The sequence below is a fragment of the Lactuca virosa genome, chromosome 5, assembly GCF_052849685.1.
Source record: "Lactuca virosa cultivar CGN04683 chromosome 5, Lactuca_virosa_CGN04683_v6, whole genome shotgun sequence".
Lineage (NCBI taxonomy): Eukaryota > Viridiplantae > Streptophyta > Magnoliopsida > Asterales > Asteraceae > Lactuca > Lactuca virosa.
The window spans coordinates 290,047,180-290,119,268 of record NC_136430.1 but is presented as its reverse complement, the minus strand read 5'-3'; the positions used below and the strand labels follow the sequence as shown (position 1 = coordinate 290,119,268).

Sequence of the window (72,089 nt, the reverse complement as noted above, 5' to 3'; positions counted from 1 at the left end):
AAGTTTACAACCCATAGCTTAATAGAAACAAGTACAAGTTTTTCCAAAATAACATTGTTCAAAATATAACTTCATAAATAAGTTCAACACGATGCAGCATGCTCTATGATGATGAATCTTTATATCCACTTACTAATTATTTCCTGAAAAAGCATGTAAAAGGAACGTCAACTATAAAAATAGTTGGTGAGTTCACAAGTTTATAAAATCAAGATTTGGAATAAGGCTTTTCATAAATACAAGTACATTGCTTTAATGAGAAACAAAGTTGATTGCTATTATTGATAACAAGTTTATTGCTATAACGAGAAACGAGTTTGTATGTGTATGAGCAAACAATGAGTCTCAACCAAACCTATGACTGAAGCCCTATCAAGATCTATGCTTATCGTTCCATAGATGAATATGGTATCATGCACTCCAGCAATAGGGCGAGTGAGGAGTTGTCAATTCCTAATAGCGCTATCCATAATGACCATTGGCTCAAAGAGTTAATGGTTAGAGATAAGGGAAGGGCCTTAGTACGATAAGTTCTCATGTTCCGTGTTGCATAGACATACATAGAGAGACATAGCAATACAATAGCAATCATGTTTGATATAAATCGATTTAAATACAACATGCAAATAATAGTTTTTCGGGACATGCTTTTCCACCCCAAAACATAAAAACTGAAAATAGGGGAGTGCGTGAATACTCACAATATGCAAAATATAGCAACCAAGTTTATACGAGTCAAATAAATACAACGAATATAAATAGTTTAGGACATGCTTTTCCACCCCAAAACATTTAAAAACCGAAAATAGGGGATTGGTGAATACTCACAATATGCAAAATATAGCAACCAAGTTTATACAAGTCAAATAAATACAACGAATATAAATAGTTTAGGACATGCTTTTCCACCCAAAACATTTAAAAACCGAAAATAGGGGATTGGTGAATACTCACAATGTTTCGAGTAGATACAAGTGGTGCCTTGGAATACACCAACGTCTTAATGCCGGGATCCTACGACATCAAACACACACTAGTGAGTTTCCATGTCGAAATCTAATGCTAATATACTAAACTCTACATATAGTGAAATGCCAATTTATGTTCTAATATTGGATTTTATATTAATTGGTTACACTTTTTCTGAAATGATGAAATTCTACAAGTCATGCGATAAATACAACTTTGGGATATTAATTTTCCAGATTTAGTAATATAAATTTAAGGGTGTTTCAACACATTTAAAGGTGTTTTAAATTCCTAAAAATGTAAAATATTATCAAATAGTTTCCAAAAATTGTCAAACCTCGTATTTTTCATTCTAAATACAATAGAGGTTTTCCAGAAATTTCCCTTGAATTTTTGATATGGTTAACTATTTTCCAAATTTTTAAGCCTTCATAACAACATAAATTCACGAAAAATAGCATTCAAAGGATAAAAATTCTCGAACTTTTTATTTTACTGTTATTACACATTACTAAGCTGGGAAAAATATAAAAATGGATTTCCAAGCTGTTTAATTATATTTTACGATTTTTGAGCATTTATTCCAATAAAAATTGAAATAAATAGAAAACAGTTTCCAAAATTACCCAAACTTTTTATTTAACTGTTATTATACATAACTAGGCTGGGAAAAAATATAAAAGATATTTTTCAGTGGGTATTTCTATTTTTCCTTGTTTTATCCCCTTAAATAATCATTAATTGAAGAATAAATAATAAACAGTTAAAATAAATTACCAAAAACTTTTGTAACATCATTTACAGTGTAAGTAATCTGGGAAAAATACCAAAAGTGGTTTTCATGTTGTATAATCCGGTTTTGGGTATTTATGTGTATTTAAGTGTATTTAAGTGTATTTAACCTTAGCAAATAGGAGAAAAATAGTATACAGTAGAGAAAAATCATCAAAAGTTTTATGTATCCTCCTAATGTACAACATGATATTCTGGTAAATTTTCATGAATTTTGGATAATCAGAACTATTTTTCCTATTTTTAGGCCATTATAACTACCAAAAATTGGGAAAAATAGAAAGGCATGATGAAAAATTCTGAAATTATGTTTCTGAGTCTCCCACCACAGGTAAGAGCTGCGAAAATTGTTAGATACAATTTTCACACTCTTTAAAGTTGTTTAGTGATTTATTGCACCCAAACAAAAAGAAAATCGAAAGTCATACTAAACAACAACATAAATCGATGAAATTTAATGAGAGGTCATTATTCACCATAGGGGTCATTCACGAATTTATTCCGGATTTATAGACCTCTGGAAGTATTTTATGTGATTTATGCCCTTGTTTTCTTGCAACAATTTTAATAAATCAAGGAAATGATAAAAACTCTTGGGATTTTCCAGATGTTCATATTACTTTAATGGGAATCTGGAAAAATTTTGATTTGAACAGAAAAGAACTTTTAGATATTTTTATAGACAAAATCATTTACATGCACTATTAACAATGTACTTTGATCACCAAGCTCTTTAGCTTGGTGTTCATCACATGCATCACGGTTTGAAGACCATGCATGGACATATGTTTGTCATAGTGATGTTTTTAAAGGAAATACTTGAATGCATAAGGTGTATGAACCTTTAAAACTTGTAAAAATCCGAACTTTAGTGTTTGACATAGGTTTTGGTCCTTGGATTTCACCATTAAACAACATGCATGTTGTTCTTGGGTGAAACCCTACCACCATCATCATCAAACACGACATTCATGAACATGTTCATGAATGTTCATAAAGAATGGTGTAGAAGGAGGAGAAGTACAAGAAAACCCTTTAAAAACAAGAAGGAAAAGTAAGGAAAATGAAGGATTTTTGTGAATACCTTGAAGAACAACCTTAGAAGATGAAGATTTGAGTGTGGAGAGGTGTTCTTGGCTGATGATTTTCGTGGGTTTGGAGAGAGAGGAGGAGAGTTTGAGAGTTGAAAGGGTGGAGTGTGAGAGAGAGTGAAGAGAGAAGTGGAAGAGTGAGGATTGTGTTTTAATGATTGAAGTTTTGGGAAGAGAGAGGGCATGGGGGAGAGGATGCACGAATTTTATGAGTGAGAGAGGCTCCCTCTCTCCTAAAATTCAAATTATATAATTCTCCCTTCAATTTTTATAAAACCTAACTTTTTATAAAATGTCTCTTTAAGCAATTTTTGATTTATTTAAAAATCTTGTTTTTTTTAACTAATAAATTATGATTAATGTATGATAATTTAAATTTCTATTTCATTGATTATAATCTATAATTTGATTAATAAAAATTTTATATTAGGAAGTTTATAGAAATTTTATAAAGTTTTTAAGCTTTAAAGTTTATAAATTTGGATTTTTAGGCTCTTTAGAGTTTTTGGAACATTGTTTGATATTCACCATCATATTGGAATGTAATTAGAATATTTTAATTTATTTTTAGGGTTTTGTACCCTTTTTCAATTGTAACAAAGTTTGAAGTTTCATTCTAATTATGGTATTGGCATTTCCTATTGTAGTTAAGCAACTTACTAGAATCGTAAGAGTCAAGTATATTAGTCCTAGATCTTAGTTGGATCCTAGTTTATGCAAGATTTTGACCTAATTTATACTACTAGGCCATGGCATGTTGTGCATGAATGGTTTTTATAAAGATGCATGAGTCCGAGAATGACCTGAATTGACAGTTGTCACAGTATCCCCCACTTAAAAAGAATTTCGTCCCGAAATTCATTCTATGTCATCGTTTGTCATTGCATGGGAAAAGTTGTGGATACTTTTCCTTCATGAAGTCCTCACGCTCCCAGGTGTACTCCGGCCCGCGTTTTGAGTTCGATCGAACTTTCACAATCGGAATCTTACTCTGCTTAAGTTGTTTCACCTCTCTGTCAAGGATTTCTATCGGTTCCTCAACAAAGGTTAGCTTATCATTGATCTTAATTTCCTCTAGAGGTACTATCAATGCTTCGTCGGTTAAACATTTTTTTTAAGATTGGAGACGTGGAATGTGTCGTGAATGACGCTTAACTCTTGGGGTAATCGGAGTTTATATGCCACCGGACCAATCCTTTCAATGACCTCGAAGGGTCCAACATATCTTGGGCTTAGTTTTCCTTTCTTACCAAAACGTACAAGCCCTTTCCAAGGCGACACCTTTAGAAGTACCTTGTCTCCAACTTGGAATTCTAATGGTTTTCGACGATTATCCGCATAACTTTTCTGACGATCTCTGGCGGCTTTAAGCCTATCTTTGATGATAGCAATCTTGTCAGTTGTTTCCTGGATAAGGTCGAGTCTAGTCAATTGTCTATCTCCGATTTCTGTCCAGCATAAGGGCGAACGACACTTGCGTCCATACAATGCTTCATATGGAGCACATTGGACACTCGTGTGGTGACTGTTATTGTAGGAAAACTCAATTAGAGGCAAATGAGTATCCCAATTTCCTTTGAACTCAATGACACACGCCCGTAGCATGTCTTCCAATGTTTGTATTGTTCTCTCTGTCTGCCCATCTGTCTGAGGGTGGTAAGCTGTGCTCAAATCTATCTTGGTTCCTAGTGCCTTCTGTAACATCCACCAAAATCGCGATGTAAAATGACTATCTCTATCAGAAATGATAGATAGGGGTACACCATGTAGAGAAACAATTTTGTCGATGTAGATTTGGGCCAATTTTTCCATCTTGAAGTCCTCCCGAATGGGGAGAAAGTGAGCAGATTTCGTCAGTCGATCCACTATGACCCAAATTGAGTCGTGACCTTTAGAAGTTCTAGGAAGTTGTCCGGACAGTTCTTGCATCTCGGATGGCGCGAGGCGATATGGTGCTTTTGCTACCGGTGCCGCTCCGGGAATTAAGTCTATCCGAAATTCGACCTGTCTGTGAGGGGGTAGACCGGGTAATTCCTCCGGAAACACTTCGGGATAGTTTTGAACCACTGGAATCTCCTTGAGTTGCTTAGCTTCGGGTTCTCTTTCTAGCACGTGGGCCATGAATGCAATACAATTCTTCTTCAGGTACTTGTGAATCTTCATGCTTGATACAATGTTTAAACTTCTTCCTGGCTTCTCACCGTGTATGATAAGGGTTTCTCCATTGGGGAGAGGTACCCTAATGACTTTCTCGTAACAACCAATGTCCGCTCTATTTTTGGATAACCAATCCATTCCTACTATTACATCAAAACTACCTAGCTCTATAGGAATTAGGTCAATGCTAAAGAGTTTATCAGCTAAATTCAGAGTACAACCAGGAATTATTTCATTAGCCCTAATTTCATACTCATCAGCAAGTTCAATAGTATAAGTATTCCTCATCTTTCTTGATTTCAAGTCAATTAACGGTCTAAATGCTAAAGAAACGAAACTCCTATCTACTCCCGCATCGAATATTACTGATGCAAAATGATTGTTCAGGAGAAACGTACATGTTATCACTTCAGGGTTCTGACGAGCTTCTTCTGCACCAATCACAAAGGCTACACCTCTTGGCCGCCCACCTTGATTTCCTTGGAAATTTTTCCTAGCTTGGCCTTGTCCATTGTTACCAGGCCCCTTGTTCAGTTTGGGACAAGCACTACGCAGATGATCAGTACTCCCGCACTCGTAACATGCCCTTTTTCCATCCTTATTCAGCTTACAATACTTCGGGTAATGGCCTGTCTGTTTACAGTTTTGGCACACTGGGCAAGCTCCCTTGTGATGGAAGTTACACTTATTGCACTTCGGAAGCGGTCCTGAGTACTGCTTTCGCTCCTGCACTTCCATGACTTCCGGTTCCTGAGTTTTCACTGGTTCTTGCTCCTGGGCTCTTACCATAAAGTTTCTTGAGACTTTCTGCTTCCTCCCTGACTTGCCTCCATACTTCTTCTCTCCCTGATCTGCTGGCTTCCTCTTGCTACTAGAGTTTTCCTTTGTCGATGCTCCCATCCTTATCACATCATTGGTTAGTCGATTTGCTAGACTTACTGCACTTTGAATGGTAGTTGGGTTTGCTGAAGTAACCATTCCCCGAATCTCTGGTGCCAGACCCCAGATGTAACGATCTATCCGTTTCTCCTCAGGAGTAACCATGTGAGGTACCAGTTTTGCTAGTTCATGAAATCGGACTGTGTACTTCTCTATTTGTGTTCCAACCATAGAATGGTTCCAGAACTCAGATTCAAGCTTCTGAATTTCATCCTTGGGACAATACTCCTCTATCAGTAGCTTCTTCAGGTCTTCCCAAGTTAGCTGATATGCCGCTGCACGACCTCGGGTTTGCACTAGAGTATTCCACCAGGTCAATGCCCTATCTTGGAGTAGACAAGTTGCATACTCAACTTTGTTGCGCTCGAGGCATTTGCTAATGTGAAGGACCGACTCCATGCTGTCAATCCATTTTAGCAACCCGACCGCACCTTCCTTTCCATGGAACTCCTTAGGTTTACATGCCATAAAGGACTTGTAGTTGCATTCTCTTTCATTGTTTCCCCGGTTTCCTCCACTACTTCCTTGGTTAGCATTAAGTCCCGCAGTTACTTGAGTAACAATGTTTGGGATTGCTTCGATGAGTTGTTGTGCTACAATTTGAGCAACATCGGGTGTTTCGTTCTGTGGGCGCCCGCGATTAGGCCTTCCTGACATGGTTCTAAGACACAAGAGAAGAAATACGTATAAATACATAAAATAATGTATAATATTTAGTTCACTACTATTTTGAAAACCGTAAGTGTTGTCAAATTAATGGTTTGCATTAATACTAGGCATATAGATTTTAGAAAGGAAAGAAAAGAAAAATCTTTTTATTCGACCATTGACTAAGAAAATTCTAGGGTTTGACCTCATAGTAAAAGTTTTCAAACATAAAATAAACTTCTCATCACCATTTGAAATAGTCTTAAAACCAAAGCAATACATAAATTCCCAAAATAAAGTTTTAAATGTTTTTCCCCAAAAGACACCCAACATGGGTTTTCGTTTCATGACAAAATAAAATAAAATACTGAAATCAGAACCAATTACTAATCGCTATCCCAACAAGAAACATCAACACCACAATCAGTAATAGCCCTCCAAGCACATAATATGCCGTCATCGCATGACCTGCCTCTCGTCTAGCAGCACTAGCAGTGTCAGCAGTCTCCATCGAATGCTGAAACAGGATTTCCATCCTTGTCAACACTTCATCCAAAACTTCCCGATGCTCAGCTATCACAGCAAGACTGTGATGTAGGCCCGCGGCCATCGAATGCATCCTTCAGGACTCCTCCGGGGTCATACCTGACTGCCTGACAGGTATCCCTATAACTCGTTGAGGTGGGGGTGCTCTCGGTCCTGCAATGCTAGGTCCTACCCTGCTAGGTCCTGCCGTGCTAAGTCCTGCTGTGCTGGTGGCTATCCTTCCTGGAATGGGAACACTCTTCCTCGCCGTCCTCCGAATGCGAAGCCCATAAAGTGGTGGCTGTGGCATCACCGATGTAGGCGATGCCTCGCGTCGCTGACTCGGGGCGCTGTCATTGCTGATCTCCACCGAGTTTCCTGTATCTTCTGTGTCTTCCGAGGGGTCTTCCTCCACCGAGGCGGGGGGATCACGTCGAGGGATAACAGTGACGTAGTCGGACTCATCGGCTGAGGCGGTAGCGTGCGAAGATGACGATGTCGACATAGTGGACTGAGACATAGATTCAATGAGATATGAAATAAATGACAATGCATGCCTATAATATGCAATGCTTACACACACCAAAATTAACCTTTTTGAATTTTTGAAATAAAGTTTTCTAAAAAATTTTGTTGAACATATTCCCATTATAATTAGCTCAAGCTTTGTATAAATCTTTCCTTAATTAAACATAGGTGATCAGGCTATGTTTAATTGAGGTCCAACGATACAATTCCCGACCTAATTATATTAGTAATATGTTTGATGTAAAAAGAATTTTTATAAGTTTTGGTTATAGGTTGTGTTTTCTTAAAGGAAAACTGATGTTCTCTATAACTTTAGCTCTGATACCACTTCTGTCACACCCCGCTAAAGCGGAAAAGCAAGATTTGACAGCGATAACGGTTTCATTGCAAAAGATAAAGATACATCACCATAGCAATATTCAAAAGTTTACAACCCATAGCTTAATAGAAACAAGTACAAGTTTTTCCAAAATAACATTGTTCAAAATATAACTTCATAAATAACTTCAACACGATGCAGCATGCTCTATGATGATGAATCTTTATATCCACTTACTAATTATTTCCTGAAAAAGCATGTAAAACGAGCGTCAATTATGAAAATAGTTGGTGAGTTCACAAGTTTATAAAATCAAGATTTGGAATAAGGCTTTTCATAAATACAAGTACATTGCTTTAATGAGAAACAAAGTTGATTGCTATTATTGATAACAAGTTTATTGCTATAACGAGAAACGAGTTTGTATGTGTATGAGCAAACAATGAGTCTCAACCAAACCTATGACTGAAGCCCTATCAAGATCTATGCTTATCGTTCCATAGATGAATATGGTATCATGCACTCCAGCAATAGGGCGAGTGAGGAGTTGTCAATTCCTAATAGCGCTATCCATAATGACCATTGGCTCAAAGAGTTAATGGTTAGAGATAAGGGAAGGGCCTTAGTACGATAAGTTCTCATGTTCCGTGTTGCATAGACATACATAGAGACATAGCAATACAATAGCAATCATGTTTGATATAAATCGATTTAAATACAACATGCAAATAATAGTTTTTCGGGACATGCTTTTCCACCCCAAAACATAAAAACTGAAAATAGGGGAGTGCGTGAATACTCACAATATGCAAAATATAGCAACCAAGTTTATACGAGTCAAATAAATACAACGAATATAAATAGTTTAGGACATGCTTTTCCACCCCAAAACATTTAAAAACCGAAAATAGGGGATTGGTGAATACTCACAATATGCAAAATATAGCAACCAAGTTTATACGAGTCAAATAAATACAACGAATATAAAGAGTTTAGGACATGCTTTTCCACCCAAAACATTTAAAAACCGAAAATAGGGGATTGGTGAATACTCACAATGTTTCGAGTAGATACAAGTGGTGCCTTGGAATACACCAACGTCTTAATGCCGGGATCCTACGACATCAAACACACACTAGTGAGTTTCCATGTCGAAATCTAATGCTAATATACTAAACTCTACATATAGTGAAATGCCAATTTATGTTCTAATATTGGATTTTATATTAATTGGTTACACTTTTTCTGAAATGATGAAATTCTACAAGTCATGCGATAAATACAACTTTGGGATATTAATTTTCCAGATTTAGTAATATAAATTTAAGGGTGTTTCAACACATTTAAAGGTGTTTTAAATTCCTAAAAATATAAAATATTATCAAATAGTTTCCAAAAATTGTCAAACCTCGTATTTTTCATTCTAAATACAATAGAGGTTTTCCAGAAAATTTCCCTTGAATTTTTGATATGGTTAACTATTTTCCAAATTTTTAAGCCTTCGTAACAACATAAATTCACGAAAAATAGCATTCAAAGGATAAAAATTCTCAAACTTTTTATTTTACTGTTATTACACATTACTAAGCTGGGAAAAATATAAAAATGGATTTCCAAGCTGTTTAATTATATTTTACGATTTTTGAGCATTTATTCCAATAAAAATTGAAATAAATAGAAAACAGTTTCCAAAATTACCCAAACTTTTTATTTAACTGTTATTATACATAACTAGGCTGGGAAAAAGTATAAAAGATATTTTTCAGTGGGTATTTCTATTTTTCCTTGTTTTATTCCCTTAAATAATCATTAATTGAAGAATAAATAATAAACAGTTAAAATAAATTACCAAAAACTTTTGTAACATCATTTACAGTGTAAGTAATCTGGGAAAAATACCAAAAATGGTTTTCATGTTGTATAATCCGGTTTTGGGTATTTATGTGTATTTAAGTGTATTTAAGTGTATTTAAGTGTATTTAACCTTAGCAAATAGGAGAAAAATAGTATACAGTAGAGAAATATCATCAAAAGTTTTATGTATCCTCCTAATGTACAACATGATGTTCTGGTAAATTCTCATGAATTTTGGATAATCAGAACTATTTTTCCTATTTTTAGGCCATTATAACTACCAAAAATTGGGAAAAATAGAAAGGCATGATGAAAAATTCTGAAATTATGCTTCTGAGTCTCCCACCACAGGTAAGAGCTGCGAAAATTGTTAGATACAATTTTCACACTCTTTAAAGTTGTTTAGTGATTTATTGCACCCAAACAAAAAGAAAATCGAAAATCATACTAAACAGCAACATAAATCGATGAAATTTAATGAGAGGTCATTATTCACCATAGGGGTCATTCACGAATTTATTCCGGATTTATAGACCTCTGGAAGTATTTTATGTGATTTATGCCCTTGTTTTCTTGCAACAATTTTAGTAAATCAAGGAAACGATAAAAACTCTTGGGATTTTCCAGATGTTCATATTACCTTAATGGGAATCTGGAAAAATTTTGATTTGAACAGAAAAGAACTTTTAGATATTTTTATAGACAAAATCATTTACATGCACTATTAACAATGTACTTTGATCACCAAGCTCTTTAGCTTGGTGTTCATCACATGCATCACGGTTTGAAGACCATGCATGGACATATGTTTGTCATAGTGATGTTTTTAAAGGAAATACTTGAATGCATAAGGTGTATGAACCTTTAAAACTTGTAAAAATCCGAACTTTAGTGTTTGACATAGGTTTTGGTCCTTGGATTTCACCATTAAACAACATGCATGTTGTTCTTGGGTGAAACCCTACCACCATCATCATCAAACACGACATTCATGAACATGTTCATGAATGTTCATAAAGAATGGTGTAGAAGGAGGAGAAGTACAAGAAAACCCTTTAAAAACAAGAAGGAAAAGTAAGGAAAATGAAGGATTTTCGTGAATACCTTGAAGAACAACCTTAGAAGATGAAGATTTGAGTGTGGAGAGGTGTTCTTGGCTGATGATTTTCGTGGGTTTGGAGAGAGAGGAGGAGAGTTTGAGAGTTGAAAGGGTGGAGTGTGAGAGAGAGTGAAGAGAGAAGTGGAAGAGTGGGGATTGTGTTTTAATGATTGAAGTTTTGGGAAGAGAGAGGGCATGGGGGAGAGGATGCACGAATTTTATGAGTGAGAGAGGCTCCCTCTCTCCTAAAATTCAAATTATATAATTCTCCCTTCAATTTTTATAAAACCTAACTTTTTATAAAATGTCTCTTTAAGCAATTTTTGATTTATTTAAAAATCTTGTTTTTTTTTAACTAATAAATTATGATTAATGTATGATAATTTAAATTTCTATTTCATTGATTATAATCTATAATTTGATTAATAAAAATTTTATATTAGGAAGTTTATAGAAATTTTATAAAGTTTTTAAGCTTTAAAGTTTATAAATTTGGATTTTTGGGCTCTTTAGAGTTTTTGGAACATTGTTTGATATTCACCATCATATTGGAATGTAATTAGAATATTTTAATTTATTTTTAGGGTTTTATACCCTTTTTCAATTGTAACAAAGTTTGAAGTTTCATTCTAAATATGGTATTGGCATTTCCTATTGTAGTTAAGCAACTTACTAGAATCGTAAGAGTCAAGTATATTAGTCCTAGATCTTAGTTGGATCCTAGTTTATGCAAGATTTTGACCTAATTTATACTACTAGGCCATGGCATGTTGTGCATGAATGGTTTTTATAAAGATGCATGAGTCCGAGAATGACCTGAATTGACAGTTGTCACACCTAAGTCCAGAAACGGATTTGCACCATAAAAATCCATTCTTGAAACCAAAAGGGACAATATCCATGAGAACCTAGATCTATGATGTAGAAGCACCAAGATGAAAACTTTATACCATCAATAGGCTGGAAATGATGAAAAACCTCTGGATCTACAAGCTCTCTCCAATATCTTGCTTCTTCTCTAAACACCTTCTTCTTCAAAAACACCAAAATACTCCTCTAATGGCCATCCAAGCTCCAAAATCACTCAAATGAGGGCTAAGGGTCGATTTCTAGGGTTTAGAGGGTGGAGGCTGAAGATATTAGGGTTAGGTTATGAGATAAGGAGCTTAAATAGGGTCCAATACCCTAAAATAGGGTTCAGGTCTGATTGGCGTACGCCCAGCATACTCCGAAGAACATTCACGACCATCCTGGCCAGTACGCCCAGTGTACTCCAAAGTACGCCCAGCGTACTGCCTTCCTCACTAGTACGCCCAACGTACTCTTTGTGTACGCCCAGCGTACTCGGCTAAGCCTGAAACTTCTAAACTTCCGAAGGCCATAACTTCTTCGTTATAAATCCGATTTCGACGATCCTTATATCCACGAAAAGGTAACGAGAAGCCCTACACTTCTATCAACTCATATCTTCCTTAAGACCTTCCGAACAAAAGTCCATTTTCCACAAAAGCCCAAACTGACACTTTACCGAAATACCCCTAGGCTCCAAAACACACCCGAACATCCGGATCGCTTCTAATACATCTCTCGCACCTAAAATGGCCTAGATCTTACCCTTTTTCAAAAGCCATAATCCTTTTGATGATCGGCCTTCGGGCCATAGCCTCAGACTAGGAGTCAATTCAGAATAGGGCGTTACAATTCGTCATGATTTACTAAAGTTTAGTAAATATGGTTATGCTTACAAGGTTAAGTATAATTCTGAATCGTTGAAAAAGTTTTAATGTGTAGCGGAACGAATAAGAAGAATCAAATTAGGCAGAAAGATAAAAGTTTCTCCAATCCGAAAGGATGGGAGAGTACTTTAGTATCGTGTTTTATGATCATCTTAATGATTATGAAAGACCATATCACAATTGATCCTCTAAGGACACCTTAGTGCACTTGTATGGCTAAGAAGAGGAATCGTGAATTGTTGAAATGGTTAAATCAAAAGGTGAATCATACTTCGTTCCAAGAACAAGTCTTAGAGTCATACTCCAAGATTGTAACTTGAGTGACATAATCTTAAGAAAGATTTATAACACTTGTCAAATGTAGAGTAAAATGTGTTCTACTCTTGTACATTTGAAATTGGTAAGTTGTGATGTTTTGGATAAAACAAAGACCAACTAAGACCAATGGTTTGAAGTGTTTGTCTTGATAAGAAACCGCACTAACTCTTGAATATTGGTTTGTCAAGTGATGTCTCTTGACAAAGAGAAACTTATATGTCAAGAGGTCAGTGGGAGTCTTAAAGATCTTGAAAAGTTTCAAGAACTAATCAAGAGTAAACCTATTGTTAATCACCAGCACACGACTTGAGGTTTGTAACCTATTGTGTTGACATATTCTTGTTTATGTGGCCATTCTAGTTAAAGTTGACTATGCATGTGAGTTCTATGAGTTCTCAATTGTTTGCATAACAACTAGGAAGCAATGACAGGCCCTTGTGCTGCCAGGTGGCAAGAAATTAAGATTGAACAAGTTCAGTCCATATGAGTTTGGATTTGTTACTAACCTTGTCTTGTAATTATGGTTATGACAAATTCACATGGATAGGAACACATACACCATAAAATCTAAGTGCCATAAGGTTTCTCTCCAATTCATGAAAATGATTGTGAGGAAACGCTTTCACTAAGTAGATTTTAAATAGTTAGCAATTGTGATATTTGCATTCTCAAATTCGATTATGATTACGGCATCCCTCTTCATAGTTCGAATTGTGAGAAATGGAAAAAGGTCTAAACATTTGAGACTTATTGCTGTAAGTTCTAAAATTGTTTAGACACACATGTGAGCTAACTAAGGAAATGTGTATGATTTTGAGAAGCCTAGATAAAGTCTTATCAAAGCATATCGTATCAGAAATCTAAACTTTGGTAATGAAAGTCAATAAGTATTGATTTCTAGAAGTCCAACTGATTTCTGGGTACATGTCAAAGCTAGTGGGAGCATAAGTGTTATGCTAGTAAGATAATAATTATTATGCTAGTGGGAGCACAATTATTACATTAAGTGTTGCGAGTTAGCAATGTTAATTATAGAAAACAAAAGTTTCAATTCGCAAAGTTGCAGGTTTTGAAAAGTTGTTTTGCTATAATTAAGGGAGAGGAATTCATACTTCTAAAAGCTTAGATTGATATTTTAATCAAATTTAGTCAAGAACATATATGAATGTTATGTTGAAATGATTCAACATAAGGAAATTCTATATGTGGAAATATTATAGCAAGAGACTGGTAAAGTATCATGTCTTTATGTGAGACATTATGAATCGTATCCCGTATGCTTCAGATATAGGATCGATTACATAAGCCATAATATTAATCTATTCTAATTTTCCAAATGCCTAGGGCATTAAGGGAAAAAAGGGACTAGAACGAGATATGACTAAAATGGTTAAGCAATTGTCAAGGAAAATCTGAGGTTTACCAAAGATTGGTTGCTTATGGACAGTTGGAAGTATATTGTAAATTTTGGAAAGGACCATATTGACATATTCTGAGAAGAGGTAACTCTTGTTCAGGAGTGATAGTCAAAATGGGAATATGGAAATGTTTCCATAAGTGGAACTAATTCTTTAAATCTGTGTAAGATTAGAAAAACTTAATGCAAGAAGGATGTTCAAAGGAATGTACTTTGAATGTGAGACTTTGTTTCCATGGAATTGCTATCCATTGGAATACTTTGAAATGTCTGTTGCCAAGTCTCTGTGACTTTGTGCATAGTCATTTCAAGAGGATCATTGCATATAAGTTTAAAATCTAACAGATTATAGCGAATGGCAAGAATTTGGTATTCTTGCATTCACGATAAGGATTTGGAATTGTGAAATGAGTGTCATTGAAATGTTTTCAATTGATCTATTTCACAAAGAAAGGACCATAAGCAAACATAGTGTGCATGCTTGGAGCATGGCATGACTGTTGTTTTAATTCAAGTATTAAGTTGATTAATCGAAACATTATACAATGAATAATGCATAATCAATATGGTGATTAAATAAAAGGTGTTTTATTTATATTCATAAGTTCTGAGACGATATTGGATTCAATTATTCTTGTGTTTCACTTTGCAAGTTTTGACTTCCCGAATAACTAGTTTATTCAAACCATCCACAGTCGATCATACTTTGGAAGTAGGTATTGAGGCAAGACTGTCATGAATCTGACTGTAGATTGTCTAGGTGTTTTAGACATAGCACAAGTTTGCTAAAGTGTTCATGAGTACTCTTGTAATAAGATTTGAGTATTGGATTAAACTCACGCTCATTTGAATCACTTCATGGATTTTATCACGAGTGATTGTGAGACGATAATATCTTATATTCTTGAAACCAAGACATGTAAGTTGTAATTTACAAGTCGGTTGCACATTGACATATGTAAACGCACCAGTAACTTGGTGTTATAAAACATATTGTTGTGTGTGATTTGATGAGTAAGTACAAGCAAGCATTTGAGTCGAAGTTTATCCATTCCTTTTACCCTTGGAGGGACAAAAGCGATATCTGTGGGGTCCCTCGATGATTTAGTGATGACACCCGAAGCGCTTGGCCAAGCCTGGACTGATTTGATTTGTTCAATTAGTCGGTCGTGATAAATCGGAAATCGGGAAACAACAGATGGACAGAGAGAATGATTATAATCCATGTCTCACGTCCATATGATATAGAATGGAGGAATATATGATCCCTTATCTAATGGACGCGTCATTGACTAGGTTAGAGTTCGACAACAGCTTTTAAGAGCTACGATTGCTAGTAGGGATTTTGGAGTCGTACTTGAAATAATAGTTATTAGACTTATCCAAGTGGGAGACTGTTGGATTAGGTGTCTAAGCCCATAACTATAATTGGTATGTACTTGACCCGAGAGTAGCATGGTCCATTTGGGTTGCATATCACCACGACAATTTGACAGGATGGACTATTGAGAAGAGATTATTTATGATTTATTAATATATTATAAGTTCTAATATATTAATATGAAATCATATGATTTAATTAGTATTGATCAAGAATTTTTGGAATTAATTTAGTGATCAAAAGAGACTAATTAAATTAATAGGGACTAATTATGTAAATTATATATATATATATATATATATATATATATATATATATATATATATATATATATATATATATATATATATATATATATATATATATATGGTTTGGGCTTATGATACATGATGAACTAAGTTTATGGATGCATCTATAAAGAGCTAGCTCACTTGAATCATGGATCATGGATAATAAGCCCAAGTGTATGGATTAGGGTTTACCCATGACTCTTGGATTCCTACACTATATATATGACACGCTATAGCCTAAAATTGGTTGCACAAGTTTTGCTAGAGTGTTCTTGGAGAGCCATAACCGATTTTAGTGTGCATAAACTCTCTCATGAGTCATCCTTTGTCCAAGGTGTGTTGTGAACCATTTGAGGTCACTACTAGAAAACAGACCTTTAATGACGCGCTTTTTACGACACGCACTGATTAATGATATGCAAAAGGACGTGCCCTAAAAATAATGTCAGATCTTTAGAAATTTGAAGAATTTAGGACGCGCATTTTTGCCTGCCCTAAAATTATTGTCCCACAAAAAAAATACAAACACGGAGGGCGCTTATTTAAAATGTACGTCCTCTGTGAGTGTCGCTTTATAATTTTTCACTAAAAACGCGCGTTCAAGGGGGAAATCAAATCCTCTTAAAATTCTAAAATTTTTAATTACCCCGCTTCAACATCTCCCTTCATTCTCTTATTCCCTTCTCTCTACAAAGCCTAATCACAGATACCATATCTTCTTGCTTCGATTGTTATAGTTGCACAGATGGTAGTTGTAGTGGTTGTCATGGTGCTCGTTTACCATCTTATGACAAACAATCTTCTAGAATAGCAAGCTGTCGACCACGGTCAGCCCACGAGGTCAGTAGGGCCATGGCCCAGGGCATCATTGATCTTGGGGGCATCAAGTTTTCGAGAGCTTTTATGGTACGTATAGTTTAATTGGACCAAAATTAATCATATATTAATTTTTTTTAGCCCAGGGCAGTGGAGCTGAACACGAACACAGGGAAATTACAGCATCTCACGCCTAAATCGAAGCAATCGAACATATTTCAGTCCTCTATCTTACATTGAAAATCGTTTCCCCTCCCATTGCCGACCCCTTTGGAGCGATTTCTAGGGCTTGAATCGACATTTACCGATGTCGACACTCCATCTAATGCCCTAATCGCCTTTTTTTTCTTTTCGTCTAGGGGGTGATTCTAATCAGGTATATGTTATTCCATGTTTAGATTTCTGTAATTGCAATCCTCTCCTCCCATCAATATGATAATAAATGAAGATAAATAAGTTAAAATTTTGTTTTCTTTTTTGGTCCCAATTTCTTTTTCTCTCACCCCTTCCATTCCATGGGCAGAGGTCAACGGGTCGTCGAGCCTGGTTTTCAATCGCATGCCATAATTCATGGAGGTGCTGGAGTTCAAGCCCTGACAAAAGAACCTTCAGACCTTACTCTGATTTTCCAAACTTAGTTGTTATGTAAGTCAATGACTTCTTGACCATGATTTCTGACAAACTATTCTGTAACATAGTTCTTTTGTGATATCAGATACTCTCGTGGCCTAAGTTATTTGTTCAACAAAGAGATGATAGTATGCGTGTAATCATCACTTCCGCCAATCTCATGGCCAAACAGGTGACTTTCTTACACAAATTACATAATTACCCTTATTAAGATTTTCATGGAACAAAATTTTCTATTTTCTCTATGATGCAGTGGCTATGAGTGACAAATATTGGTTGGTGGCAAGATTACCCTCGTGGGAATGTGCCTGATTATAAGTCTCTCTTTTGTCAATCATCTTCTGAAGAAGTAAATCAAGATTCAAAATCAGATTTTGCTGCTCAACTTGCTGGATTCATGGCAACTTTGTTAGTTGGTGCTCCTGATCAAGCCCATTGGATATTGAAATTAGCTAAGTTTGATTTCAGCAATGCTGCTGGACATTTGGCTGCATCTATACCTAGGATTAATTCCCTAAAGCATCCATATATATCTGAATCCCTTCATTATTTAACTGTAAGCACTTATTTGTGTCTACAACAGCGAGTGCGACTGTTCAGATACCTTCATCACAATCGGGACAAGTCCATTCAAGTTTTGTAAATATGAAAGGACCACCTTTACAACCGGGTCATCTTCAGAATGGGACTGGGCCCACGTTTGAAGAAGTTGGGTCGGGCCCATCTCAGACTCTGAACGGTTGGGGAGATGTTGAACAGTTTTTTGGAAGGTTTGATGACCAGCAATGGGCTGCTATTCATAGGGAAAGGTCAAAGAGAATGGAAGAACAGAAAAAGATGTTTGCTGATCGAAAGCTTTGTCTTGTGTTGGATCTTGATCACACTCTCCTCAATTCAGCAAAGGTAGTTAGTTATTCTCATTTTCTTTTTCTTTATTTTACAAAAAAAAAAAAAAAAAATTGTGTGTATCTGGAATTTAAATTTAAATTTTATTTCAATGCTTTGCAGTTTGCAGAAATTGAACCAATGCATGATGAGATGTTGAAAAAGAAAGATGAGCAGGACCGTGAGAAGTCACATAGGCATCTGTTTAGATTTCCTCACATGTGTATGTGGAAAAAACTATGGCCTGGGATATGGAAGTTCTTAAAGAAGGTAAGTTAAAAGTAAAAAACATTTTGTTTAATAAAATAAGATCGAGAAGTCAAATATTTTTTTTAATCCATTGGTTTGGTGAAATTCAGGCGAGTAAGCTTTATGAGCTTCATCTTTACACAATGGGAAACAAACTATATGCTACAGAAATGGCGAAAGTGCTTGATCCAAAAGGAGTTTGGTATTAGCCACCTTTATCGAACATCAGCAGATTCAAATGGAAAATTGCTAAAAAAGTTGGCTAGTGCCCTTCAAAAGCGCCATGTAAGCGCATATGGTATGGTGGAATTAATTTTAAGCAGATTCAAATGGAAAATTGCTAATATGATTCTATTGTTTTAATTTTGTTTATTGTGCAGGGCCCTAAGTTTTTAAATATATCAAATATAGAATCACCAGCTCTTGCTTCTGCAATGTGTTCTCTTGTTGCATCACTTCAGAGGTGTACTGGTCTGTGGCGACTTCATGAGGTAAATGACCAAAATGCCCTTTAGAAAAGCAAATGATATGGACAAAAACGAACATAACTACTTATTATGTGTTATTGTAGATTTTGGGTCACTACAAATGGCCTGAGCACTATGAGACTGATTTTGTCAAGTATTAATGCTATTTCAAACAGCTGACATGGAATTTTATTTTATATCAGAGTTGTTTTCATAATGTTTCAGTGGGGCTGTTGGAGTGTTTGCCAAAAGTTGAGAAATCCATCTATCATAATCATTTTTCCGACTATTGAGAGGGTAAAAATGTCAAGTTGTGGACTTTTACATGAAATTTCTTTTAAGCTCAATTTTTTTGCACGCAAATTGTTTGTTAAAATGCTCAACTTACTTATAATGTCTACTATATATTGTTCAGGGCACGTAAAACAGAAAGAATGCCTTATGTGTAAAACAGAAAAAAAAAAAAAACGACATCAACTCTGTTGCAAGAACCAGAGGTATTACTGTAATTATTTTAATTCTATAGAAATTTTGTTTATAAATATTTATACCAAACTAAATAAAACATTAAATTTATTTAAAATTCAAGAAAATAGTTTCACTTTTTTGAACCTGGGCGTCATAATGGCCACCTACATGGATGCATTGGTCACATACATACTACATCATGGTGTCATTTTGTGATTTTGTCCTTACTCATTCACGTTTTCTGTTTTTTTTTTTTGCATTAAATTTATTTTATTGATCATATTTTATTACTTTAGTCTTATACTCCCTCCGCCCCAAAATAAGTGTCCACTGACAAAAAACACGCAGTTTAAGAAAACCAATGTGGCTTTTACCTAATAAAATGTCATTTCTACCCTTATTAATTTTTTTTATTTAGTTTCAAATAGAATTCATATAAACGTATCTTGAAACAAATGTTTTTGCCACAACGTATCTTGAAACTTTCATTATTTTTGGTAAACAAATGGAGGCAACTTTGCCGCCATAATTTTTTGGCAAATCACAGTTAAAATTTCATTTAGATTAAACTCATTTAAAATTTCATTTTGATTTTAGATTACGTAGCTTTTTCTTTTGCCGCCAACTTATTCCATGTGTCTCTTCACTTCCCATTAATTACATATACATATGTCTTTATTTAAGCAAAGACTTCCTGTGACTAGCCTAAAACATTGTGACTAGCCTAAAACATTATCCATTATTGGTCATAATTCAAATCTTCATATGGAGCATTCCACAAATCCATCCACTAAAAAAAACACCACCCTTGCACAACGTCAAGCCATATATCAATTCTTATTGCAAGAAAGTAGTGATGGAGAATTAAAAAAAGGTTCAATAAGTGAAATAGCTTCACGATTTTCGGTTTCTACACGGACAATTAGTCGCATTTGGCATCAAGCTAAATTTCAAATTGACCACGGATTACCGGTTGATTTATCCTCAAAATGAGATGCATTGCACGTCACCTTGTTTGGAAAAGAACACTTGTATTTTGACTTTTTTTTTAAATGAAAATTAGAAAAAATGAGATGTTTTGTTTGTGTGGTTACAATTTGATTTACTGCCACTACACAATGAATTCATATGATTGAAATTTTAGTTTACTAGAGTTACTATTTGTTTCCATATTCTGACCTTTTTTCTTTCTTTTTTTTAAATTATTTATCATAAAACACATTAATAAAAACATATTGGTTAACTCAAATGATAAGGGGTAATTTGGTAAACTATTTATCTATTTTTAGTAATGGACATTTATTTTGGGACAACCTAAAATAGTAACCTGGACATTTAAATTGGGACGGAGGGAGTATCATATTTTATTATTTTAACATAGAAGATCAGAGTCGATAGGTCAAGATCAGATCATAGGTTTATGGTTATGTTTAAATTTTAAAAATGTATAAATATCTGGGTTTATTTTTAATATACATTCTTGTGTTTTTCTATCATATTTAATCATTTGACTATTTTTAATAAAGACTAATTTAAAAAAAAAAACCTAAAAACTTTTTACTATTACTTTGGTTAACATAAAAGCAAATTATATAAAAGAAACATACAGGTCCACAATTTATTATATTTAACCATTTAATTAACTCTTAATTTTAGTTATTCTTATTATATTAAAATTAGTGTTATGATTTTCATTATTATCATGATTACTATGATATATTACTTATTATTATTGTTAATATGTTGTGCTCTGATCAACATCTCTGCAAGAACCACCGTCTCGACATCTGATGCCGCCCTGATCAACATAAAGAATCTGACTGCGACTCCTCGAATATTTAGGGTTGTGCTCGGTGATTCTCAATTATGAAGTCGCTGACAATCTCAGTGAAATCAGAAGGTAATACTGTAATTATTGAATTATCTTTTTTTTTCATAATCAGTTGTTTTTTGTTTTGTTCGAGGACTACCATCATATGCTTCATGGATGGATCTCACGGTAACAAGAATCAGTTAGTTTCTCTTGATATACATGAATTGTATAAACTTAGATGATCTTATACCAAAAACTAATTAAATTGATGCACAAACTAATGCCTATTTAACAAATATATTCATTTTTGTCTAAGATTTAAGAATCTGGTAGACCAACAAAATTTCATCAGTACCAAAAAAAGCATAAAACTCAACTATTTTGACAAATTACAAGAATAACCTTGAAACGGGTGTATGTGGATCTCAGTTATCACACAAAGATTTGCAACAAGTTTATATACTAATGTTTCACGAACTGCAGGGTCAACTGCCCCTTCACTTGACCAATAGCATCACCTGGTTCTAATGTGTGATGGATGCTTTCTTGAGGATAGTTATCAGTGCTTGATGCAACAATGTCTTCCAATATGCAATCTTTTCTCATAAAAGTGTATGCATCAACCTAAAGTGTATTCTGCATCACAAAGATTAGCATGTAAGAATCTTTTATTTATCATTGTGATAATTTTGAGAAGTTGGATTTGTTGCTATCTAACTTCTTATAGTCACTGATTGGTTTCTTGTTGTGCTTAAATCTTTACAGCTATCATTGCAACCTTTAACAGTAGTTTTGGATCGACACCTTCTAGCAGAAGATATAGTGTACGTGTTCTTGTGCTGCTATTGTGGATTCGGGAACATCCTTGCTTACTGGTCCAACTGTATGCGTCTCACGTGAAGCTTCTGTTAGAACTATTAATCTCAAGGATTTCAAGTTTTTCATATTTCTTGTATCTAATTAGTTTGAAAATTTATGTTACGATTATTTGTATGACATTAAATTTTATGCAATGGATTGTATTTTTTGTATATGATATTTTATTTTCTATTATGAGATATTAAATGCAAATTTAATTTGAAAATTAGTAAATCTATAAATAATATTTTTTTTTAACATTTAAAATTACGATACGCAAAAATGTGTGTCATCTTCATTTATGACATGACCTTTCTTGATAGGGGCTTTAATGATACGCAATGCAAGTCGTAAATGCGCGTCGTAAGGTTACGACACGCAAATGCATGTCATCTTCCTTTATGACAGGGCCTTCCTTGATACGCATTGCGTGTCGTAAATGAGCGTCGTAAATGCGTTTCGTAAATGCGCGTCGTCTATAGACGACACGCATCGTCTGTCGTTATGACAGGGCCTTCCTTGACACGCATTTGCACGTCGTCTGAGCGTTTTACGACACGCATTGCGCGTCGTAAAAGGTTATTTTTCTAGTAGTGGGTGCAACATTTGGGGCACTAAGTTCTTAAAGGCCAAAACTACAAGCTACAACAAAGAGGTAATTCTATAACTCATTTCTATGTCGTTTATGTCAATTGTATGCTAGTTGTAGGCTTAATGCTTTGGAAACAATATTGCATGTATAATTAGAGAAAACATAGATCCAAAGCATTTAGGATTGTATGTGCACCATAAGATGTTGTAGTATACAAAACCCAACATTACCAACCTTGCTCCATCCAACAAAATGGATTGAGAATGAATTCCATAACTAACTGGTGAAACCGATGCCCACACACATGGATTCACAACAAACTTTAATCAAAAGCCTAACGGGCAAAGGCTAAACTATCCTATACATCAAGACGCGTCTAACAACCCTTAAGTCTAAGCTAGGGACTACTCGCAATCCACATTGTTTGCAATTTACATTGAATATATTGTTGAGATTGATTAAAAGCAGCCATTGATGTTAAGATACTAAAACTGAAGTGGTATATAGAAGAACTTTTATCCTGAACATAAAATTGTTTGAGAAACCAAGGTAATCTACAATCAACTATAATGTATTCTTATGGATTCAAAGCACAACCACTTAGTCTCTGATATCAATTGTGAATTCAAGGATTTGCACGGAAAAGTTTTGAAAACTCAAACCCTGAATTAACTTAGTATTGATGATTGCTTGTAATAGAGTTCCAGTCAAGTCACGAAAATGATTAACTCAACAAAGCGCTCAATATAGAATAATAATGTATAGCAAAATAAGAACAAAAAGAATGTAAGAGATAATGACTGACTAAATTATTCTTTGATTTAATAAAAGTGAAAAAGGTGCAAAACTCGTTATAATGTAACATTTTGTTTTGAGGTACTTTCGCTTTTGACCCTTATATTGAGATTTATTATATTTTGGTCCTTAAAATGTAAGATTTATGGCTGGGAGGGATTAATATTGTCATTTTTGGAATTATGGGCCGGAGCCATGTACGCTGGGCATGCATTTGCGTACGCTTGACGTACGAGGTGAAGTCCCAAACTCTAATATTTAGGGTTTGGACCCTATTTATTCTTCATTAACTCTCAAACCTAGTTCCTTCCATCAACCTCCATCCTTTCAAAAAGTTTTTGCAAATCCTAATCTACCTTGTGAGCATTTTTGAGCTTGTGTGTGTGTGTGTTTTGTGCCTTTGAAGAAGAAAGAAGGAAGTAGAAACCATCTTGGAGGCGTGAAGCACCTTAGATCCAGAATCACATCATCATTTGACAATACTTGGAGGTATAAAGTTATAAACTAGGTGAAGTTATACTTAGATCTTGTTTAGGGATTTATTTTATGTTCTTTTGGTCCCATAAGCTTGGCATTGTGAGTGGGGGTTACTCTAATCCAATTTAGTTGTCCTTTCAGAGGTTTTGGAGCCTCTTGAGTCATAAAAATGTAATCTTTGACACTAGCTTCTTCTCATGCATGGCCTAAGTTTTCTTAATGGATTAAGAGGTTAGGATCTTTAGTGTTGGGCACTTAATGGCCATACAAGACCATAAAGTTGGAAATTTTATGGTCAAGGATATCATTTTTGACTTGGATCTTGAAAATGGACTTAAGGGCTTATGTATTAAACTCTTAATGAGTTGGGTTAACATCCAGCTGCGTACGCTGCATGTACCTGGTCAACCAATGCGTACGCAAGGCGTACAACTGAGTACGCTGGGCATTCTCAGCTGGGTTGACTCGGTTGACTTTTTGGAACTATGACTTTTACCTAATTTTGACCAAGTTTGACCTAGGGGTATTTTGGATATTTTGGATTGTGTTTGAGAATTGGTCATTTGGATGGATAGGTGACGGTTAGAGCTGAGATTCAAAGTCGGGACCTCATCAGCTATTGTTCAGATTGAGAGGTAAGTCTTCCTCACTGTACTTATGGGTCGAAGGCACCAAGGCCGGACCATTGGATTGGATATCCTATTATATAATAGTATGTTATTATGCTATAGAGATTTGTTATATCGGTATCCTGGTATATAGATTGTTAGCATGCAAAAGTGATTTGTAGATCTGTCTGTTTGTCTGTTGACTAGTTATATGTTTATCTGTTATGTATATGTCGACATGTTAGGTTTGGTTGGGTTGAGGCGATCCTGCTTTGTGCTAAAGGCCAAGATACCAGGGGCGGTCCGGATAGACTGTAGGCCCTGCGAGGCGGTCCAGTCAGGCTGAAGGACTATAGAGCGGTTTTGATAGGTTGTAGGCCCTGAAAGGCGGTCCAATCATGTCGAAGACTTAGAGAGCGGTCCAGATGGACTGTAGGCCCTGCCAGGCGGTCTAGTCATGTTGAAGGCTCATTTATGCATGTTGTTGTTTGTCATGTTTATGTGGTGGTACTTTTGGGGAACTCACTAAGCTTTGGCTTGCGATTTTAGTTTATTATATCTTGTACTTCTGATGATCGTGGATAGGCGAATGCGTGACCGTACACATCTTCCTGTTTTATGGCCTTATGATTTTCGAATACTCTGATATTGATAAACACTATGGAAACAATGATTCTGTAAACATTTCATGATTATGGGTTGTTTTGAAAAGTTTAAAATTATTGTGATTTTTGTGACGTTACAAGTTGGTATTGGAGCCTTGGTTTTAGAGAATTGGAGGAACACTCGTGTGAATCCAGTCTCAAACTAAGGAACTCCAAAGGTTTTAAAAATGAATTTCAAAATTGTTTTCAAAAGTAATCAAGAAAGGATGTGATGTATACGATCAGCCGGGGCCAGTAAGTAGACCCAAAGTTACCACACTGTTATTTGATACTATGATATGTTATGTCACAACTGGCATTTTGGGCTAGGAAATTTTGTCCAGATGTAATCAGCTTTTGATGTATCTCGTAACTCCAAGTTTGATGTTACACATATTACTCATTCAAAAACACCTATTCGAATCAAAACTCACTCGTGAAGCCCTAAACCTAATTCAATGCACTGTATTCACTCAACTTTGGGTTGTAACCCTAATTTCCCGGTTTAAACTCTTATAAGACCAGGATCCTCTTGTTGGGCCTAATGGGCCAATAAACCCTCAACTTGACCCACATTCATTAAACTATAGCATTTTGGGCCATAAGACCCATCATGGGCCTTATTGGGCCGAAAACCACATAATTAATTGTAATGGACCGAAAGCCCATTCCTTTTATCATCTTGGGCCGTAAACACAAATGTGGGCCCAATGGACCGAAAAATCTTCATTGGGCCGAAGCATCCTCGGTTGCCAAGTACCCAATCCAAGCCTAATATTTCCCTCTCTCCATTCTCGGTTATATATATATATATATATATGTGTGTGTGTGTGTGTGTGTGTGTAAAAAAAAGGGAAAAACAAATGAAGGGATTAATTCATGACACCTCATAATCGCATGATGGTAATCCATGCAATAACCACCAAACATTTATGAATTTGAAGCTAATCCTCCATGTAATAACCTCTAACTCTCTTACTCTCTTCCCTCTCTAAATCTCGGCCGAGACCTCCAACCTTCCACACTCTATTTCACACTTCATCTCATCTCTAAATTCTCTCTAGAACTCACTCATCCTTCCTCTTCAAAAATTTGTGTGTGCTTATGTGTTTGTTCAAGAAACATTTCATCAAAGTTCATACATTTTTGGTAAGTTACTTTCTATTCAAGGTGTGTAACTTCATTTTATGATAAACTTATCACTCATAATCACCCCATTTCGTGATTTTTGCTTCCTAGAACTCCATAAGTCCGAAAATCTCATCAAGGGAGCTTTCTAGACCGAAAACACCTCCTTCTCTTCATCATAACCGAATCCATCATCAAAGTGACTTCATATCCCCTTGTTTTCGGTTTTACTATGTTTTTGGGGGAGGATACAAGTTGCTTTTGTCATAGATCTAAGTATTTAGGCATGTATGTGTGTGTTTTCATGTTATATGTTGTGATTATGCTATGAAAACATGTTAAACCTTCACCAAACTCGAAATATCTACTAAAACTTGGTGATGTTTGGAAACTAAATCACTTTATGAAACTTACTATGAAGTTGAAAGGATTAAACATCTTATGGAATACTAGGAAACTAAATAAAACCGTAAAAGGGGCCAAATTTGACAAATAAACAAAAAATGAAGCCTTTATGTTAACCCGCGGTTTTGAGAGGACCAAAAGAGTCATTTTTAGATACAAATGGATCTTTATGATATTCATGATTTTAAAGGGGCCAAAAGTGTTAATTTTCACAAAATGGGCTTCTATTTGGGCCTTCACGGTTTTAATGGGCTAAGATGATCAATTTTCATAAAAATGGGCCTTTATTTAGAAATTTACGGTTTCATGGGCCTAAAACATTATTTTTGGCCTTTATGGACTAAAATGTCATTTTTATTAAGATTGGGCCAAAAATGTCATTTCCAATATATGTGGGCCGAAAATGTTAATTCTAACAAAAGTGGGCTAAAAATGTCATTTTATTCAAAATGGGCCCTTAAATGTAAACTTTCGGTCTTAATGGGCCTAAAGTGTCATTTTTATCAAAAATGGACTTATAATGTAAATTCTCGGCTTAATGGGCCAAGAATGTCATTTTTACTAAAAGTGGGTCTTTATGTCATTTTGGTAAATAATGGAACTAAAACAAGTATTACAATAACAATCGGGCTAATTACGACATTTCCACTTTAATTGGGCCTTAAATACCTAATTACATGCTTATTGGGCCTTGTGTTCTTATTACATGTTATTTCCGCAACATTGGCTCATATTCATAATGGAAACAATGGTGGCGGTAATGGTCAAGGAACTGGAAGCTCCAACCAATGAATGAACCAAGGGCCTACAAAAGTCTGCACTTACAAAGATTTTACTAATGGAAAACCCCGAACGTTTAATGGAACTGGTGGAGTAATAACGTTAAAGCGCTGGATGGAGAAGATCGAGTCGGTCTTTGAGATATGCGGATGTCCAGAAGAAAATAAGGTGAAATTTGCAGCTTGCACATTTGTCGACCAAGAACTATCGTGGTGGAATGGTCACATTGAAGCCATGACACTCCCAGTGGCAAATTTCATGCCATGGGAGGAACTCAAAGAAATGCTAATGGCAGAGTACTGTCCCCGTGGGGAAGTACAGAAACTAGAACAAGAGTTATGGAACCTCACAGTGCAAAACTCAGACATCGAGGCTTACATCTCAAGGTTCATTGAATTAGCCCTTCTGTGCCCAGGTATGATCACTTCAGAGGGAAAGAAGATTGAGCGGTTCATTTGGGGATTAACTTCCCCAATCCAAGGAAACGTGATTGCAGCAAACCCTGAGACTTTTGACAGTGCAAAGCGGCTAGCTCGGAAGCTTTATGATCACGGAAACAAGAAAGGTGCCAAGACTGCTGAGACTGAGACTAAGAAGGAAGGGAATAACAAGAAAAATGGGGAAAAAACGAAAGGGGCGACAGAACCAGGGATCCTCTAAAAGCAGCAAACTGTAGCAGTCCACGCCGCTACCGCTCAAGTTGCACCAACCCTAGCTGCCCCAACCACATCTTCGCAAACTACTACCAAGCCTTACGCAGGAACCTTACCAAAATGTAACAAATGCAACTACCACCACAATGGCGAGTGAAGAGAGATGCAGTGTACCAACTGCAATCGCAAGGGGCACACCGCCCGGTACTGCAGATCTCAACCCCAACAGAACCAACAGCCCAACAACAACAACAATAACCACAACAACAACAATAACGTCGAGGCCAGTCATACTTGTTATGGATGTGGAGGAACTGGCCATTTTAGGCGAAACTGCCCCAAAGACAACAACCAAGGAGCAGGAGGATCATGCAGGGTACGGACATTGGGTCAAGGAGAGGCAGTTCAAGACCCGACAATTGTTACTGGTACGTTTCCCCTCAACAACACTTACACATGCATTCTATTTGATAGTGGGGCTGAGCAGAGTTTCATGAGTAATAAATTCAAACACTTACTAAACTAACAACCCCAAAAGCTAAGCGAAGCCTTCACGGTGGAGATGGCAAATGGGAAAACTGAAACAACCAAAGACGTTTATGTAGGATGCACGTTAACATTAAACAACCACTCATTTCGAATAGATTTGATGCTAGTTAATATTAGGAGTTTTGATGTGATAATCGGCATGGATTGGTTAAGCCCCCACCATGCTGATATTATGTACCATGAGAAGGGCGTTCGCCTTCACCTCCCCAACCACGAAACCCTAATAATCTACGGTGATAAACCTGGCGCCAATCTCCGTCTTATCTCGTGCATCAAGGCACAAAAATGCATGCACAAGAAAAATTATGCCTTCCTCGCCCACGTTGTGGATAAAAAAAAGAGGAAATAAACATCAAAGATATCACAGTAGCATGTGACTTTGCGGACGTATTTCCTGAAGACCTTCCGGGAATACCCCCAGAAAGACAGGTCGAATTTCGAATTGACCTAATACCGGGAGCCACATAAATTGCCAAATCACCCTATAGGTTAGCTCCTGTCGAAATGCAGGAGTTATCCAGTCAATTAAGCAAACTTCTGAACAAAGGATTCATCAGGCCGAGCTTCTCACCCTGGGGAGCTCCGGTCTTGTTTGTCAAGAAGAAGGACGGATCCTTCAGAATGTGCATCGACCATCGGGAGTTGAACAAACTCACCATCAAAAATCGATATCCACTCCCTAGGATTGATGATCTATTCGAACAGCTTCAAGGAGCCAGTTATTTTTCTAAAATAGATCTAAGGTACGGTTATCATCAGCTACAAGTCTGGGAAGAAGATATTCCTAAAACTGCTTTCCGAACTCGATATGGCCATTTTGAATTCGTTGTTATGCCCTACGGTCTGACGAATGCTCCCGCAGCATTTATGGACCTCATGAACCGAGTCTGCCGCCCATTCCTCGACAATTTTGTAATCGTTTTCATTGATGACATACTCATATACTCTCGAAGTAAGGAGGAGCACGGTCAGCATCTACGCCAGATCTTAGAAACTCTTAGAGCTGAAAAGCTATATGCAAAACTCTCCACATGCGAGTTCTGGATTTGCAGTGTGAATTTCTTGGGTCATGTAGTCAGTGAGGAGGGAATTCATGTGGATCCTTCCAAGATCAAAGCTATTGAAGGCTGGACGATTCCAAAAACGTCAACGGAGATCAGGCAATTCTTGGGCCTTGCTGGTTACTATAGAAGGTCCATTCAGAATTTCTCCAAGATTGTCAAGCCCCTCAACACTCTAACCCAGAAAGGCGTACCCTTCAACTGCACTGGAAAACAAGAAGTTGCTTTTCAAACCCTGAAGCGAGCCATCTGTAGTGCTCCGGTGTTATCTTTTCCAAAGGGAACGAAAGATTTCGTGGTATATTGCAACGCTTCAAATCAGGGGTTAGGCTGTATTCTTATGCAGCGCGGAAAAGTGATAGCTTACGCGTCCAAACAATTGAAAACCCACAAAGTAAACTATACCACCCATGATCTCGAGCTGGGATTTGTGGTCTTCGCCCTAAAAATTTGGAGGCACTGCCTTTATGGTACAAACTGCACCATCTTTACGGACCACAAAAGCCTCCAACACATTCTAAATCAAAAGGAGCTAAACATGAGGCAGCGAAGGTGGGTAGAACTGCTCAACGACTATGAATACGAGATCAAGTACCACCCAAGCAAGGCTAATGTGGTGGCCGATGCCCTGAGCAGGAAGGAATACACGAGTCGGCGAACGAAGACCCTAACATTGACCATCCAATCCCACTTGTCGACGCAAATCGGGGATGCTCAATTGGAGGCCCTGAAGTCGAAAAACGTTGCGACCGAAGCGCTACGTGGGATGGACAAGAATCTCGAAATCAAAATGGATGGAGGTTATTACCTCATGAACCGAATCTGTATTCCAAAGTTTGGAGGGTTCAGAGACGTGGTCATAAACGAAGCGCACAAGACAAGATATTCAGTCAATCCCAGTGCTGATAAAATGTACTTGGATCTAAAGCAACAATATTAGTGGCCAAACATGAAAGAAGAAATTGCCACTTACGTGAGCAAGTGCCTCGCTTGCGACAAGGTTAAAGTGGAATATCAGAAGCCCTCGGGATTACTGCAACAACCTGAAATCCCCGAGTGGAAATAGGAAAGGATTACGATGGATTTCATAACCAAATTACCTAAGACAACAGACGGGTTGGATGCTATCTAGGTGATTGTTGATAGGCTAAATCCGCCCATTTCTTGCCAATAAAGGAGACGTACAAAACGGAGAAGCTAACGCGAATCTATATAAATGACTCGGTGAGATTGCATGGGGGTACCAATATCTATTATCTCCGATCGAGATAGTAGATTTACCTCTCGATTTTGGCAGTCGCTCCAGAAGGAATTAGGAACACAACTGGATATGAGCACTGTTTATCACCCTCAGACCGACGGCCAGAGCGAGCGAACCATTCAAATGCTTGAAGACATGCTCTGAGCCTGTTTGAACGATTTTGGCAAGGCATAGGACACACATTTGCCCTTAATCGAGTTCTCGTACAACAACAACTATCACACAAGAATTAAGGTTGCTCCTTTCGAAGCTTTGTATGGCCGGAAATGCAGGTCACCTCTTTGTAGGGCTGAGGTGGGAGACACTCAGCTGGCAAGAAGGCAGACACCGAACAACACTCTTACAGGCCCCGAGATCATTCAGGAAACGATAGAGAAAATATTTCAAATCAAGGCACGACTCCAAGCATCGCGAGACCAACAAAAGATCTATGCTGACAAACGGCGAAAGCCTTTGGAATTTCAAGTCGGAGATCGAGTGCTATTGAAGGTCTCTCCCTAGAAAGGGATGATCCGATTTGGGAAGCGGGAAAAACTAAATCCACGATACATCGGACCGTTCGAGATCCTTCCCTGGATTGGTCCGGTGGCTTATAAGCTACAGTTACCCTCAGAACTTCACTTCCCCTGGATGAGATCGAGGTGAACGAGAATCTCCTGTTCGTCGAAGAGCCGGTTAAAACCATGGACAGGGAAGTGAAGCGTACAAAACAAAGCCGTATTCCGATCGTGAAGGTTCGATGGAACGCTAAGCGCGGACCGGAATTCACATGGGAACGCGAAGACCAAATGATGCAAAAGTACCCTAACCTTTTCTCTAGTTCCTAAGAATAGCTTACAAAAGAATTTCGGAACGAAATTCCCTCTAACGGGGGGATGATGTCACAACTGGCATTTTGGGCTAGGAAATTCTGTCAAGATGTAATCAACTTTTGATGTATCTCGTAACTCCAAGTTTGATGTTACACGTATTACTCATTCAAAAACACCTATTCGAATCAAAACTCACTCGTGAAGCCCTAAACCTAATTCAATGCACTGTATTCACTCAACTTTGGGTTGTAACCCTAATTTTCCGGTTTAAACTCTTATTGGACCAGGATCCTCTTGTTGGGCCTAATGGGCCAATAAACCCTCAACTTGATAACGTTGGGTTAAGAAACCTCATTTGGGCCCTAGCTGGACCCACATTCATTAAACTATAGCATTTTGGGCCATAAGACTCATCATGGGCCTTATTGGGCCGAAAACCACATAATTAATTGTAATGGGCCAAAAACCCATTCCTTTTATCATCTTGGGCCGTAAACACAAATGTGGGCCCAATGGACCGAAAAATCTTCATTGGGCCGAAGCATCCTCGGTTGCCAAATACCCAATCCAAGCCTAATATTTCCCTCTCTCCATTCTCGGTTATATATATATATATATATATATATATATATATATATATATATATATATATATATATATATATATATATATATATATATATATATATATATATATATAAAAGGGAAAAACAAATGAAGGGATTAATTCATGACACCTCATAATTGCATGATGGTAATCCATGCAATAACCACCAAAAATTTATGAATTTGAAGCTAATCCTCCATGTAATAACCTCTAACTCTCTTACTCTCTTCCCTCTCTAAATCTCGTCCGAGACCTCCAACCTTCCACACTCCATTTCACACTTCATCTCATCTCTAAATTCTCTCTAGAACTCACTCATCCTTCCTCTTCAAAAATTTATGTGTGCTTATGTGTTTATTCAAGAAACATTTCATCAAAGTTCATACATTTTTGGTAAGTTACTTTCTATTCAAGGTGTGTAACTTCATTTTATGATAAACTTATCACTTATAATCACCCAATTTCGTGATTTTTGCTTCCTAGAACTCCATAAGTCCGAAAATCTCATCAAGGGAGCTTGCTAGACCGAAAACACCTCCTTCTCTTCATCACAACCGAATCCATCATCAAAGTGACTTCATATCCCCTTGTTTTCGGTTTTACTATGTTTTTGGGGGAGGATACAAGTTGCTTTTGTCATAGATCTAAGTATTTATGCATGTATGTGTGTGTTTTCATGTTATATGTTGTGATTATGCTATGAAAACATGTTAAACCTTCACCAAACTCGAAATATCTACTAAAACTTGGTGATGTTTGGAAACTAAATCACTTTATTAAACTTACTATGAAGTTGAAAGGATTAAACATCTTATGGAATACTAGGAAACTAAATAAAACCGTAAAAGGGGCCAAATTTGACAAATAAACAAAAAGTGAAGTCTTTATGTTAACCCACGGTTTTGAGAGGACCAAAAGAGTCATTTTTAGATACAAATGGATCTTTATGATATTCATGGTTTTAAAGGGGCCAAAAGTGTTAATTTTCACAAAATGGGCTTCTATTTGGGCCTTCACGGTTTTAATGGGCTAAGATGATCAATTTTCATAAAAATGGGCCTTATTTAGAAATTTACGGTTTCATGGGCCTAAAACATTATTTTTGGCCTTTATGGACTAAAATGTCATTTTTATTAAGATTGGGCCAAAAATGTCATTTCCAATATATGTGGGCCGAAAATGTTAATTCTAACAAAAGTGGGCTAAAAATGTCATTTTATTCAAAATGAGCCCTTAAATGTAAACTTTCGGTCTTAATGGGCCTAAAGTGACATTTCTATCAAAAATGGACTTATAATGTAAATTCTCGGCTTAATGGGCCAAGAATGTCATTTTTACTAAAAGTGGGTCTTTATGTCATTTTGGTAAATAATGGAATTAAAACAAGTATTACAATAACAATCGGGCTAATTACAAAATTTCCACTTTAATTGGGCCTTGTATACATATTTCATGTTTATTGTGCCTTAAATACCTAATTACATGCTTATTGGGCCTTGTGTTCTCATTACATGTTATTTGGGCCTTATAGGCCCACTGGTTTTCTTATTGGGCCTCATGACACATTTTTATGTTAATCGGGCCAATAACAAACAATACTTGAGACTTTGATAAAAACAAATGGTATTTTCATCACCAATGTTTTGTAATGAAATGCATACTCGAAACATTATTTTAAAACGGTAAACAATGTGATACACTGTTCGCGTAAATTTAGTTAAGGTTCTTGTGAGACATTCTTTCATTCGTACCCACCTAGTGTACAACCGTAAGTCCTATAGTTATAACCAGAGTCTCCTGGAGGGAGAGCGAGAGTTTGTGTATAGATCTATACGGGGTTGACAGCCCCGCACCTGAGCTGTTCGCTACAGCTAGACTAGGCCAGTGTAGGGTGACAAATGACTTAACTTAAACAAGCGACGGCTGAAAAACGTCAAGACAGGCATATCAGTCACATCAAGCATGGTTATAACGACTCACATAGAGTTTAACAACACGATAAATTTATGGAATACATATACTATACTTTTGATACACGTATGAGCTATTCATTCAATAACACTCGGGTCTTATTGTTTAAAGACCACAACTCTTTTACAGACAGAAAATATCGGATTTTCTAGGAAATAAACACGATACCTTATATTTTACTTACAACAGAAAATATAGACATTTCTGGAACCCTCTCTTTATACATTTTCAAAATGTGAACACACATGCTATAATACAAGATTTGCAACAAAATGCTCAAACAATTTTTGCGGAAAATATCGGATTTTATGGAGTTTACAAATGATACAAAACTTTTCTTACAAACATGCTTATGAACTCACCAACATTATATATGTTGACCATTTTCAAAATAACTTGTATTCTCAGGAACACGTTAAACAGGTTGGACTTCAAGATCATATGGACTTTTGTTGTATTTTGTTCCATCATAAACTTAATATTTTGGGGATGTAATATGTGATACAATACTTAATGTAAACAATGATGGTTGTTATATTTTATGTACGATGATGATATTGTCTTTGATTCATTTATATACACTGTAATGATATTACAAGATGAAGTCACCCAACCCCCGGACGTTCTGCCGTCCTGGTTCGGGGGTGTGACATGTTAGAATAGCATGCTAGTGATATGCTAGGGATCTTCAGGAATTGCATGATATGAATTGTCTGATCATATGATGCCTGATAGCCTATGGTTTTTCCTTATATCAAATTGACATCATTATTGTAGTTGCTTACTGTATGAATCCAAATTTTACATTAACTAAGATTTTATAGCCAGAGAATTTTTTATTTATCCTTATTTTATGTTCCTTGTTTGGTTGTGGGCTTAGGGTAGAATCAAGTATTCTACTGTCTATAGGATCCAGTGTTATGTATGATTAGCATACATGAGTGCTGCAGGGTTGGTGGAAGTTTCATGGATGAGTTATGTGGGGTCAGCCGACCAGTCGAGGGATGTCGAAGCTTTCTCTCGGAAGTGAGAAAAGGTTGTATGCGTATTCTAGTGAGTGTTTTTAGGGTTGTTGTGATGATCTTCTGATACAAATATAGGTATGTGCGGAAGCTAGTATGGGCCCGTACTACTAGAAGCACAGGACCCGTACGGGTAGTAGGGAAGTCACAATCCCTAGGGTTTTGTTGGGGAATGGTTCCTATGGTATGATATGCATTTTATATGATATCTCTCTAGTTTATTTTCTGTATGGTGGTTACGAGGAGATTTGAGTCAGGATCCGGATCAGGTGCTGGAGCTGGTGGTCAGGATGGGCCAAGATTGACTGAGAACCGGGTTAGGGAGATAACTCATGCGGAGGTTGTTTCTATTGTCTGGGGGCAGATAATGGAGTTGTTTGGGTCTATAAAGACCGCCATGATGGAGTTCTTTGATGATCTATAGGCTACAATTTCAGAGACTGTTGCTGTTGTAGCCACTACAGCCGTCGCTGCGGCAGGGATTGGCGTTGGGAGAGCTTTCCAGTACCAGAACTTCGATAATACGAAGCCATCGATGTTTGACGGGGTTCAGGATCCGATCATTGCCATGAGTTGGCTGTCAGATGTTGAGGGATGTTTCTTTACTTGATCTGGCCCAGCTGACCAGAAGGTCAAGTGCGCTCTACACCTTCTTTGGTCTAGAGCGAAGGAATGGTGGAGACTGGTTACTAGTGCGTACACCCCAGAGCAGCGAGTTGCAGTATCATGAGAGCAGTTCTCTGAGATGTTCCGCTCGAGATATGTTCCATTGGTGGAGCGAGAGAGGCTGGCCCAAGAGTATTTGTATCTGAGGCAGGGGGTCGAGTCGGTGACGAAAATCACCAAGATGTTTATAGAGAGAGCTATGTTTTGCCCTGAGTTTGATGCTTCTGAGCAAGCTTAGATGACCCAGTACTTGAGCATGCTCAAGATGGAAATCTATCAGTTTGTGTCTACTCAGCGCTATGGTTCACTCCTTGATTTGTAGGAGCCCGCAAGGCGGCGTGAGATTGAGATGGAGCTCCAGACAAGGAAGCAGAGGCAGACCCCTATACAGTCGCAACCTGCAACAAAGCGGCTTAAGGCCACTGATGTGGGATCTGGGAGTCATATGGGCCGCACTTGTGGTAAGTGCAGCAAGGTTCATGAGGGTGCTTGTCGATTTACTTCTGGATGCCACAAATATGGCAAGGAGGGGCACTATACGAGGGATTGACGCCAGCCGGCCCCAATTTCGAGTACCAAGATTTGCTACCACTGTGATCAGGTTGGCCATGTGGAAGTTAGTTGTCCATTTCTCACCGCCAAGCCGGCATAGGCCCCGACACCATTCACTCTGAGGATCACTGATGGGCGTCAGGGGAGGGCTAAGCCCCCGAGGGCTTGGGGCCGTTCTTTTCAGCTCACTACCGACGAGGCCAGAGCAGTGCCATACGTCGTGACTAGTATGTTTCTATTTATTGTTCTGTCTATTCTTTTATGGTATGGTTATATTTATGTTTCTAATAGGTACATTCTTAGTGAATTCCTTGCATGCCCTTGTGTTATTTCACTCGGGCGCGAGTCGGTCCTTTGTATCTCGATCTTTTAGTAGATATTTTTGTATGCCTCTTTGCGAGTTGGAGTGTCCGTTGCGGATTTCTATCACCAACGAACACATGGTTTCTACATCTAGAGTGTATCATGGTTGGGGTGCCTTACCTGATTGATTTGCTCCCTATCCCCATAGAGGATGTGTGCGTGATAGTGGGGATGGATTGGCTTAGCAGGTTTGCTGCTATGCTCAATTCTGAGGGTCAACTAGTGATAGTTCGAACCCCAAGTGAAGGAGAATTGGTTATCTATGGAGAGGGTACCAGGGTTGGTTCAAGGTTTTGTTCTGCAGCCAGGGCTCGACAGTATATTCAACATGGGTGTGCGGGTTATCTTGCCTATGTGGTTGATACTTGGGTGGGGGAGTAGGTCTCGGTTTCATATGTGCCAGTTTTTAAGGAGTTTTCCGATGTATTTCCATAGGAGTTACCCGATGTGCCTCCCGAAAGGCAGGTTGAGTTCAGGATTGATCTAGTTCCAGGTGTGGCTCCGATTGCCAAGGCGTTGTACCACTTGGCACCACCTGAGATGCATGAGTTTTCCTCTCAGCTTCAGGAGATGTTAGGCAAGCATTTCATCAGACCGAGCAGTTCGCCGTGGGGAGCGCCAATCCTATTCGTCAAATATTTAACGTCATATGTACTGAGCTTCACCGACCACTTAACCATTCTACCTTACATTTCTAGTTTTCTCATAACATTCTTAGTAGTATAGTTAGTTTTTACTTGTATAGTATGAGTTTCAAAATAATGTCTTAATTTGGTAGAAGCTGTAACTAGTTGAAGTATTAGTTTTTCAAGATGAGAGTACCTGGTTTAAGGGTCCAAGAGACTTTTACTTACATAGTAAATAGGATGTTGATCCCCATCAAGATCCTTTGCAAGAACTGCACTTACATCATTTGAAGACACTAAAAGATATAGGAGGAGTGGTTCCCCATCTAATGGTTTCACCAACAAGGGTGTTGAACTTAAATATTTTTTAAGTTCTTGGAAGGCATCTTCATGCTCCTTGGTCCATTCAAACTTCTTGTTTTTCTTCAAGATATCATGGAAAGGTATGCACCTCTCTAAAGATCTTGAGATGAACTTGTTCAGAGCTACTACTCTTATTATCAACTTTTGGATAACCTTGGTTGAATTTGGGGATCTTAGATCAATTATGGCTTTGATCTGTTCCAAAATTGCTTATATTCCCCTCTTAGTGACTATGTAACCAAGGAACTTGCATGCCTTCATTCCAAAGTGACATATGGATGGGTTTTGCTTCATGTTCTATTCATATAGTATATTGAAGGCTTATTCAAGATACTTAAGGTGATCTTCAACTTTTTTGGATTTGACCACCATGTCATCAATGCATACTTCCGTTGTGTCCCCCATTTTGTCTTTAAACATTCGATTTACCAGTCTTTGATATGTTGCACCTGTATTTTTTGACGAAATGGAATAGAAATATAGCAATATATTGTCCTATGGGTTATGAAGGTTGTTTCCTCTTGACCATATGGTTCCATTTGTATTTTTTGGAATCAACCTGAGGCGTCCATGAATATTAGTAACTCATGTCCTACCGTAGTGTCTATCATAGAGTCGATGTGTGGCAAAGGGAAAGGCTCATTTGGGCAATCGTTATTGAGATATGTGTTGTCCACACACACACTCTTCATTTTTCGTTCTTCTTTTGTACTACCACCATGTTGGCTAACCTAATGGGTTATTAGGGTTACAAGTTCAATGCCATAAGCGGAAAATAATCAAAAACAATTTCAATTAATTAGGGCACATGCAACCTGGTTTGATCTATGTCTTTCAAGTAAAGCAACATACTATGAACCCTAGACAAAAAAAACTTTTCCTATAAAATAACAAACTCATAAGAACAAGAAATACTAACCTTGAAGATTGTTGTAGTAAACAACCTTAATTTCTTCTTCCAAACCTTTGGTAGCAAGCACCACAAGTGTCACGCCTCTAATGGTTCACACCTAAGGCAAGCAACTTAGGATTATGGAGAGAGGAGAATAGAATTTCGGCTAGATCTTTCTTAGGGTTAGGAGTGCCGAAAATGTGAAGGCCAAGGCTCTTTATATAGGTGAGGTAGCTTAGAGCCAAAGCTAGGGTTTAAGGGTGGAAACCCAAATCCCTTTGCTTTGTGACCAAGCAGCCCACAGGCCACCATCCAAGAGCCTTTGGACGAAATTTATAGGACTTACCTATAAGATTTCATCAAACCTCTCTTAATGAGGTTCTAGAGTCTATTCCTCAACTATCAATAAATTGCCAAACAGCCCCTGCACTATTTAATCAATCCAATTAATCCCAAAATTAATTATGATTAATTTCTTATCAACTATTAATCAAATATTATGATTCCTAATTAATATATTATTCTCATAATATATTAACAAATTATTTATTCCAATTTATTAATCAAATAATAAATCAATCTTCTCTCCAATATAATCATGTCCAATTGTCAGCTTTGAGGGCAACCCAAAAGCATTGTGCTACTATTAATTTAAGTTAATACCAATTATACTTATGGTCTTAGACACCTAATCCAACAGTCTCCCACTTGGATAACTCTAATAACTATAACTGTCAGTATAACTACCAAATTGATCAGCAAATTGTAGCTACCAAAAGTCGTTGTCGAACTCTAACCCAGTCAGTAATGTGTCCTAAGATAAGTGATCAAATATTCCTCCGTTCTACAAGATATCGTATAGATATGAGACATGAATTATAATCAATCTCATTCTCCAAGTTTTGTTTCCCAATTTTTGTCAACACCAAATCACCCAGGGGCCCACAATTATCGTTTTTCCCGGTTAGGCTAAACGGAACCGATATACTTCGACTTATATGCTTGCACTATTTACTCTTGAAATCACGCACAACAATATTTTTTAGAACATCAAGTTACTGATGCGTTTACCTATTATCAATGCACAACCGACTTGTAAACAACAACTCATATATCTCTATTTCAAGAATATAAGATATTATCGTCTCAAAAGTACTTGTGATAAAATCCATGAAGTACTTCTCTGAGCATGGGTTTATCCAATACTTAAAATCCCCATTTTCAAGTACTCATGAACGTTACATCAAACTATTACTATGTCTAAACCCTTTGGGCAATCTACAAACCAATTCTCGACAGTCTTAATTCGCTACTTACTTCCAAAAGTACGAGCGATTGTGGAATTTCGAATAATCAAATTATTCAGGAAGTAAAACATGCAAAGTGAAACACAATGATAAACTAATTAACTATGGTCTCATAACTATTGAATATAAATAAAACTCGTATTATTTAATCACCATATTAATTAAGACTTAATTCATAATATAATGTTTCGAGTAATCAACTATCCACTTGAATTAAACATCAATCATTCCATGTTATGAACATCCATACTATGCCGCTCTATGGTCCTTCCTTTTTTAACAGATCGATTGGATACTATTCCAATGATGCTCATTTATGTAACAACGTAAATTTCCAAAACAATTTTTCATTTTTAAAACATACTTTTATTCATATGGTAATATCAAAACATAATGTATCCAATGTTATCATAACAAAACATATCCCAAAATCTCAAGACATAAACTCCATGAGTGTGTATGGGTCATGCTGACGCCTTCCCGCGATCCTCGCTAGTACCTGAAACGCATAACACGACAACTGTAAGCATAAATGCTTAGTGAGTTCCCCAAAATACCACATACACACATACGCCACTCAAGGCTATAAGACCTTCCGGTCACTGTGTCTCAGAGGACTTCCGTCCCATAACCCTGGTAGACCTTCCGGTCCTACCCGTAATGACCTTCCGGTCCATACCATCATGACTTTGCGGTCCACATCATAATGACCTTCAGGTCCTTCTCATTCATAACATATATAACACATACATATCATATAACAGCATACATCACATACATATCATATCATATAAGACCTTCCGGTCACACATAGGTACCATCCTAGGTACACTATAGCGAGAAGACTCACCTCGTACGAAGTCAGATAAACTCTCGTGCTTGACGTCCCGACCTAGCCTCCTCCTATCATCCGAATAACATTCCTGATCAATACCCTCTCATAGTCTCATCTCTAAATATTGGGTAGAAGGCCATTCTACCCCTCCATGAACTCTCCTGAATCAGCTTGACCAAAACCCTAAGGTCAACTGAAGTCAACGGTCAAACTTTGACCGGACTCATCGAGTGCACATGGGCGACTCGGCGAGTCCATGCGGGTCCTCTGAATCCTTCTAGCCTCACTTGGCACGTCGAGTCATCCCTTCACTCGAGGGGTTACTCCTGTCACGAATCGCGGGGCAACCCCGACTCGACTCGTCGAGTCCACTTATGAACTCGGCGAGTAGCGTCCATGGCAACACTCAAATGACCTTCTGAGGTTAGATCCGCTTCTCTAACCTATAGATCTGACCTTTCCATACCCACTAATCACGTAAAGGTGAAACCTTTACACTCATGCAACACATATATGGTTCCTTTTGAAGAAATAGCCTCAAAAATGGCAACCTAAGTCCATTCCTTCCATTACACTTTGTAAAGTAAGATGGATAATGCTCTCTCGACCTCTATGGGTCCAGATCTGAAGTCTAACACATAAAGGGACCATAACCTCATCAATTCAAGCCATAAAAAGGGTATAGAAAACCCTAGATTCATAGATCTTGACCAAAACAGAAGGAGAGTCCGATTTGCTACCTCAATACTGCAGATTCAAGCTTGAAAACCACGGATTAGCAATCCTCTTGACCTCCTCTAGCTGGAAACACCTTCTTCTTTGCAAAACAACACCAAAAAGGATTGAAATGGCTTGCTCTCACACACAAATCGCCCAAGCTATCAAGGGTTTCTCTCTCTGGACTGGTAGCCGCAAATGAGGGCTATAAGGACCCTTAAATAGGGCACAAGCCCAAAGATTTAGGGTTTCTGTCCACAGCGCGGACTCGACGAGTCCACACATCGACTCATCGAGTCCCTTCATTAATCCAGTCAGCAAATCGCGATCCTACTCGACGAGTCTAGGCGTCAACTCGTCGAGTCCTTCTCTCAAACTCAAAATAAATGAATAACATAGAATACCTGGGAATCCGGATGTTACAATTTAACAAGTCCAAATTCTTGTCACTACTAAATGTGTTAGAATTCCAACCTCACATGCATTTTCCTTTTGTGATGTCGAGGCCTCAAAGTCACAGAGACTTTGCCAACGATATTACAAAATGTTCCATTGAAATATTGTTACTTAGAACAATTCCATGGCAATGAAGTCTGAAATTCAAGATACACTGCTTGAACATCTTTCGTGCATCAAAATTCCAAAATCACATGTAGATTTCAATAACCAAGTCCTACTATGGAAACATTTCCATATTCCCATATGACCATCAATTTTGACTAAGAATCATCTCAATCCAAAATCATGTTAATATGGTCCTTCCAAACGATATTATAATTCCAACTGTCCACAAGCAACCAATTCTTTGGTAAACCTCAGAATATTCTTGACAGTTGTTCAACAACATTAGTCACACAAAGTTCTAGTCCTTTTTCCCTCTCAATGTCCAAGGCATTTTGGAAAAATCAGAACAATTGAATTTTATAACATATGCAATCGATCCTATATCCAAAGCATATGGAACTCGATTCATAAGACCTTGTATCTTTTGCTATAATATTTCCATATATTGAATATCCTATGTTGAATCATTTCAACATGATATTCATATATATATATATATATATATATATATATATATATATATATATATATTCATGACTAAGTTCTATTAAAATCTTCAATCTAAACTTTTAGATTTGAAACGAAGTATGAGTGCCCTCTCCCTTAAGTCTAACATACAGAAACAATTTCCAAACTTTGCAACTTCTAAATTTGTAAACTTTGTTTCCTACAAATAGTATTGCTAACTTGCAACACTTAGCATAGCAATTATGCTCCCACTAGCCTAACAATTATGCTCCCACTAGCTTTGACATGTGTTCAAAAATCAGCTGGACTTCTAGAAATCAATACTCTTGACTTTTTTACTAAAGTGCAAATTTCTGATACGTGATGCTTTGATAAGTCTCTAGCTAGACTTCTCAAGATTATACACCTTTCATAAGATAGCATATGTATGCGTGTTCAAACCCTTTCAGTACTTATAACCATATGTCCCGAAGGTTCAAACAATTCCTTGCCATTTCTCACAATTCAAACTATGAAAAGGGATGTCGTAATCATCTTGCGAATTTGAGAATGCAATTATCACAACTACTAACCATAATGATACTTATCAGATCTTTAAAATCTATTACCGAAAGTGTTTCCACATAATCATTTATGAATTAGAGAGAAACCTTTTGCCACCTAGATTTTATGGTGTACGTGTTCCCATCCATTTGAATCTATGATTTCCAGCCCACAATCATAAGATAAGGTTTAGGAAAAACCAAAATCAAATTTAGTTTATGGATTGAACTTTTTTATTCTTAATTTCCTGTCTTATGGAAGCACAAGAGCCTACGAGTGCTTCCGCGTTGTTAAGCAGCTCACACATATTGATCAATGTACTTTCACTGACCAACGTGCTCTACCTTTTACAGTCAAATGAGAACCATAGAACTCATAAGCATTGCCAACTCAACTGGAAAGTGCATAGAAACAAGAATGTGTCAACTTAACACGATAGGTTATCAACATCAGTTCGTGCGCTAGTGATAACTAAATGGTTTATTCTTGATTGACTTATGAAACTTTTCAAGATCAATAAGACTCCCACTGACTTCTGCACATATAAGTTTCTTTCTTCAAGGAACATTCCTTGACGAGCTAAAACAAATATCCAAATGTTAGTGTGGATTCTCGACAAGAAACACTTCATGGAATTGGTCTAAGTCCATCCTCTATTTTAACCAAAAATCACAACTTCCAATTCCAAATGTGCCAGAGTAAGAAAACATTATTACTCCACATTTCATGAGGTGTTATAAGCCTACTTAGTATAAAACAAGTTTTCAAGATACAATCTTTAGTAACTAGAGTGTGGCTCATAAACTTGATTAGAAACGAAGTATGACTCATCTCTCGATTGAACCATTTCAACAATATCTGATTCCTCTTCTTAGTCAAACAATTACACTAAGATGTTCTTCGAGGATCAATTGTGATATAGTTCCACAATCGTTAAGATGATCACAGAACATGATACTAAACCACTCTCCTTTCCTTTAAGATTGGATAAACTTTTATCTTTTTGCCTAATTGATTCTTCTTATTCGTTCTGCTACTCTTTGAAATTTTTTCAAAGCATCATAATTATGTTTAATCTTGTAAACACAATCATATTTAATGAAACATCAGTAAATCATGATGAATAGAGTTATCATCCATTGTGGTGGATTTGAATTGTCCATATCAATGGACTAGATTCATTAGTCCTTCACTTTGACTCACATAAAACATGTGATCAATGAATTAGTTATAATCTTCCAAAGATCAAGATTCCCGTACATCACACAATTCAAATTGTATGACTCCAGGTTTCTATCCAAATGAAACTTGGGTGATGAGAATTCCTTTTTCACATGGTTAATCATGACACTTCCACAAGCGATATAACTAAGAATCAAATCCACAATTAACATTGCTAATTATAGAAATGTAACCAACACTTTCATAGATGCCATTGCAAGTAAATATAAAGTAAACCAAATTATATAAACCAAAATTTCACTTTTATTGATAATAAACGTAAAATTGGAACTTGTCCTTGTAATGCATAAAATGAAAACAATGTTCTAGACATTTCCTAAGCAATCCATTAAATTATCCTAACTCCCAAGTAGTAGCTCCAAATTCTAATCATCGAACCATGTGACCTAAATCCATCTCTCGCGATCAGAATCAGCTCACTCTTCTTAAACTTCATTCTTTCTCTTAGATCCTACAATAACATCAAAATGTGATCATCACATCTTGTATTAAGAATCTATGAACATGAACTTATTAAAAAAATGGAGTTACATAATGGATGTACCTAAAGTAGAGTCACACGACTTGACTTTGCCATCTATGAGATCTTGCAGGTAGTCTAGGTAGATTCGCAACCAATATCCCTTCAATTGGCAATAGAAACATATGGACCTTTTAGGATTAGCAAATGGAACCATCTCAGAACTATTCGTTATCTTTACCATATGGTCAAACAGTTTAACCTTGGATGATCCATTTCCATTGGGAAGAGAAATCTTTTCTGGACCACCATTGTCATCATTGTTCATATCCGTGGAAAGTTTTGAATTAGATGATTTAGACATTTTTGCTTCACTTGTGAACTTAATCATTTCTGCTTCAGCAACAATCAACATATGTGTCAGATCAATTAGGGTCATGTCGATGTCGCTCATATAAAAGTTCTCGATGAACTGTTCATATGACTTAGGAAGTGAAAGGAGAACCCAATCAATGGCTTGCTCCCTTGATAAAATGATACCTATTCTATGGAATTTGTCAATGTATGATTTCATTTCCAGAACATGCATACACACAGAATTTCCATCTCGATGCTTGCATGCCAATAGGGCTTGAACAGTTTTGTATCTTTCAACTCGTGACATGGGGAGAGTTAATGGGGGAGGAGGAGGATGAGTTGGAGAAGCATGATATCCATTTCCATCATTGTTCGAAGAAGGGAACATACTTTCACCTTGATCAGAATGTGAAAGATCATCTTCAAAAGAAGGAGGAAGACAATTGTTGTCTGAACTTCACATCTATAATAGGAGAAAAGAGAATTCAAGTTAGTTTATTTTAATCCGTAATCAAATTCGAATCTATTTTAGGTAGGTAAGCCTTTTACCAATTTCACTCTTATGAAACTCCTAGATCTTTTAAGATTCATTGATTTTAATCAAAGGCATGTTTAATATCAATTATGCTCTCACTTTTGTGACTAGGATGTCGAAGATCACAAACGAGATGTGAATAACCATGAAAATTAGCTTGGTACTCTTGATGCCATTTATCATCTCGTTTTAATGTGTCGGTTAGCCACACGCGCTCCATTAATCAACGATAATTCTCAAGACACCCATTACCAGCCTTTATTAGTCCCCCATTAGTGTGTCGGTTAATCACACACGCTCCACTAACAACTCATAAAGTGTAATGTGCAATTTCATGGATTAGCATACAAATTCACATTTTCCTAAAGTAACTAAGAGTGGGATTTTTAGAAAATAGTCTAGTTACTTTATATCATTATACTCTTAATGAGGTTATGTCTTATCAAACCCATTCGGCTAACAGCCCTCCACCATACAAGAGAGCGGTGGGTAAGAATGGATACCCAAATGGCGGTCATTTAATAGGCCGCTTCCTGAAACTCCCCTTATAGTATGGCTTCGTGAATGAGGCAAACTAGCGGTTTGACTGACTATTCTTATACATATAATATATATTTAAACTTTTAATTATATACATAGTATAAGGTGTATTTTAAAACATTTTAAAATATCAAGGGTTTAATCGTTTATTAAATTAAACTTTTAATTTAATTAAATTTAAACCATTTATGGATTTATTAGTTATCTTTTAATTAATCACTTTAATTAAATTAATAATAAGATCCATAAGGATGTATTTTAAACTTTTCAAAATACTAGGGTGTCATAATAAATTTTAAAATTAAGGTAATTTAAATTTAAGATAAACCAAATATTTAATTATTAAGTTCCATTAATATCCAATGAATTATTTAAGCACTTAAAAAATCAATTATATTAATCAAAAAATAATTAATTATGTCAAATACCAATCTCCTTAATTAGAGGTATTTAATTTATCATGCTAGATATATCAAAATCGGATTTAGGGATAAAATATGGCAAGGATTTATCACATAAAAGCTGTTAAGGTAGATTAGCACTAGAATTTCGGATCTGGCCTGAGCTCACGACGTGAGCATGCATGTTCACGACATGAACTGCGACAAATCCAAAAATCAGGTTTCGTTCTTTCTTTGATCGATTCACCAATGTGCAAATATATGAAGGACAACCCTAGGCTCTGATACCACTCATGGGTTTTTGGGGTTACAAGTACAATTCCATAAGTGGAAAATAATCAAAAACAATTTCAATTAATTAGGGCACATGCAACCTAGTTTGATCTATGTCTTTCAAGTAAAGCAACATACTATGAACCCTAGACAACAAAAACTTTTCCTATGAAATAACAAACTCATAAGAACAAGAAATATTAACCTTGAAGATTGTTGTCGTAAACAACCTTAATTTCTTCTTCCAAACCTATGGTACCAAGCGCCACAAGTGTCGCGCCTCTAATGGTTCACACCCAAGGCAAGCAACTTAGGATTATGGAGAGCGGAGAAGAGAATTCCGGCCAGGTCTGTCTTAGGTTTAAGAGTGCTGAAAATGTGAAGGCCAAGGCTCCTTATATAGGTGAGGTAGCATAGATCCAAAGCTAGGGTTTAAGGGTGGAAACCCTAATCCTTTTGCTTGGTGACCAAGCATGTAACATCTCAAAATTTAAGACCAAATTTTCATTTTTAATTGAGTAATTATAAAACCATTATTATAAAAACATCCATCATGTCATCACATATCAAAACCAAAATGTCAATAATCCAAAACATGTCATAATAAAACATCATCAGAGTATCACTCCCAAAGATCTCGTGTGCGAAAAACATAGTGTGATGCATTGCGATCATGCCGGATCCTTTCCTTTCGAAGAAGAAGTACCTGAAACCAAAACTGAAAACTGTAAGCACGAAGCTTAATGATTTCCCCCACCATACCACATACCATACGTTACACATACTGCCTAGCATATCCGGGTGCTAGCCTACCCCTTCGGTCTCTTTCAACTGGTAACAGCCTATCATATCAGGGTGTTGGCCTACCCCTTCGGTCTCTTTCAACCGGTAACCGCCTAGCATATCTGGGTGCTGGCCTACCCCTTCGGTCTCGCTCAACCGGTTACGGGGACTATTTCACCCCTACCACTACCACATAATACCCTAGTATATACACATAAACCTTATACTGCCTAGCATATCTAGGTGCTGGCCTACCCCTTCGGTCCTTTCGACCGGTTACGAAGACTATTTCACCCCTCCTACAACTATCACATAATAGCATAACATACTAGCACATAAAACATAACATATAGTAACATACCAGACAATTATCACAAAGACAATCATCTCTACAATAATCAGCTACTAGTGGGCCGACATTGGTGCCTTCGACCCACTTCTACAGGAAGGTAACTCACCTCAAATACCGGAAAGTAGCTGAAAATCCTCGGCTCCGAAAATCAACCAACTCCAGCTCCTATACATAAAAGATTTCCTTAATTACTCTTACACACTATTAACCCTCTTAAGGGTCAACTTGGTCCAAGTCAAAGTTAAAGTCAATGTCAACGCTCCGAGTTGACTCAACTCGTCGAGTTCACTCCTCAACTCGCCGAGTTCCCATAAATCACAGAATCATGAAATCAGGATCCAACTCGTCGAGTTTTCCTCCAACTCGCCGAGTTCCTCCTTCTCAACAGAATCGGGACTTTTCAGTACAACTCGTCGAGTCCCCTTGTGGACTCGTCGAGTTCCTTCTGTCTTTAGAAAACCAAGAAAACCCTAGCCAACTCGTCGATCCATCTCATCAACTCGCCGGATTTGCTCAGTAATCAAAAAGGTCGGGGGACCACGATCCAACTCGCAGAGTTGGGCAACCAACTCGTCGAGTTTCCTTAGTCTTAACTCATTCAGTCACTTCCAAGCGAGTCTAATGCCTCCATACCATAGATCTGGTCCCCTTGGGCTGAGATACCACATACAATTGCTAACTTTACGTCCATGAATGGTATCAAGATGCTAAAAAGACTAAAACTAAGCTTTATAAGGGACCTAGGGCATGGAGAAGGACCAAGACTTGATAAAGCTGGAAACTTTAAGTCTCAATAGGCCATGAAATGTCTAGATTTGAAGTCATAACTTCATAACATCCTCATTGTAACAACCCGTTATTTTTCAAGTCAATAAAAGTCAAACCCCTTTAAATAAAAACTCGAATTTTATGGATTTTGTTGATTTGGTTAAGAGCATAAGGGTTAAATATGTTTTAAATTATATAAACGATCTTTTTATATAAGTATTTGGAATAAAATACATTGAGAAATCAAAGTTTTTTCCCTTGGAACCGAGAACCCTCAGACCGAAAACTCCCTTTTCGGCCGAGAACCCTCGGACCGAAAACGTCTTTTCGGCCGAAAATTCAACCTTTATATATATTTTTCCCCGAAAAATAAGTCATTTTCTCACTTTTTCACTCGAAAACGCTCCCATTTTGCTCTCAAGTATCATACAAGAACCTTCCAATCTTCAAGAAAAATCCTTCGAATCTTCATATTTTTCACCAAGTACACCAAGAACAATATTCAAATCTTCATCTGACCGAAAACACCTTGGAGTGGAAACACGTTCCCAACCGAAATGAAGGATTTTAGTGAAGGCTAGACCGAAAAATCTCACCAACACTTCAAATAATTCTCGGTAATTATTCCTTACATAAATTAAGTGTTGTCTAACACTTCAATTAATTATTTCGGTAATTTAAATATGAATACATGTTTAAATAATATTAGGATACTGTTCCTTCCACGTACGTTAGCTCGAGGATCTTCTCTACAGTTCGGATATCCAGACTCTAAAACGCACTAGAGGTGAGTTCATACCCCTACATTTTCATTATTTTCAATGTTTTAGGGGGGGGGGGGGGAATACAAGTTGAACGCAAGGACTTTTGTGTTAACATTCAAATGATTTCAAACCATTTCAAAACATTGCAATTGTTCCAACCCGATTTATCACTACATTACAAAAATATATTTTTAATATATTTTAACCCTTTTGTAGCTTGTCGAGCAAAAGGGTAGTTATTCATAAATCTCTTACCACAAATATACACATTATTATATTGCAAATGCTTTAGTTCATTACAGGATGTACATTTAAACTATAGTTGGTATAGTTTATGAACCACTACTCTATTTTGCTAAGTTCAATAAACATTACAAGAACATACATCCAAACTATAATATGTATAGTTTGGGAGACACTACACTATTTTACATGCTCAAAGAACACTATACAGGAACAAGAACATACATTTAAACTATAATAGGTAATAGTTTATTGAATACTACTCTATTTCACTAATTTAAGGATACACTACTAAATAATTATTTTAGTATAATTATTTTACACTACAAAGTACACCACTACAAGGTTATACATACAGTTTCAAGTACAAGGGAACACTACTACACTACACGTAAACTAGTTAATACAGGGTTGTGAGGCACTACTTCGGGGTACCCATCAGGGTATCGGTTCAAGTCCTATAAATTATAAACAGAGTCTCCTGGAGGGAGAGCGTGAATTTGTGCATAGATCTATATGGGGCTGACAATCCCGCACCTGAGCTAGTTGCAACATCTAGGCCGGCAGGCCTGGGGTGAAAAATGTCATAACATTCTGACACCTGAAGAACATCGTGGAGGCCACTAGTCATATCAAGCATGGTTATATGAAACTCACAATAGTATTAACTAAAACATTTGTTTACGGGATCAACACTACTTCAAAGGTTTTATTTTAAGTAATAAAACTATAGTACTCTATTTACACTACATCTGGTGGATTTCCAGGCATTCATATAAAGATTTTTATTTTAAATAATGAAACTACAATATACTATTTTACACTACAGCTGGTGGATTCCAGACACTCATACAATAAGGTTTTCATAAAACACTACTACAGACACTACTACAGTACATTACGTTTCTAATACAGAGTATACTAGTACAACATACAAATTCAAGAAACATTCATGACATAGTTTTATTTATTAATAAGACTACAGTTTACTAATACATACTACAATTTACTATTACAAAGTACAGTTCACTATTTCAGAGTAGAGGAACAAACATTCATTTTGGTATTAAGTTCTAAGACTATGTTTCATTCACTAAGAAAATATTGGATTTTCTGGAAGTACACTATAACATTTTCAAAGAACAAAGACAAGCTTTCCATCTCAAATACATACTTATGAACTCACAAACTTAAATGTTGATACACTTTCAAAACCACTCGTATTCTCAAGGAACCGGTAGGCAGGTATACCCACAGGTTTTGAGAAGACGGAGCTTTTAGAGTCGCGTCTTTTATACTTTTTCTATACACTTTCGATGTCATACAAACTATGTATTGAACATATGTAAATACAATATTATATCAATGTAATGGTTTTGTTTGCTTTGAATACTATTATACAATTGTTGTGATACTATACATGACGTCCTCCGCCCCCGAACGTTTCCGCCATTCCGGTTTGGGGGTGTGAAACTCATATCCATAAATGACACCAAAACATGCTACTAAAGGCCATAAACTTCTCAAAGAAGAGATCTAGAAAATAAACAGTCAAGGTATCGACTTGATACCTCCAAATGGTTGTAACCACACTGAAAATCCCGGATCTAGAGCTTCTCCCTTCAACTTTGCACCACCAACTTCACACTCCTTCAAGAAAAGCACCAAAGAACACTCTTTAGACTCTCACACACTCAAAATGGAGAAAGAGGCACGATTAGGGCTTTCTCTGGACTGAGGGGACGATGAGGGAGGCCACAATGAGACATTAATGCCTTTAAATAGGGTGCAAAACCCTGAAAATTAGGGTTTCATTTCTACCAGCCTACTCATCGAGTTGGGGACTCTCAACTCGTCGAGTAGGTTCCTTAACCCGTGTCTCAAATTATTCTTACTCGACGATTCTGGGGCTCCCAACTCGTCGAGTTCCTCAATAAAAGTGAATAAATTATAATTTTAAATACATACCAGAAACCAGGCGTTACAAATCTCTCCCACTTATCTCAGACTTCGTCCTCGAAGTTTGTTGCGGCTGGAAATAACTCTGGGTAGTGCTCCCTCATCTCATCCTCTGGTTCTCACGTCCATTCCGAACCCTTGCTGTGCGGCCACTACACCTTCACCAACTCTACCCGCTTGTTCCTCAGAGCCTTCGTCTTCTTGTCGAGAATGGCTACTAGTCTCTCGATGTAGTTTAGGCTGTCATCTACCTGAATATCCTCTAAAGGCACAACTGCGGAGTCATCCACTAAGCACTTCCGTAGCTGGGAGACATGAAAAGTGTTGTGGATCTGACTAAGCTCGGCTGGCAGATCCAGTCGATACGTAACTCGGCCCACCCAAGCCAAGACCCTGAACTGACCAATGTATATGGGGCCCAACTTGCCCCGCTTCCTGAACCGGATGACACCTTTCCAAGGAGACACCTTCAGGAGGACCATATCCCCTACCTGAAACTCTATGTCTGACCGACATCTGTCGATGTAGCTCCTCTATCGACTCTGGGCCGTCTGGAGTCTACTCCGGACCTGCTGGATCTTCTCTGTCGTCTTGAGTACCACTTCGGTACTCCCCATGATCCTCTGTCCCACCTCACCCCAATATATCGGGGTCCTGCACTTCCTCCCAAAAAGCATTTCGAAGGGAGGACGGTCGATGCTGGCGTGGTAGCTATTATTGTAGGAAAACTCTGCCAAGGGAAGGTAGGTATCCCAGCTATCACCAAAGTCTAGAACGCATGCCCGCATCATATCCACCAAGGTCTGGATGGTCCGCTCGCTCTGACCATCCGTATGCGGGTGAAAAGTCATGCTGAAGTGTAGACGAGTACCTAACTCGTCATGAAATTTCTTCCAGAATCTGGAAGTGAACCGCACATCTCGGTCAGAAATCATGGAAATTGGCACCCCGTGTCGAGCTACTACCTCCCTGATGTAGATGTCAGCCAGCTTCTCAGCCGAAATGCTCTCCTGAATCGGAATGAAATGAGCACTCTTGGACAACCGATCCACGATGACCCAAATCGAATCCACTCCTCGTGCGGTCCTGGGAAGCTTCGTGATGAAATCCATAGTAATATCCTCCAATTTCCACACAGGGATATCCAACGGTTGCGTCTTGCCGTGAGGTCTCTGGTGTTTGTCCTTGACCTTCCTGCAGGTCAAGCACCTCTCAACGTATCAGGATACATCATGCTTCATGCAGGGCCACCAGTAATCAGGAGGAAGATCTCTAGACATTTTCGTCGCTCCGGGATGGATGGAAAATCTGGATTTGTGTGCCTCATCTATCAGGACTTGGCGCACACCGCCTGTGTACGGAACCCATACTCTACGATAGAGTGTCAATAGTCCGAGGCTATCATAGTCGAAGTAGGAAACCTGTCACACGATATGTTCACTCTTCTGGTGTTCCTCCTTCATAGCCTCCTGCTGAGCTCCCGAAGCCGCTCCAAAAGCGGAGTCACTATCGTTATCCTCAGGCAGATTTCTCTGATCGGGGCCACGAATGCCTTTTGGCTCAGTGCATCGGCCATAACAATGGCCTTCCCCGGGTGGTAGAGGATCTCGCAATCGTAATCCTTCACCACATCCAACCACCGTCACTGTCTCATGTTCAGATTTGGCTGGTCTATCAAGTACCTCAAGCACTTGTGATCTGTGTAAATGATACAACGGACCCCATAGAGGTAGTGTCACCAAATCTTGAGGGCAAAAACAACTGCCTCCCACTCTAGGTCGTGCGTCGGATAGCTCGCCTTGTGAGGCTTCAACTCCCTCGAGGCGTAAGCAATGGCGTGCCCTCTCTGCATCAATACTTCGCCCAAACCTGAGATGGACGCATCACAGTACACCACGGAATCCTCAATGCCCTCAGGCAGGGCTAAGATCGGCGCCTCGCACAACCTTTGCCTCAAAGTCTCGAAGGCCGCCTGTTGCTCAGGCCCCCAACAAAAAGTCACCGACTTCGTGGTCAGTCGGGTCACGGGTACCGCCATCTTGGAGAAATCCTGAATGAACCTCCGATAATAGCCTGCTAAGCCGAGGAAGCTCCGAATTTCGGATGGAGACCTCGAAACCTCCCGTCTCATCACGACCTCCACCTTGGCCGGATCGACCAGTATATCGTTCTGGTTGACGAGGTGCCCCAGAATCTGCACCTCGCGCAACCAAAACTCACACTTTGAGAACTTTGCGAAAAGTCTCTCCCTCCTTAGTGTCTCCAGTACCTCCCTCAAGTGCTCCCCGTGCTGCTCCTGCGTTTTGGAATAAACCAAGATATCATCAATAAGGACTATCACAAACCGATCCAGCTTCGGTTTTCATACGCAGTTCATGGGATCCATGAATGCGGCAGGAGCATTGGTGAGCCTAAATGGCATCACCACGAACTCATCGTGGCCATAGAAAGTCCGGTAAGCAGTCTTTTGTACATCCTCATCTCTGACTCTCATCTGGTGATAGCTTGAACGCAAATCGATCTTGGAAAACCAAGATGCCCCCTGAAGCTGGTCGAAGAGATCATCAATCCTCGGGAATGGGTAACGGTTCTTCACTGTTACCTTATTCAACTCCCGGTAGTCTATACACATCCGGTGAGACCCGTCCTTCTTCTTCACAAACAGAATCGGGGCTCCCCAAGATGAACTGCTCGGCCTGATAAATCCCTTGTCTAACAGCTCCTGCATATCTGGGTGCTGGCCTACCCCTTCGGTCTCTTTCAACCGGTTACGGGGACTATTTCACCCCTACTAATACCATATAATACCCTAGTATATACACATAAACCTCATACTGCCTAGCATATCTGGGTGTTGGCCCACCCCTTCGGTCCTTTTGACCGGTTACGGGGACTATTTCACCCCTCCTACCACTATCACATAATAACATAACATACTAGCACATAAAGCATAACAGATAGTAACATACTAGATAATTATCACAAAGACAATCATCTCTAGAATAATCAACTACTAGTGGGCCGGCATTGGTGCCTTCGACCCACTTCTACAGGAAGGTAACTCACCTCAAATACCGGAAAGTAGCTGAGAATCCTCGGCTTCGAAAATCAACCCAACTCAAGCTCCTATACATAAAAGATTTCCTTAATTACTCTTTCACACTCATAACCCCCTTAAGGGTCAACCTGGTCCAAGTCAAAGTTAACGTCAATGTCAACGTTCCGAGTTGACTCAACTCGTCGAGTTCACTCCTTAACTCGCCGAGTTCCCATAAATCACAGAATCGTGAAATCTCGATCCAACTCGTCGAGTTTTCCTCCAACTCGCCGAGTTCCTCCTTCTACACAGAATTGGGACTTTTCAGTACAACTTGTTGAGTCCCCTTGTGGACTCGTCGAGTTCCTTCTGTCTTCAGAAAACCGAGAAAACCCTAGCCAACTCGCTGAGTCATCTCATCATCTCGTTGGTTTTGCTTAGTAATCAAAAAGGTCGGGGGACCACAATCCAACTTGCCGAGTTGGGTAACCAACTCGTCGAGTTTCCTTAGTATTAACTCATTCAGTCACTTCCAAGCGATTCTAATGCCTCCAAACCATAGATCTGGTCCTGTTGGGCTGAGATACCACGTAAAGTTTCTAACTTTACATCCATGCATGGTATCAAGAGGCTAAAAACACTAAAACTAAGCTTTATAAGGGACCTAGGGCATGAAGGAGGACCAAGACTTGATAAAGCTGGCAACTTTAAGTCTCAATAGGCCATGAAATGTCTAGATCTGAAGTCATAACTTCATAACATGCTCATATCCGTAAATGACACCAAAACAAGCTACTAAAGTCCATAAACTTCTCAAAGAAGAGACCTAGCAAATAAACAGTCAACGTATCGACTTTATACCTCCAAATGGTTGTAACCACACTGAAAATCCCGGATCTAGAGCTTCTCCCTTCAACTTTGCACCACCAACTTCACACTCCTTCAAGAAAGGCACCAAAGAACACTCTTTAGACTATCACACACTCAAAATGGAGAAAGAGGCACGATTAGGATTTTCTTTGGACTGAGGGGACGATGAGGGAGGTCACAATGAGACATTAAGGCCTTTAAATAAGGCGCAAAACCCTGAAAATTAGGGTTTCATTTCTGCCAGCCTACTCGTCGAGTTAGGGCCTCTAAACGCGTCGAGTAGGTTCCTTAACCCGCTTCCCAAATTATTCCTACTCGACGAGTCTAGGGCTCCTAACTCATCGAGTTCCTCAATGAAAGTGAATAAATTATAATTTTAAATACATACCAAAAACCAGGCATTACAAAGCAGCCCATAGGCCTCCATCTAAGAGCCTTTGGATGAAATTTCTAGGCCTTACCTAGAAGATTTCATCCAACCTCTCTTAAGGAGGCTCTAGAGCCTTTTCCTCAACTATCAATAAATTGTCAAATAGCGCTTGCACTATTTAATTAATCCAGTTAATCCCAAAATTAATTCTGATTAATTTCTGATCAATTATTAATTAAATATTATGATTTCTAATTAATATATTATTCTCATAATATATTAACAAAACATTTATTCCAATTTATTAATCAAATAATAAATCAACCTTATCTCCAATATAATCATGTCCAATTGACAGCTTTGAGGGCAACCCCAAAGGACTGAGCTACTATCAACTCAAGTTAATACCAATTATAGTTATGGGCTTAGACACCTAATCCAATATAACTACCTTGGAAACTTTACCTCTGTAATCATTCTTTTCTTAAGAAGTTTTTCAAATTCCTCTTGGATGATTTGGTTCCTCTCGGGTGCGAACTTTCTTCTTTTTTGATGTATATGCCTAAAAGAAGGATCCATATTGAGTTTGTGAGTTATAACTTCTTCATCTATACATGTCATATCTTCGTGTTTCGACGCAAATGTTTTTCTTCTGTCTTTTAAGAACTTCACAAGGTCTTGTTCAATTTCTTATGGTATTGAGGATCATATGAGGACGTTAGCTTCAAGATCCTCAAGGTTTAAGGGTACTTATTTTATATATTTTTCTTTTGCTTCATGTACATCTTGTGCCCTTTTCTTTAATTGTTATGCTTTTTGTCGTATTGTGGAAGGCTTCATTGAGGTCTTGTAGCATTCTTTGGATTCTTGTTGATCACCGATGATCTTCACTGTCCCCCAAGGGGTATGCATCTTGGTGCATTGATGATACGTTGATGGAACCAGTTTCATGTCATGGATCTAGAGCCTACCTAATATAAAATTGTAGGAAGACAACACATCAATAACACAAATGTGTTTCATAGAATTTACCCCTTCGGTGTAGATAGGTAGCTTGATTTCTCTATTTGTATGATTCGTTCACCACTTAATCCTATTAATACTAAGGATCTTTTAATTATTTCGAACACTGGGATTTTCATCCTTGTCAGAGCGTCTAAGAGTATAATGTTCACCAAGGATCCTCAATCCACTAGGATCCTCCTGAAAAAGTGATTGGCGATGAATAGAGTAATCGCCAATCCATCATGGTAAGGATCCTGAATGTTTTCTCTATCCTGTTCATCGAAGGTGATTTCCTTTTCACTTGATATTGATGTGTACTTCCGGGGTCTTTTTCTCTCTTCGCTTTGGATACCATAGCATGTATTTTTGTTGCGGAGTAAGAAGTGCCACAAATGTTAGAACCTCCAAAAATAATGTTAATTATCTTAGCATCAAAAAGTAAGCGATAATGGCGTTTCTCATATATTCTCAGGGTCCTACTCCTTTTCTTTCGATCTTTATTTTTTTCTTCCTAAGATCTCTTTAAGATGTCATGTGCTTAGGAGATAACTACTCTCATCCCTGAATGCTATACAATCTTCAGTGGTATGGCCAAAACCTTTGTGGTATGCACACCATTTAGATTTGTCTTTCTAGCCACTCGATTTTTCTCATTTCCTTGGCCACCTTGCTTTCTCACCAAGATCCTGCATGGCAATGATTAGACCTAAAACATCCACATAAAAACAATAGTCAGTGATCCTGGGGAATTCATCTTCCACCCTTCATCGTCAAGGGAATTAACCCTATGAGGACCAGGTTTGGAGTATGGTTTTTATTTATAGGATCTTTAGGCCGAGGACTCGGAAAATCTGTTAGGGTTGTCATAAGAATTTGGAGTGTTGGCCGTCTTCTGAATTTCTTTGTCTTCTTCTAACCTAATGAATCTTAGCACCCTACTTCTGACTTTATCCATTTTCTTCCATGGGGTCTTCACAAGATCTTCATAGAATGGATAATCCTTCTTTAGGCCCAATTTAAAGGCTTCCATGGTAGTGGCCATGCCAATGTTTGGTATGTTCATTGTTTCCCTGCCAATTATGCTTACAAAGTCCCTAAGGGATTCCTTAGGATCCTGGACTACTCAATAAGGGTCATTAGTGATCCTTTCAAATATCCTGCTACAAGAAACCTGTTTATTATAAAGATTAACTAAATGAGCAAAAGAAGTAATGGAGTAAGGAGGAATACTGAGAAGCGATTTCAAGGCTGATCTTGTAAGAGTCGAACCAAAACCCTTGCATAAATAGCCTTCTTTTAAGTGCGATGGAATGAGAATGATATCTATTCTTTCTCTATATTGTGCATTGTTCTCCTCATGATCTGTGGTTCCATCGTAAGGTTTCATGTTGGGAGTTTGGAAGTGCTATCGAGGGAATAAATCTCGAGATCCTGTGACTGGTGGGGGATACTTCCGGTTTAGGTTGAACCACTACTGACAAGCTCGAGATCATCTTCCTTAGTTTTAGAAGTTCTTTAGCCATGATTGAATTTATTCCTACATTAAGATTCAAAGAGTTAGTATTAAAATTTCTACTTTCAAAGATGTTACCAACATTTCGGTTATTAGTGGTAGTGAAATTTTCGTCAAAATCCTAGATCACAAGAGTTTAGTTGTTTGGGATTACTCCCCCAGTTGGAGTAGCAACGGATGTTGGAGCTGTAATCTCCGGACCTTTCCCTAAGCATCATGTGCTATCAAAATTCAGGATCTTGGATTACAAGACCGAGGGTGTCGCTTCATGGGGTTTACGGATCTCTGCCCTTATCCTTTCCACCTCCTTGAGCAGTGTTTTGTTGTCTTCTTGTCGCTACATCACCTACTGCATCAACATCTTCATCATGGATGAAGAGTTCGTTGCTAAAGATCGAAGCGGGAGGATCTTGGGACCCCAAGGATCCCAGATTCTCATAGTTAATGATCGGAGAGGTGCTATTTTTCGTGCATCAAAAGTTTTCCTTTGCCCAGGGCATCCGCTTGGAGGTAGTGGAAGTTTTTTTTGAAGAAATAGGTGGAATAGAGGAAGAAGATAAGTTTTGTTGTGTAGACATGATTTTTGAGAATTATGAACACCGCGACCCCACGGTGGGCGCCAAATTGTTTTGGAAAAAAAATCAGTCAAATTGATATCAACCAAAGTGTATGAGCGGTTGTGGTGTTGTAGCTAATATAAGTATCGAATTGAGATTGAAATGACACAAGTGGTTTACATGGAAAGCCCTTTGTCCTTGATAAGATCTCCAACATAAAACCTTAGGATGTGATAATGATCACCTACCATGTTTGATCTTATTAATTAGAATGCAAATTACAAAGATGATGATAAAGGAATATGAGTACAAGTGTTCTTAGTAGCCCTTGTTGTGTGTAGCGTGAATTATACATGTGTATTTATAGCCTAATTTGAATAATTAGAAGTTTGATATTTCCGGGATCATCTCAAATAACTATTGTTAGGGCCAGGATCCTCAAAGCATTGCGGATCCTCAAACCTCATCAGATATTCAGGATCCTCAACTATCTTAGGATCCCGACTATTACCGTTATTATTATTTACTAACATTTATAACGGTTATATTTCGTTCTTAATTAACACATGTGCGGATATAGTCAAGAGAAGACTTATTCTTAACATAGAGTCGTCTAAACTATGTTATAGACCCGGAATACCAAGTCAAACAACGTCCACAAAGCTGGTCATAGAGGATCCCGAGAATATCAGACATCTTGTTACCTAGTTTAGACTATAAATTGACACATGTATATCGCACACGACACCCTCTACCTACTCTTAGCTTACTCTATGAACTTTATCACTTATTCTTACTGAAATACTCTCTGTAATTATCATTTTATATTAATAAAATCATCAAGGCAGGTGATCATTATCACCTCCCAAAGTTTTGTGTCGGAGATCCTATCGAGGATCAAGGGCTTTCCTTGTAAACAATTGTTTCATTCTTGTTACCTTCTCTATTGTACAATTCGAACATCACAACCTCTCATTCATTGGGTTGATTTATACTTGTGTAATTTTTGACCAAAACAATTTGGCGCCTACCATGGGTCCATGGTGTTCAAAATCCTCGAAAGATCATGTCTACACAACTGATCCTTTCTTCATCCTCCGCTCCTTCCATTCCAACCAAAAACCTACCACCTACTCCAAGTGGACCCCCTGGTCAGAGGAAAGCGCCTGATACTTCCAAGAGAAACACCCCTCCGGTTACTAACCAAGGAAGTTTGGGATCTTCAGGACTCCAGGATCCGACTGCTCCGGTCACTACTGTTGAACTCTTCGCTATGATGAGGAAAATGACGCAACAGATGACTCATCAGCAAGACGACAATAGAACACTACTTAGAGAAGTGAAGAGGATGAATGCGGAATTTAAGAGATCCCAGGAAACGATGCCCACAGTTATACAACCAAGGATCTTGAACTTCGACTATGCAGGATCCTCAGGAAATCAACAGGGGAACACAACTCCTGCTACTGCTGCATCACCCTGGGGAACGACTATGAACAATCGAGCATCTATGATCAACGATCTCGATGAGCCTTTAAATACTCCTAGAAACCTTGATTCTAACAACTTCTTAAACAACAATACTATAAATACTAACTCTATGGATGTTGATGCAGGAATAAGTCCAAACATGGCTAGAGAACTTCAGCAATGGAGACAGATGTGTTGGGTTATGAGCATTCTAACACTCCTAAGTGTACATGCAACCCTAAATACCTTGGATCTATGTTTTCTCTATTATACATACAATTATGAACATCCAAGGTATTATCCTAATCTAGCATACAAAATAATAAATATAACAAGATAGAATACATACCTCTTTGATGTAGAATGTCTTCATGAAGCTTGAGTGCCTAGTGCCCCAAGTGTGACACCTCAAATGGTTCACACAACACCAAATACACTTGGAATAACTTGAGAGAAACTTGAACACTCCTTGAAATCGTCTAGCCCTCACACTCACACATTAGTGCACGATTTCTTGAGCCATGGGATTCTTTTATATGGTGGCTATTAGGGTTACACCATGTAACTCATAACTTTACCCATTCCTTATGCTCCATGGATTTTAACCTCCATGGAGTATCCATGGGTCACCCCATGGACTTAGTCCAACATAAGGAATCTTGGATCACAAGCCCACATATATAAGAAAGAATGATTTACACAATCAACCCATATATTTAATTAGTCTCCTTTTGATCACTTAATTAATTCCAAATTAATTCTTGATCAATACTAATTAAATAACCTTATTAATATATTAGAACTTATAATATATTAACCAACCTTAAGTGTTATTTCTCTCATTATAGTCTATCCAAATGCATGATGCCATGCAACCCAAATGGACCATGTCGGGTCGGGTCAAGTCTTACCAATTATAGTTATGGACTTAGACATTAATCCAACAGTCTCCCACTTGGATAAGTCTAAAACTATTATTGCGTATGACTTCAGGAACCGATCAGCAATCGTAGCTCTCAAAAGCTTCTGTCGAACTCTGACCTTGTCGATGAACTCTGACCTTTGTCAATGACTTGTCCATTAGATAAGGGATCATATATTCCTCCATTCTAGATATCATATGGACTGATACATGGATTATCAATCATTCTCTCTGTCCATTTGTTGTTTCCCGATTTCTGATTCATGATGACTAACTGATTGAACAAATCAAATCAGTCCTGGCTTGGCCAAGCACTCACATGTATCATCTTTAAATCATCAAGGGGCCCACAGATATCGCTTTTATCCCGAAGGTAAAAGGAATGGATAAACTTCGACTCATATGGCTTGTTCTACTACTTGTTGAATCATACACAAAGGCACGTTTTATAACATCGAGTTACCAATGTGTTTTCATGCAATCAATGTATAACCAACTCATAGTAACAACTCATATCTCTAGGTTTGAAGAATATAAGATATTATTGTCTCATGATCACTCGTGATAAAATCCATGAAGTGATTCAAATGAGCGCGGGTTGAATCCAATACTCAGAACTTATGAGCACTCATGAGTGTTGTAGCACCACTTTGTCCACCAACTTGGACCTCTACAAACCAACCCATGACAGTCTTGATTCATATCTACTTCCAACATATGACCGACTGTGGATGGTTTGAATAACTTAATCATTCAGGAAGAGCGACTTAGTTATTCTGGAAGTCAAAACATGCAAAGTGAAACACAACAATAAATGAATCAAATATGGTATCAAACCCTATGAATATAAATAAACACTTTTATTTATCACCATACTGATTACTCATTATTCATTGTTTCGGTTTTATCAACTTTATACTTGAATTTAAAACAATAGTTGTCCCATGCTCCAAGCATGTACACTATGTTTTCTAAACACTAGTCATGCCATACACCAAGTATGCATACTATGTTTGTCTATGATCTTTACTTTGTAAAATAGATCAATTGAACATCACTCCAATGATCCTCTTTTCACAGTCCCAAATCCTTACTGCAAATGCAAGAATTCCAAATTCATGCCATTTACTGAAATCTGTTAGATTCTAAACTTATATGCATTGATCCTCTTAATGATTATGCACAAAGTCAGAAAGACTTGACAACAATCATTACAGAGCATTCCAAAGGAGATCAGCTCCTTGGAAACATCCTTCTTTCATTAAGTTTCCTAATCTTACACAAATCGAATAATTTCTAACTTTGAAACATTTCCATATTCCATTTTGACTATCACTTCTGAACAAGAGTTGCCTCCTTACAGATTATGTCAATATGGTCCTTCCAGAATTAACATTATACTTCCAACTGTCCTTGAGCAACCAATCTTTGGTAAACCTTAGATTGTCCTCGACAATTGCTTAATCATTTTAGTCATATCCAATTCTAGACCTTTTCCCTTCATAATGCCCCAGGCATTTGGAAAATTTTAGAAAGGATGAATATAACACATGTAATCGATCCTATATCCGAAGCATATGGGACACGATTCATGATGTCTCACATAAAGACTAAACCAGTCTTTTGCTATAATATTTCCATTTCAATTTGCCAAGTTCTCAAAATTCAGATTATGAAAAGGGATGCCGTAATCATAATCGAATTTTAGAACACAAATAAAGACTAAACCAGTCTTTTGCTATAATATTTCCATTTCAATTTGCCAAGTTCTCAAAATTCAGATTATGAAAAGGGATGTCGTAATCATAATCGAATTTTAGAACTCAAATAATGGACCCATATATAGAATTTCCTTATGTTGAGCCATTCCAACATGAAATTCATATATATATCCTTGATTAAATACGATTAAAATCTCAATCTAAGCTTTTAGAATTGAAATGAAGTATAATTTCCTCTCCCTTAATTATAGCAAAACAACTTTTTCAACCCCTGCAACCTCACGAATTGAAACTTTTGTTTTCTATAATTAACATTGCTAACTTGCAACCTTTGTCATAATTATCATGCTCCCACTAACATGATGATTATTAGCATAACACTTATGCTCCCACTAGCTTTGACACGTACTCAGAAATCAGCTGACTTTCTTACCAAAGTTCAGATTTCTGATACTAGATTGTTTTGATAAAACTTTATCAAAATCATACACCTCTCTTAGATAGCTCACATGTGTGTCTAAACAATTTTAGAACTATGAAAAGGGATGCCGTAATCATAGTCTCAATTGTTTAGACCTTTGCCCCTTCTCACAAGTCCATGTTAGTGTGCCGGTAAACCACACACGCTCCACTAACGACTTTGAGAATGCAAATATCACAATTGCTATCTAGCTAAAATCTACTTAGTGAAAGTGTTTCCTCACCATCATTTGCATGAATCGGAGAGAAACCTTATGACACTTAGATTTAATAGTGTATGTGTTCTTATCCATGTGAATTTGTCAAAACCATAATCACAAGACAAGGTTAGTGACAAATCCAAACTCATATTGATTAAACTTGTGCAATCTTAAATTCTTGCCATTTGGCAGCTCAGGTGCCTGCGATTGCTTCCAAGTAGTTGTGCAACCAATTGAGAACTCTCAGAACTCCTATGCAAAGCCAACTTGAATAGGCACAAAAATTTCAACACGATAGGTTATAAACCTCAAGTCGTGTGGTAGTGAAGGACTTTAGGTTTTATTCTTGATTAAGTCTTGAAACTTTCAAGAGCTTTAAGACTCCCACTGTCCTCTTGACATATATGACTCCCTTGTCAAATATTCAAGAGATAGTGCGGATTCTTTATCAAGACTAACACTTTACACAATTGGCCTTAGTTGGTCTCTGTTTTATCCAAAACATCACAACTTACCAATTTCAAATGTACAAGAGTAGATAACCTTTTACTCTTACATTTGACTAGTGTTAACAAACCCTCTTTAAGATATGTCACTCAAGTTACAATCTTGGAGTATGACTCTAAGAATTGTTTTGGAACGAAGTATGACTAATATTTTTGATTTAACCATTTCAACAATTCATCACTCCTCTTCTTAGTCATAAGAGATGACTTTAGAGGACCAATTGTGATATGGTATCTTAATCATTAAGATGATCATAAACATGATACTAAAGTACTCTGCCATCTTTTCAGATTTGAGAAACTTTTATCTTTCTGCCATACTTTGATTCTTCTTATTCGTTCTGCCTCACATTGAAACTTCTCCAATGCTACAGACTTATACTTAAACTTGTAAGTATAACCATATTTACTGAACTTAAGTAAATCATGAAGAATAGTCTTCTTGATCTTTTGTGGTGGACTTGACCAGTGCACAAGAATGTGTACTCGATCCCTTAGTCCTTTCCTTATTCACATAAGGAATTAGTCTTAATTTTCCAAACTAAAAGTTCTCATTCATCATACTATACAACTTGCATGATTCCAAGTTTCGGTCCAATTGAACCTTGGGTGATGAGAATCTTTCCTTATTTGGTAATATTAGACACTACCACAACCGAAAGAATCAAATCCATTTTTCCAATATTGCTATCAATGGAATCTTATAAGCAACAACTTTTCACAAATGCCATTGTAAGGATACTTAAAATAAATAAAATCAAAACCTTTTTCTTTTTCTTTAGAACTTTGCGGAAAAACTTATCCTTACAATCCATATGAAAACCTTGTTGTTATCTATTCCTAAGCAATATAAATATCATAACTCTTAAGTAATAGCCCAAAATTCTGATCACCGAACCATGCGATTGAAATCCATCTTCGCGATCAGAATCAGCATGTACTTAATAGAGTTAGACAATGGACTTTACCTGAAGTAGAGCCAAACTTATTGACTTTAACATCCTTAGGTAAATTTGGCAGCTTCGTAACCAATGCCCCTTCATTTGGCAATAGTTACCTATGGACCCTTGATAATGGGACTATCTCAGACTTCGCCTCTCTCTTTACCATTGGGTCAACCGAGTTGACTATGGCCGATCCCTTTCCATTGGGAAGAGAGAGCTTTACTGGATATCCAATGTCATCATTGTCAATTTCCATAGCGTTTTAGGAAGTTGATCTTAGCAAATAGATAAGATCATTAAGGGTCTTGTCTTAGTCTGTTTCATAGGATTCCCAAAAGAACTCACTATGTGACTTAGAAAGTAGTTGAGCCACCAACTTTCTCAAGACTTTGACACCCAACTCTCCCGGCTTGTCAATATGTGACTACATCTCCAAGATGTGATCACACCTAGACCTTGCCTTGCCAATAGGGCTTGAGTGACCTTAAACTTTTTAGGAACTTGTGGGTTAGGGAGAATAATTGGAGGAGGTGAAAGAAGTATGATATGCATGGGACATCATCTTCATTTAGGAAAGCTTGTTTCAAGAGATTTGGGAAGATCATAAATGTCTAGACCAGACATCTTTTTGGGAGATATTCAAGATAGTTGATTTAAAGTCCTTAATATGACACCCAATATGAAATATTAAGGCTAGGACCCAACAAACTATTTTATAACTTAGAAGAGAGATGCTGTAATCCAAGCTATAAAATATTTGAAGGTAGGTGAATGACGATTCACCAATTTCCACCATGAAAAACGAAATAATTTATTAGGTTTTAATTGGATTTGAAAGTCCTAGATCTTTGAGATTCATTGAACTGTTCAAAGGCATGTTTCAATCTCGAGTGTGCCCTTCAGGTTTTGTGACTGGGATGCCGAGGATCACAAAACAAGGTGTGAATAACCATGCAAATATACTTGGTACCCTTAATATTTACCCCTTAATCAGTGTGCCGGTTAACCACACACGCTCCACCGATACTATGATAAATATTAAGTTACCCTTTGCCTACCTTGTTAAGTCCAGGTTAGTGTTCCGGTTAACCACACACGCTCCACTAACGACTTAAGCAAAGTGCAAAGTGTAATTTCATGGGTTAGCACCAAATTCACATTTTCCTAAGTAACTAAGATTGGGTATTAATAAGAGTTTAGTTACTTAGTATTTATCATTAATACTTTTAATGAAAGGAGAATTATAGTCCTTGTCCTACCCGTTCGGCTAACGACCCTCCACCAGTCAAGGAAGCGGTGGGTGAGAGTGGACACCCATTAAACTGCCATTTTATAGGCAGTAACCTTATACCCCCCTTATAGACCGGCTTCGTGAATGAGGCCTACTAACGGTAAGACTGACTTTACTCTTATACATATATATAAATATTATTAACTTATAATATTATAAAGTATAAGGGTTGAATTTTAACTTTTAAAATTCTAAGGGCTAACTTGGAATTAAAGTATTCATAAGTGAAAACTTTTCAAATTCCAAAACTTGAGGGCAAGTTTTGAAGCTATTCAAAACTAATTAATTCCATAACTTATGAGTTTAAAGTAGTTTTAATTAAAAAAAAAAAAAAAAACTCTTCAAGTTCCATAACTTGAGGACAAGTTATGGAAGACTTTAAACTAATTAATAAAAAAAAATTATTGTAACTTATGGAACTAATTAAGGTTACACTTTTTTTTAATTTAATGAAGAGACTCTTGAACCTCCATAACTTGAGGACAAGTTATGGAGTCATAAAACCATTTAATTAGAACTAGACTCTTCATTTTGTAACCTTTGCCAACTTTTATGAGTTTTATGATTCTTAAATGTGACTTTTCATATAACTTGAGGACAAGTTACAAAAACACACTTTGAAATCAACTCTTAGATTAAAATGGATTGAAAACAACTATTTCACACAACTTTTCTATTAATCTAAGAACCTCATAAGAACAAGATAATTCAAATCATCAATCTTCAAGAAATTAGCATGAACATACAAACTAATACAAATCTTGAAATTATGACAATTATCTTAGAAATTGGATTAGCATGAACATTACCACATCAAAAACAAGTTTATAAGTCCAAAAACATCTTAGGGTAATGTTCCTAGTCCAATTCCAGCCAAAACAATCGAATATATGCATCCAACTCGATTTTTCAGCTACTTTTGCAAGTATAACAAGAAAACAAGCCTAGGCTCTGATACCACTGTTGGGTTATGAGCATTCTAACACTCCTAAGTGTACATGCAACCCTAAATACCTCGGATCTATGTTTTCTCTATTATACATACAATTATGAACATCCAAGGTATTATCCTAATCTAGCATACAAAATAATAAATATAACAAGATAGAATACATACCTCTTTGATGTAGAATGTCTTCATGAAGCTTGAGTGCCTAGTGCCCCAAGTGTGACACCTCAAATGGTTCACACAACACCAAATACACTTGGAATAACTTGAGAGAAACTTGAACACTCCTTGAAATCATCTAGCCCTCACACTCACACATTAGTGCACGATTTCTTGAGCCATGAGATTCTTTTATATGGTGGCTATTAGGGTTACACCATGTAACTCATAACTTTACCCATTCCTTATGCTCCATGGATTTTAACCTCCATGGAGTATCCATGGGTCACCCCATGGACTTAGTCCAACATAAGGAATCTTGGATCACAAGCCCACATATATAAGAATGAATGATTTACACAATCAACCCATATATTTAATTAGTCTCCTTTTGATCACTTAATTAATTCCAAATTAATTCTTGATCAATACTAATTAAATAACCTTATTAATATATTAGAACTTATAATATATTAACCAACCTTAAGTGTTATTTCTCTCATTATAGTCTATCCAAATGCATGATGCCATGCAACCCAAATGGACCATGCCGGGTCGGGTCAAGTCTTACCAATTATAGTTATGGACTTAGACATTAATCCAACAAGATGATCTCAAGCGTACTCGGGGTAGTTCAACCCATACCAGAAGCATCTCCAACAAATCACATGATCTCAAGATTTGCTCCTGTGATAGCCGATACCGAAGTTTCTAAGCACTTCCAGACTCCTAGCATGAAGCCTTACGATGGAACTACGAATCCCGAAGAACACGTAGCATAATACCGAGAAAGGATGGAGATCATTCCCATCCTAGTGCACTTGAAGGAAGCTTGCCTATGCAAAGGCTTTGGTTCAACCCTCATGGGATCAGCTCTTAAATGGCTGCTAAACGTTCCTCCCTATTCTATTACTTCATTTTCACATTTAGTCAATATTTTCAATAACCAGCTTTCTTGTAGCAGAACCTTCGAGAAGATCACTAGTGGTCTCTATCGGGTGGGTCAGGATCCTAAGGAACGACTTAGGGATTTTGTTAAATGGTTTGGCAGGGAAGCTCTGAGCATCCCCAACATTGACATGGCGACTGTTGTGGGGGCCTTCAAGATGGGTCTAAGGAAGGATTCACCCTTCTATGAAGATCTTGTGATAACTCCATGCAAGAGATTGGACGAAGTTAGGTGCCGAGCATTCAAGTTCATAAGGCTTGAAGAGGATAAAGAAGTCCAGAAGAGGAGCAACCCTTCAAGTCAATACGAGAATCCCAATAGGAAGGTCGAATCCTCGGCTCCAAGATCCTACAAATCGAAGCCCCTATTCCAAACCAGATCATCACATGGTTAATGTGCTCGAAGATGAAGGAGAGGAAGAGGAACCTCCTAAGATCACTGACTATTATTTTTCTGTGGATGTTTCAGGTTTAATCTATGCTATGCAGGATCTCGGAGAAAAAGCAAGGTGGCCAAAGAAGTTTAACAAGTCCACCAATTGGAAAGACAAGTCCAAATGGTGTGCTTAACATGAAGATTTCGATCACATGACGGAGGATTTCATAGCTCTAAGAAAGGATATCGGCTACCTCCTTAGCAAAGGGCATCTTAAAGAGATCCTCTGAAGAAAGAAAGAAAACTCCAAGGAGAACAACCAGGATGGTCACAATATCCCGGAGAAACCAGGATCTCCACCCCTAAAAGCCAAGATAATTAACATTATCTCAGGCGGATCTAACATGCGTGGTACTTCTTATTCTCAGGCTAAAAGACACGCCAGGTCTCTAAAAAAGAAAAGGAGGATAGACCATGTAAGAATACTTCGGTTAGCAATGAAAAGGAAATCACGTTTGACGAGACAGATAGGGAAGAGATCCAGGATCCTCACCATGACGGACTCATGATAACACTGTATATTGCCAACCACTTCGTTAGAAGGATCCTTGGTCAACATCATACTCTTGGGTGCACTGAAGAGGTTGAACATCCCGGAAACAGAGATGATCAAAAGATCCTCGGTCCTCATAGGATTTAGCGGAGAAACGAAACACACCATCAGGGAGATAAAGCTACCAATATACATAGAGGGGCTAAACTCTATACAAAATTTATGTGTTATTGACACCTTATATTCTTATAATGTGATATTAGGTAGACCGTGGATCCACGAGATGAAAGCGGTTCCATCAACATATCATCAGTATGTAAAGATGCCTACTCCGTGGGGAACAGTGAAGATCATGGGAAATAAACAAGAGTCAAAGGAATGTTATAAAACCTCTATGAAACCTACGATGAAACCCAAGCAAGTATAGAAATTAAGAAAAGGGGCACGACATGTTCTAGAAACACAGGAGCAAAATGTGACGGAAGTGCCCCTGAGCAGCGTGGATCCTGAAGCCAAAGTCCTCATAGGATCCTCACTACCCGAGAAAATTGAGCAATACTTGTTAAACTTCCTTCGAACCAGAAGCAAGACGTTCGCATGGAAACACGAAGATATGATAGTTATAGACAAGAGTATTATCACTCACAAACTTAATATTGATCCTTCTTTCAGACCGATACATCAAAAGAGAAGGAAGTTTGCACCCGAAAGGAATCAGATCATCGAAGAAGAAGTGGAAAAGCTCCTCAAGACAGGGATGATCAAGGAAGTGAAGTTCCTGAGATGGATAGCTAATGTAGTTGTCGTACAGAAGAAGAACGTCAAGTGGCGAGTATGTGCAGACTACACGGATCTTAATAAGGCTTATCCTAAGGATCCTTTTCCTCTACCACACATTGACTCCATGATAGATGCAACGGCTGGCCATGAACTCTTAACCTTCATGGATGCTTCAGCAGGATTCCAAAAAATCGAGATGGAACCATCCGATCAAGAACATACAACATTTATAACACCAACATGTATATATTATTACATTGCAATGCCTTTTGGTCTTAAAAATGCAGGTGCAACATATCAAAGACTGGTGAATCGGATTTTTAAAGACAAGTTGGGGGGACACCATGGAGGTCTACATTGACGACATGGTGGTGAAGTCCATGAAAGCTGAAGATCATCTCAGGGATCTCAAAGAAGCCTTCGACATTCTAGACGAATACAACATGAAGTTGAATCCGTCTAAATTCAACTTTGGGATGAAGTTAGGAAAGTTCCTTGGGTATATGGTAACCAAGAGAGGAATAGAAGCAAGCCCGGACCTAATCAAAGCAATCATCGAGCTGAAATCTCCATCTTCAACAAAAGACATCCAAAGGCTAACCGGAAGAGTAGCAGTACTCAACAGGTTCATTTCAAGATCCTCAAAAATGTGTAAGCCCTTCTATGATATATTGAAGAAGAACAAGAAGTTTGAATGGACCAAACAACACGAAGAAGCTTTTCAGGAACTCAAAAGATACTTAAGTTCCGCGCCACTACTGGTGAAGCCTATAGATGGTGAACCACTTCTCCTCTACCTCTCGGTATCCTCAAGTGCGGTCCTAGCCAAGGATCTTAATGGAGACCAACATCCTATCTACTATGTAAGTAAAAGTCTTATGGATCCTGAGACTAGGTATTCTCATCTCGAAAAATTAGTTCTTGCATTAGTAACTGCTTCTACTAAGTTAAGACATTATTTCGAGACACATACTATACATGTGAAAACTAATTATCCTATTAAGAATGTGATGAGAAAACCAGAGATGTCAGGAAGGATGGAAAAATGGTCAGTGAAGTTAAGCATGTTTTACATCAAATATGAGCCAAGATCCACCATCAAGTCACAAGCATTAGCAGACTTTGTGGCTGACTTTAATGATGATCTACAAAATAAAGTAGACATTTAAGCTAAACAACTCCTAGAAGATGAACACTTGGGAAAATGGACACTATTCATGGATGGAGCCTCAAACCAAAAAGGAACCAGGCT

General features: G+C 37.6%; 1 protein-coding gene across 4 annotated transcripts; it reads left to right on the top strand.

Annotated features, from left to right (window-relative positions):
• Window positions 1-16,769: 16,769 nt before the first annotated feature.
• On the top strand, window positions 16,770-22,422 carry LOC145110879 (RNA polymerase II C-terminal domain phosphatase-like 3). 4 transcript variants are annotated; one of them, XM_079047196.1, is made up of 13 exons: window positions 16,770-16,903; window positions 17,021-17,255; window positions 17,403-17,524; window positions 17,595-17,681; window positions 17,763-18,412; window positions 18,518-18,664; window positions 18,754-18,941; window positions 19,024-19,134; window positions 19,336-19,407; window positions 19,526-19,607; window positions 21,349-21,478; window positions 21,875-22,048; window positions 22,157-22,422. In XM_079047196.1, exons 5-7 carry the CDS (start codon window positions 18,155-18,157, stop codon window positions 18,850-18,852), a joined length of 504 nt encoding a protein of 167 aa, XP_078903322.1. In that variant the 5' UTR covers window positions 16,770-16,903; window positions 17,021-17,255; window positions 17,403-17,524; window positions 17,595-17,681; window positions 17,763-18,154; the 3' UTR covers window positions 18,853-18,941; window positions 19,024-19,134; window positions 19,336-19,407; window positions 19,526-19,607; window positions 21,349-21,478; window positions 21,875-22,048; window positions 22,157-22,422. The 4 variants fall into 4 exon arrangements, with proteins under 4 accessions (XP_078903322.1, XP_078903321.1, XP_078903323.1 ...); XM_079047195.1 differs by having other exon boundaries at window positions 16,770-16,969; window positions 17,026-17,255; XM_079047197.1 differs by having other exon boundaries at window positions 16,770-16,969; window positions 17,026-17,255; window positions 19,314-19,407.
• The last annotated feature ends 49,667 nt before the right edge of the window (window positions 22,423-72,089 follow it).

Excerpts from the sequence above, each read along its gene's own strand:
- LOC145110879 (XM_079047196.1), top strand. The coding sequence starts at position 18,155 with ATGAAAGGACCACCTTTACAACCGGGTCATCTTCAGAATGGGACTGGG. Across the intron at positions 18,413-18,517 it reads CTCTCCTCAATTCAGCAAAG|TTTGCAGAAATTGAACCAAT; the intron begins GTAGTTAGTTAT and ends AATGCTTTGCAG. Across the intron at positions 18,665-18,753 it reads TATGGAAGTTCTTAAAGAAG|GCGAGTAAGCTTTATGAGCT; the intron begins GTAAGTTAAAAG and ends GGTGAAATTCAG.